The sequence below is a fragment of the Moschus berezovskii genome, chromosome 23 (genome assembly GCF_049115385.1).
Source record: "Moschus berezovskii isolate FMDL1 chromosome 23, NW_MosBer_1.0, whole genome shotgun sequence".
Taxonomy (NCBI): Eukaryota; Metazoa; Chordata; class Mammalia; order Artiodactyla; family Moschidae; genus Moschus; species Moschus berezovskii.
Window position 1 is genome coordinate 41,812,256 of NC_142482.1, and position 72,089 is coordinate 41,884,344.

The window sequence follows — 72,089 nt, forward strand, 5'->3', positions numbered from 1 at the left end:
AAAGTTCAGTTCTGTTTTGTAAGTTTTTCAAATGATATCTAAGTTTTCAAGTTGTCCTGCTTTAGTTCCCAGAACAGGGATTGAACCCATGGCCCCTGCAGTAGAAGCATGGAGCCTATACCTTGGAACTCCAGGGTATTCCTTCCTTTTGAATTCTTAATATCTATGAAATGGCTGCACTGGGTGTACCCAGGCCTTGGCTAAATTATTTGATCCCATATGTAGTTCAGAACTGTCAATATGCCCAAGAGCAAGTCATAATCTTTCATCATTTTTGCCTTCTGAGGAACACAAGGTGAACACAGTGTGCTCAGGCAATGTGTCACTTTGGAAGCCTGAAGTGTCAGTCAGACTCCTATGAAACCCGATTCTTTGTCAGCACCAGACTGACAAACACTTAGAAAGTAATACAAAACAAGAGCAACAACATGTGCAATATCTGTGAGGCCCCAAACCAGTCAGACACTGCTTCCTGAATTTAGGTTTTTACATGAAATATATAAAATAAATTAGGGACCCTCACTTGTTTAACTTGTATCATCCAAGTCAGCAAGAGGAAGGGTTGAGAGTTTCACACCTGATATGTGTCCTCAATTTTGTAATCGTGTTCTGGCTTTTAGGACTTTCATTCATTAGAACAACTGTAGTCTGTATACTGTAGGTTTATTACACTCTAAACAGACCCTATCCACCCTGCTAAAAACGTTATTAGAATGGTAATCAGCATATAGCGACCCCTGTAATATCCTCATCTATCTCCTAGTCAGTAGATTTCAGTGTTATCTGTTTGCCCAGAGTTCTGCTCTAACCAGGGTCACTGAGGACGGAAGAATAGATTATAGTTCTCTGTCAAGTCTTTCCTCTGTAGGTGTGCCCTTTCCTATGCCTGTTTGTATTATGATTGAGAGCTTCTTCCGTCTTTTCAGTATTGTAGCATAGTTGAAACTTGCTATGGCAGACTCAGGGAAGCACAGTGTATGGAAATGTCTTGTGCATGTGGTTTCCTGGGAAGGGGTACTCTGTGTAAATGCAGACATGAGAAGTTGTATGTCTCCTGAATCAGAGGGTTCAGGGGAAGGTGTCCCTGAGGCAGCTGCAGGGATTGGGTATTCATACTCCTTTTAAACAGTCATTTCTGCTGATTTATATTGTTTGGTGGATTCTCTTAACCATTTCGTAGTGTTGTGTTGGAGAATACTCTTGGGAGTCCCTTGGACTGCAAGAAGATCCAACCAGTCTATCCTAAAGAGGATCAGTCCTGGGTGTTCATTGAAAGGACTGATATTGAAGCTGAAACTCCAATATTTTGGCCACTTCATGAGAAGAGTTGGCGCATTGGAAAAGAACATAATGCTGGGAAGGATTGGGGGCAGAAGGAGAAGGGGACGACAGAGGATGAGATGGCTGGATGGCATTATCGACTCAATGGACATGGGTTTGGGTAGACTCCGTTAATTGGTGATGGACAGGGAGGCCTGGCGTGCTGAGATTCATGGGGTCACAAAGAGTCGGACACGACTGAGCGACTGAACTGAACTCAAATCCACAATGTCTTTAGAAGCTGCAAGTTCTTTTATTTAGGTGACCATTTCTGAAGAAAACTTTAATCTCTTTTGAGAGCAAATCTCTTCAGTTGTGAAAAGTGAAAGTCGCTCTATTGTGTCCAACTCTTTGTGACCTGATGGACTGTAGCCCATGAGGCTCCTCTGTCCATGGCATTCCTCAGGCAAGAATACTGGAGTGAGTTGCCATTTCCTTCTCCAGGGGATCTTCCTGACCCAGGCATCTTCCTTGGGGGTTGAACCTGGGTATCTTGCATTGCAAGCAGATATTTTACCCTCTGAGCCACCAGAGAAGCTGTTGCTGTACATGTGGCTTTAGTCTCAATGAAGCATCCTAGGCATTTCCAATGATTAGGTTATTGGGGATACTCAGGATCAATGGAATGTCACTGTTAGTTGTCAAAACCTTTCTCAGGAGCCCAGTCCTGATTTTGTGTTAGACAGTCACAAGTAGTGCTTACTAAATATTTTTAAGTCCTTATTTCATGCATTTGAGGATTGTTAAGTATGCTGGAGTGGGTTGCCATTTCCTTCTCCAGGGGATCTTCCTGACCTAGGGATTAAACCCGTGTCTTCTGCACTGCAGGTGGAGTCTCCTGATGAGCCATCTGGGAAGCCAAACAAAGGAAGAGAACTGGGATTTGACGTTGGACAGACCCAAGTTCAAACCCTATCTCTTGTATTTGTCAACTGGTAAGCTTTGGCAAGTCACCTCGCTTCTTTGAGTTTTAGTCTTCTTATCTGTAAAATAAGCATTGTAATTTGATCTGTATCATGAAATCGCCATCAGTTCAGTTCAGTTGCTCAGTCGTGTCCGACTCTTTGTGACCCATGAATCACAGCACGCCAGGCCTCCCTGTCCATCACCAACTCCCGCAGTTCACTCAAACTCATGTCCATCGAGTCAGTGATGCCATCCATCCATCTCATTCTCTGTCTTCCCCTCTCCTCCTACCCCCAATCCCTCCCAGCATCAGACTCTTTTCCAGTGAGTCAACTCGTTGCATGAGGTGGCCAAAGTACTGGAGTTTCAGTTTTAGCATCAGTCCTTCTAATGAACACCCAGGATTGATCTCCTTTAGAAGGGACTGTTTGGATCTCCTTGCAGTCCAAGGGACTCTCAAGAGTCTTCTCCAGCACCACAGTTCAAAAGCATCAATTCTTCAGCGATCAGCTTTCTTCACAGTCCAACTCTCACATCCATACATGACCACGGGAAAAACCATAGCCTTGACTAGATGGACCTTGGTTGGCAAAGTAATGTCTCTGCTTTTTAATATGCTCTCTAGGTTGGTCATAACTTTCCTTCCAAGGAGTAAGCATCTTGTAATTTCCTGGCTGCAATCAGCATCTACAGTGATTTTGGAGCCCCCCCAAAATAAAGTCTGACACTGTTTCCACTGTTTCCCCATCTATTTCCCATGAAGTGATGGGACAAAATGCCATGATATTAATTTTCTGAATGTTGAGCTTCAAGCCAAACTTTTCACTCACCTCCTTCACTTTCATCAAGAGGCTTTTTAGATCCTCTTCACTTTCTGCCATAAGGGTGGTGTCATCTGCATAAAGAGTTCAAATAAAGTAATGCATGTGGAAACATGGTGGCAATTGTAAACTCTTGTGCAGTACTCTTTGGTAATAATTCCAAAGGAGAAGGTACTTACTGTTCTGGGGAGTTTATATATTCTATCGGATCTTTGCATGTTTGAGAGGGATCCATTGTTCCACTGTAGCTGGGGATTTTGATAGAGGTGATTTTTTAAAATGGCCTTTCCCCCATTTGAATGCAGAACAACAATATTGCAGTAATTCTATTAATTAAAAAAATCAACAGTGTATCCATTTTTAGGATACTGTTCAAGAAGAGAGAATGCAGAAGAGCCCATCTCCCCTGAGTTCTCTAAGCCCTGGTCCCTGAGTTGCTCTCTTGAGCCCAAGGTATGGGGCCAGATGCTCTCATCCAGGGATGGACACAGCATACAGGAGATGTGGATGGTGTGCACTGGGACATCCCTTTCTATAAGAAAAAAGGGAATCAAGTTGACCAATGTATGTAAAATAACTTAGTAATGAGAGGTTCTAACATGAAGTTTCTTTTCATGGGTGTGTTAGGAATGTAATGACAACGAAAAAAGAACTCCAAGATTGCCACAGACTGAAAAGAATAATAATAGTAAACTGCTGGTGGGAGTATAAACTGTCATAATCTTTTTGGGAGGTACTGTCAATAAGTACCAAACACTTTAAAAAGTATGTTTCTTTTACTCAGAATTTCTGTTTTGAGAAACTATCCCAAAGAAATAGTTAACAATCTGTGTGAGGATATGTGCAAGATGTTTAAATCACTATCCTTACAATATCAGAAAGTTGGAACTAACCAAAATTTGTGCAGTAATAATGGATTTGTTATTTACTAATATGTACAAGAGTTGACTCTCTGGAAAAGACTGATGCTGGGAGGGATTGGGGGCAGAAGGAGAAGGGGACGACAGAGAATGAGATGGCTGGATGGCATCACTGACTCGATGGACATGCGTTTGAGTGAACTGCGGGAGTTGGTGATCGACAGGGAGGCCTGGCGTGCTGTGATTCATGGGGTCGCAAAGAGTCGGACACGACTAAGCGACTGAACTGAACTGAAATAGTCTCCCAAGATTCTCTTTGGAAAATTTCTTAATGATGCATCCACTCAATGTGAATTCTGCTTGGTTTAATACAATTAAAGTGAGCACCCTAGCCATCAATGTGTCATTTTTATCATGAGATCAACCTCTCTCTGAATTTACTCCCCATCTTGGAAAATGCCTCCAATACTTCCCAAAGAATATTTCTCCTCATATTCCTCCACAGCATGTTCTATTTTGGTTTGTATTTGGCGTTAAACAACACACGTTACTATGTTATCACACACAGCCGGATGTACACATCCACAAACAGGCACTCTGTATGCAACCACTTTTTGATCGATCTCTTAACTCTTTCCTGAGGATGAACAGTAGAAGGAAATATTTTCTCTAGCTTATATCCCTTAGAAGATACAGGTTTATATATGATGTAATTTCAGTGTTCTCTGAAATAAGCATAAATATACACAAGTCAATGTAGTAATTTTTTATTCCTACAAGTCACATTAAAAAGAAAACTGACAGAATTTGTTGCACTAAGGAGCTTCATGGAAGAAATCATGCTCCGTTTGCTTTTATGATGGATACCCAAGCTGTTAAACTTTTATTTTTTATTTTTTTTTATTGGAGGCAAATTACTTTACATTAATATATTGGTTGGTTTTGCCATACATTGACACGAATCCGCCCCGGGTGTACATGTGTTCCCCCTCTTGAACCCCCCTCCCACCTCCCTCGTCCCCCTATCCTCCCTCCAGTTCATCCCCGTGCACCAGTCCCAAGCATCCTGTATAATGCATGGAACCTGGACTGGTGATTCATTTCACATATGATAATATACATGCTACAATGCCATTCTCCCAAATCATCCCACCTTCACCCTCTCCCACAGAGTCCCAAAGACTGTTCTATACACCTATGTCTCTTTTGCTGTCTCGTATACAGGGTTATCGTTATCGTCTTTCTAAATTCCATATATATGCGTTAGTATACCTCTTTCAGGCTCTGGATTGAAATTTGGATCACAAAGAGAAGGCAGTCCTTGTACATAGGATAAAGTTAGAGTACTTTCCTTTATTAACTATGTAGAAATTTTTGTCTTAAACAATAGTGAAAATCTGAGTTAGGAGAAGAAAAATAAGAAGGATGAAAGAAATGAATAATAACTCTTATTTTCATTTATTTTATACTATATCTAATGAGATATAAATTGAGCAAGTTTAAAGTGACTTGATATACCTGTATATTGTAAAGTGATTACTAGATAGTGTGAGCTAAGATCTTTATCTTGTCAAATATTTATTCTCCTTAAAAATTTTAGAAAGCTTTATTTTTTGACTCCTCACAAATTAATTTTTAGCTGGATCGCCAAGATCTCCCATTTCTGCTACCTCTTTGCCCCGGGTAACCACCATTCTTCCCTCTGTTTGCAACAAGTTCAGTCTTTCTGGTGCCACATGTGTGTGAGATCATACAGCATTTGTCTTTCTCTTCTGACTTATTTCACTGAGCATAATGCTCTCAAGGTCCATCCATGTTATTGCAAAGGGCAGTATTTCATTTTTTCTCACTGATGAATAATATTCCTTTGGATATGCACAGAACTTTTTCTTTAGCCATTGACCTCTTTGGTCACTTATGTTTTTTCTGTATCTTGTCTATTGTGAAAAATGAGGCCATTGAACATGGGAGTGCACCTAGAATTTGGATTGCTGGATAATATGGAAGTTCTATCTTTAGTTTTTTTGGTGTCTTCATATTATTCTTCATAGTCGCTTACCAACTTAGATTCCCATCAACAGTGCATAGGTGTTCCTTTTACAACTTCACCAACTGTTGTTATCCTTTCTTGTTTTAATGATATCTGTTCTTTTATTTTCTTCCAGCCTCTTTGAGGAATAATATTTTCTTCTAAAAGTTTTATGAATTCATGTCTTATATACAGTATTGCATAAGTATAAGATGCATAGTGATTTGAGTTACATACATTATGAAATGATGATCACAATATGTGTGTGTGTGTATATCGTTTTTCAGATTCTTAATTTTATCGGGTACAAAAATAGTTGCAAAATATTGACTATAGTTTCCTCTGCTGTACAGTTGGTCCTTGTTCTATTCAGCCTTTATCTTGTACTCTTCTAGAGATAGAAGAGAAGATAGAAGAGATACAGTCTTCTCGGTTTTGACAGAAGTCTCAGGAGTCTTATTTTCTCAGCCCTGAAAGACTCTTGGAGCTTAAGTTCTGCCCCTCAAAGACGTATAGCTTAGCTTTTTAGCCCCTGCTACATGACGCGTCATAATTTGGCAACTGCCTTACTGAAGAGGACTATGTGTTAGAGAACAGACCCCTTACCCTAGTGAGTTTTTGTTTCCTAAGCACAATGGAGTTGTAGGATAGGTTATTCCATATTTTTGAAACTTTGGTCTGGCTTTCTGGCTTCCCAGGGAGTCCACTGGAAAATAGAAATGTCCACTGGAAACATCTGGTCACATAGTTAAGTCTCTTTAAGTTTTCAGCTTGTCACTCTAGCCTTACATGGGTGTTTGGCTTTTCATGTGTTCATGGCAAAGTCCCTCTCTATGGGCCATGCTCAATCCTCAGCTCACACTCAAGCCCATCAAATGCTCTATGAGAAAAAAAAGGCAGTTGCCCTTCAGCTCACCTCTGAATTGTTCAGTGCTTTCTGCTATTCATGTCTACACCAACCTATCACTTTCACAACTTTCTAATGGCTTCAGAAATATGGTTGCTAAAATTAATTTGACCTTTCCAAGTACAATTGTTCCTCAATATCGGCCAGGGGTTGTTTCAGGCACTCCCTCCCACCCACTCCTATACCAGAAAAGTTGGATGTTCAAATCCTTTATGGAGAATGACAGATCAAATGGATCCAATTTGGTTGAGTCTGTGGCTAAGGAGGAGTGACTGTACTTTCATTGGGAACTTTGGTCCGCTGTATCCTAATACATCTTACTCAGAAATGCAATTCAGAAAAGGCTACCTGGAATGAAATGATAAATTTTCAGTATTTATTTGCTGAAAAGGAAAAATGTAAGCATCTAGATGATTATAAAGTATGGAACGTTTGTGCCAAAAGATGATATGATTATCAGTGAAGCTAGCTGTCATGGTTTAAAAGAAAACCCCAAGGGGTTGTTATAAAAAAAAATCATATCTTCTGTATTACAACTCTTATTCATTACAAGCAGAGGTAAAAATAGTACAGAATTCAACAATTCAGCAGTCTATTTTCCCTTAAATAAAGAAAAACCCTTGTTCTGTTATTTCATTAGCAGAATAATACATGAAAATCCATGCAACTTACCATTATTAAATAAGAAATATTTAAGAAGAACATATTTGCACAAAGGTACACTGAGGTTACCAGACAATTATTTCTGTTTTTTACATTGTTTTATAAATTCTCTTCAGTATTTGCTCTTTTATCATATGCTATTAAATACTGAATATTGAAATCTCTGGTAAGTGAAAATATTTTGGCTACTAGCAAATTATACATTTTTGCATGCTATATTATACAAATACAGATATACAAACAAATACTCACAAAAATGTCTTTTTCAGTCAAGATAAGCTTAATTCAAGGCAATATAATACCCAGTAGTAGAATTTTCATCTGAAAATTATCACTATTATTTTTGTCTCAAGACCTTGTCACTGAGTATCTACATGGAATGAAGAGACCAGGAGACTAACAGGACACATGATCTTGAATTGAAATCTTCAAGACAAGGTTCATCTGAGTTGGCCAAAAATTGCTAATATCTAAACACTGATGCTAAAGCTGAAACTGCAATACTTTGGCCACCTCATGCGACGAGTTGACTCGCTGGAAAAGACTCTGATGCTGGGAAAGGTTGGGGGCGGGAGAAGGGGACGACCGAGAATGAGATGGCTGGATGGCATCACCGACTCTGTGGACATGAGTTTGAGTGAACTCCGGGAGTTGGTGATGGACAGGGAGGCCTGGCATGCTGTGATTCATGGGGTCACAGAGAGTCGGACACGACTGAGCGACTGAACTGAACTGAACTGAAACACTTTAAATCTGTTAATGATGGTCAATGGATAGAAAAAAGATCACTTAGAAGATAAACCCAAATTTTATGTGAAAGTAACAAAAATACTTAGTGTGATCATTTAGCATCAAAGTATTCTGCTAATACCTGGTTTATTTAAAACTTTTAAGAAGTAAATGATTTGAAGTCCAGCATCCATACAGACAGTGCAAGTACTTTAAGTTTCACGTTTGATGAATTTTCACAGATTGAATACTTTATATCACCAACACCCAGATTAAGAATCTCAACCTGACCAGAACTCCAGAATGCCCCTTCCCCACATATGTTCCAAGGGGGAACTCCCAGTCCCCAGGGGAACCAGTGTTCTGACTTTCAGTACCAGAGTTTCATTGTGCCTGGGTTGAATTTTATGTAAATGGAATCACACAGTAGGAATTATTTTGTATCTAGTTTGCTCACTCTAAGTCATGTTTGTAAGAATCATTCATGTTTTTGTATGTGTAATTATTGTTCATTCCCATTATTGTGTAGTACATGATATACCATAGTTTATTTTTAGAACATCTTATTTAGCATATATTCTCCCTAGCAAAAGGTTTAGCTCAATGGTTTAGGCTCTGTCTCACGATATGTCTCAGGTACCTAGAACACTGTCTTGCACATGGTTGGTGCTGTATAAGGATATGTTGGATTAAATTAACTAGTTTTTAGTCACTCAGAAGTCTTCCACTGCAGAACTTCCTGAGCCTGCAAGCGCTGCATTAACTCTGTCTCACGTCTAAGATTCTCCTCATTTGTCTCCTTAGTGCCCCTTTGACTTCCTTGTTTCTCAAAGTGTAAATCAGGGGATTAAGCAGGGGAGTCACCAGAGTATAGAACAGTGCAATGCTTTTGTTCACATCCTGTGAATAGCTGGAAGGAGGCTGAAGGTACATGGAGATGAGTGTCCCAAAGAAAATAATGACTACCGTTAGGTGAGAACCACAGGTTCCAAAAGCCTTCTGTCTCCCTCGGGCAGACTTTATCTTCAGGACTGCATGGGTAATGTGATCATAGGATACTAAGATGAGTGACAGGGGGACAACCAAGAAGAACACAGTGACAGCAAAGAGTTCAGCCTCATTGAGGGAGGTGTTTGTGCAGGCCAGTTTCAGCATCACTGGAACTTCACAGAAGAAATGGTCCACTTGGTTTTTACCACAGAGGGGAAGAGTCATGGTCAGTGCTGTCTGGACTACAGAATTGCCGAAGTCTGTAAGCCAAGCAGTTACAACCAGCTGCAAGCAAAGCTGGGGATGCACGATCACCATGTAGTGGAGGGGACGGCACATGGCTACATACTGGTCATAGGCCATGACCGACAGGAGGACACACTCTACTCCCCCAAGTCCCAAGGCAATGAAGAGCTGGGTCACACAGCCGCCATAGGTGATGGTCTTGTGCTTCCCCTTAAAGTTGGCCAGGGTCTGAGGGACAGTGCAAGTAGTTAAACAAAGATTCATAAAAGAGAGGTTGGAGAGGAAGAAGTACATAGGGGTGTGGAGGTGAGGATCCGTCGTTGACAGAAGTATAAAGGTGCCATTGCCCAAACAGTTCAAGAAGTAGATGATCAGGATGACCACAAAGAGAGCCGTTTCCAGCTGGGGCTGGTTGGAGAAGCCCAGGAGAATGAATCCAGAGAAGGCACTGTCGTTAGCTCTTTCCATTGCACTCTGCTTATGGAATTAAGAGAACTCCTTACTTGTAAGCTGCTTGTTTAATCCACGTCTTTTCCCCCTGAGTAAGGAGAGTTTATAAGGAAGCTTGAGGTGTTTTCACAGTTTCTCAAGGTGCTAGAGAGTTACTATGTAAGAGTATCTTCTGTGTTTCAGGCCCTGACCTAAGCATTTTCTATACAATTCGTCACAACTCTGTGAGTTTGGCATTACCATGATTTCTGCTAAATATGTGAAGGAATTGAGGGTTAAAGAGGTGTAGTGATTTTATCAGAGTGATGTACTTAATAAATCACAGAGGCATGCTTCCAACAGACTCTAAAATATGAGTTCTTAACTGCTGGGATACTGTCTTTATAATGTATGAACTTCAAAGATAACTCAAAAGCTTCTCAAAAATTAAATCTAGATTTTCAAAATAAGTTAAAAATATGTACTGCCTTAGTCCTTCCCTGGATGATTGAAATATTTAAACTGGCTTTCTTGCTTCTGCTTTGTGTAGAGAAAAATATTTCTTTCTGAAGATGCGCAGACAATAAAATTTACTATTAACAATTTTATTCAAATGGGAGATACATATTTTAATAAGTGAAGTCATGGAGTCTGTAATCATGTCTATTGATTGGAAAACATTTACTGGAAGTGATTTAGAATTCACTGTATCCATAGTGTATGTTCCAGAGGGACTAAGCCTAAGAAACTCTCACTGTTACCCCTTTCAGTGAAAACTCAGCAAAGCATCATGAGTTTTTGTTTTCCTTCTTTATGTGTTTTAAAATTCCTTAATATGATAGAGCAAATACTCTTTTTCAACTTTTTGTGTGCACTTCCTATAAATTCAGACCTCACATTAATCATCCTCTTAAATCATCTGGTCTTGTTTTAGAAATCAACCTCTGTCTGTCTGTATATATATCTCTCTCATACACAGATACACCACACACAAACTATGAAGCAGGGTTTTAGAAACTGAATTTAGGAGTTAAAGTCTTCTTGCATATTGCCAAAAGAATTAGCCTTCCGAAAAGAATTGCCTCACTTCCCTTCTGGAAAACTTCCAGGGGTTTTCAATTGCCTTCAACTCAAATTCCAAATTCCTCATTATGGCATACGAGAGCCTTCATAATCCTTTTCTTACCTTTCCAGTATTTTCTCTTGCTATGCTCAATTTCCCATCTTTAGAATTTTATAAAAAATTTATTCATTTCAATTATTTTTGGCTGTGCTGGGTCTTCATTGATGTGTGGGGGCTTTCTCCATTTGCGGTGCGCAGGTTTCTCTTTTTGTGGAGCATGGCGTCTGGGGCTGCAGTCTTCATTAATTGCGATGCATGGCTCCATAGTTGTGGTTCCCGGGCTCTAGAGCACAGGCTCAGGAGTTATGGTGCATGAGCTTTGTTGCTCTGAGGCATGTGGGATCTTCCTGGATCACAATCGAACCCGTGTCTTCTTCATTGACCGGGGGATACTTATTCCCTGAGCCACGAGGGAAACCCTCTCATCCTTAGAATTTCCCGACATATTAATATCCGAATGTTCAATGTCTATCTGGTTTTTCTCATTTTGAAATTCTCTGACCACCCCAACTAATACTCCCCTCAAGATATTGTCTATTATATGGCCCTGCTTTTCGTCTTCAGATCACTCATTACTATCAAGAATTTTTCTTGTTTCTTAAAAAATATATCTTATTTCTTTTCTAATCTGCCTCAGTAAAATGACAGATTTACAGATCAGGAAATTTGTCTTTTTAAAACAAAATCATTATATGTGTAGAATAGTGCCTGACATACAGGAAACCATCAACACATGTTGTAATGCGTGCAGTTGAATGCAGTTGAATCAACATGTAATGTATGAATACATTAATATGGTTAAAGACTTAGAAAGTTTTTTCTTATATCAGATAGAAATATGTGTCCTCAGTGTTTATTTCACAGTGGTTTTTATTCCAGGCTATATAGCCCTGAGATTATGTATAAAATGTGTAATAAATATGTAAAATATATGCTATGTAAATACAGTATAGGCAAATATCTCTGAATATAAACATTTATGTATTTATTGTTTTGGTTTCAAGCCCCTTTTGTGCTTGTAAGATACTTTGGCGATCCCACGGACTAAATCATATTTGTTTTTGTGTACGGAAATCCAGTTTTATAAACGTAGACTTATATTTGCCTCTGAAGAGAGACTGATTTTGGGGTAGAATGAGATGCACGCCAGAGGATGCCAGACAACACCATCTCTGGTTCTATTACTGATTCTTCACCCAGCCCCACTGTCTTGTGTCTTAGCCAAAGGGATAGAGAGTCTGGTGGCAGAAGCTAAAGATCCTGGAGGGCCTCTCTTGGGCTATTTTTTCAGTGAGTGAGTAATGAAACTCAATGGAAGAGAAAGGTATTCTACACAGAGATAGGCAAAGTGGAGAGAGGCACAGGTGCTTTAAACTCCAGAGAACACAGAGCTCATGCAAGAACTTCCTGGGAACTGCCAGAAACAATTCATTTTGCCCAGACTGCAGGGATTGTTTTTGTGTTTAGTCGCTAAGTCGTGTCTGACTCTTTTGTGACCCTGTGGACTGTACCCACCAGGCTCCTCTGTCCATGGGATTTCCCAGGCAAGAATACTGGAGTGGGTTCACCATTTCCTTCTCCAGACAATCTTCTGACCCAGGAACTGAACCCGTGTCTCCTGTATTGGCAGGTGGATTCTTTAACATTGAGCCACCTGGGAAGTCCTAGGTGGGGTTGAAATAATAGATAAAACAACAGCCTGTTGTTTATTATCACTCTTGGGCCTATGGGCTGATACAGTTTCAGGAAACATAGGCTAGAGCTGTATCATATCACTAGGCATTGCTCTTGCCACCTAGGGGGACATTCAGAAATGCTTGCTGAAAAAGTCTTCTCTGACATCTGTGGAGACTTTAGCATTTCACCACGGAATATCAAGTGGGCATACCTAGAGGGGAAGGCAGGCTCTGAGCTTTGCAAGAAGCAGAAGGAAGAAAATTATTAAAAGTCCTTCTTGTGAGGTTTCTTCTCTGTACTTTCCGTTAACTCTATGTCTGGCTGGCAAAACAGAAATCTCTGTTTTTATTATTTGCTACCGTTTCTATCTAGAGTCCCCAGAAAGTTCTCAAGTGAACTCTGTTCCCTCTCCCTGGTGAGCAGAACCCTCTATTTTCTTCCCCTTCTGATCTAAGTCTCTCATCACTACTGTTCTTCCAGTGCCTGCTTTGACAAAAAGGATGCTTTGTCGGGCACCAGTGCTCTCGGAGCTGCCAATGTGACTAATGTTGATGCAGCCCTGAGATTTCCGGGTCCCACAATGCCAATGGCTTTCACCACTTTGCACTTAAAATGTAGAAGGCCTCTCTACCTTACACTAGCTACCTCTAGTGTGTAGATCTTTCTCTTCTCCTTAAAGAGAAATGTCCAAGAGAAAGTGGTCCCTGTGATTATCTCCACCTTTCATCAAAGACTCTGCCCTTTCACTCAGGGGTCTTTGAAGGGTGTTGGGGGATGGCCAGGTGAAGTATGGTTTGCTCTTGGGCAGAGGACATATGAAAATTTAGAATTTAAGCTATTACCACTTCATGCTGTGTGGACTGAATAACAAAGGAAACCTGCCTGCAGAGAGAGAAGAAAAAAGTAGATTTGAGAAAAAGAAAGTCACACAATGCTCATCTTCAAGTTTGATTCATTTCTTAACGGCTTTGACCAGGTAAAGGTCATCGTACTTACCAGATGCTCATATCAGGATGCAAATATCTTCTGGGAAGAGCGTTTGGCTTCCAAGTCAGCCTCCAGCGTAATGGGAAAAATAGAGAAGAGAAAATGTTGCTTTTGCCTCCAGATGTAAAAGGATGAGAAATGGAAATATTCTTGTGGAGTGTATGTCTGGCTTTTCAGAACCTGAGTGACCACAGGACTTCCTTACATTGAAATTTACAGCTTCTTTGTAGCCTCTGGGAACCCAGTCTTTCTCAACTCCAGTAATAGTATTTGTCCCCATGTGGGTTTCCCAGTATCAACCCTGGGGATAACGTCCCTGACAGACAATTCTCCAGGATCTTCAGGGAATTATAAGATGTGGAAGTTGTTAATAGGCTTTCGGGAAGGGTATTAGAAAATCCTTCCCCCAACAGGCCCTGAGACAACAAATATCAAAGATTCGGTTCAATTCAGTTCAGTTGCTGAATCATGTCCAACTCTTTGTGACCTCAGGGACTGCAGCATGCCGGGCCTCCCTGTGCATTGCCAATGCCTGAAGTTCACTCAAATACATGCCCGTTGAGTCGGTGATGCCATCCAACCATCTCATCCTCTGTCATCCCCTTCTCCTCCTGCCTTCAATCTTTCCCAGCATCAGGGTCTTTTTAAATGAATCAGTTGTTACATGAGGTGGCCAAAGTATTGGAGTTTCAGCTTTAGCATCAGATCTTCCAGTGAATATTCAGGGCTGATGTCCTTTATTAGACTGGTTGGATCTCCTTGTAGTCCAAGGGAGTCTTATGAGTCTTCTCAACACCACAGCTCAAAAGCATCAATTCTTTGGTGCTCAGCTTTCTTTATAGTCCAACTCTCCTGTTACCACAACTCCAATGACCATGAGTAGAACCAGACCAACAATGATGTCTGTGTTGAGGACGGAGGGCTGAGGAGATACTGTGGAAGAAAGAGAAGGGGCCCAGACTTCAGGTTTGAGTCCTGACCTTGCTGAAGGGGTCCAGAAAGGCTCCAGCTTTATCTGAGAAGAAGCACCACCCCAGCCTCCTCCTGACCCCATCTCAGAGTGAGAGTCTCCTGAAGCCGCTTGTGCTGCACATGGCACCTGTATCTCTGCTCCTCTCCAGAAGGGACCACTAGGGACCCACTTCTGGAAGATTCCATTCACTGAAGGCCCAGGTTTACAAGCTCCATGTCCTGGGTCTGGTCCTCCATGTCATGCTGCCAGGTCACTGAGATCTCCTCAGGGTAGAAGCCCAGGGCCCAGCATCTCAGGGGGACCTCATGGTCAGAGATGGGGTGATGGGTCACATGTGTCTTTGGAGGGTCTGTGGAGGATGAATCAGAAAATTCCCATTTAGTGTTACCTCTATGGGTCCCTGAAGCAGCATCCTGTGACCATCCTGAGAATAAATAGGACAGTGGGTTTGGAAAGAAGCAGCACAAACACCAAACACCAACCTGGTCTTGGAGGCCTGGGCATGTTCCCGAGTCCTTGGAAAGTTCCGGAGTCAGGGTGAGAGCCAAGGTAGGAGGCACCATGTAAGGGAGAGAATACAGAGTAATGGTCCTGACTTGGATGGAGACCGAATGACCCAGAAAAGCTGGAGTCAGGCCTCCAAACATGTCCTTAGGGTGAGAACTGGCCCTGAGAGACAGTCATGGGTCACAAGATGGCACCCAGGGAGAAGGAGCACCGCCGACCATTTATATCAGGGATGGTTTACTGCTCCTTCCTCAAAGAGACTGGATTCCTTAATTGTCCTTCAGAGAAGTGGAGCCCCTGGGGAGTCACTCTCTTGTATGGAATATGAAAACCTGGGCGGATTCCTCCCTCTGCCGACAGGATGCTGGGGCACTGTTTCCCCAGGGTCCCCACTTTCTTCTCCTTGTGGGAATCCAGGTCCAGCCTGAGGGGGGATCAGGGAAGCCCCGTGCCCCTTGTACCTGTGTGCAACAGTGTGTCCTTCCCATTCTCTTGGTGTCTGGGTAGCCAATCTCCGCAGTCCCCCTGCAGGTCATTCCTACTGTGACCTGCAACACCTCCCTGCTCAAGTTTGAGCTTGGAGATCTGAGCTGCTGTGTCCACTGTGGTCCAGGAGTGCAGGTCCTCTTTCAGGGCAAGGTAATATTTGCCATCGTAGGCAATCTGACAGAACCCGAGGCAATAACTTATCAAATATGCAATTATCCCATCACTTCATGGGAAATAGATGGGAAACAGTGGAAACAGTGTCAGACTTTATTTTTTTGGGCTCCAAAATCACTGCATATGCTGACTGCAGCCATGAAATTAAAAGACACTTACTCCTTGGAAGGAAAGTTATGACCAACCTAGATAGTATATTAAAAAGCAGAGACATTACATTGCCAACCAAGGTCCATCTAGTCAAGGCTATGGTTTTTCCCATGGTCACGGATGGATGTGAGAGTTGGACTGTGAAGAAAGCTGATCGCCAAAAATTTGATGCTTTTGAAGTGTGGTGCTGGGGAAGACTCTTGAGAGTCCCTTGGACTGCAAGGAGATCCAGCCAGTCCATTCTAAAGGAGCTCAATCCTGGGTGTTCATTGGAAGGACTGATGCTAAAGCTGACACTCCAATACTTTGGCCACCTCATGCGAAGCGTTGACTCACTGGAAAAGACTCTGATGTTGGGAGGAATCGGGGGCGGGAGGAGAAGGGGATGACAGAGAATGAGATGGCTGGATAGCATCAGCGACTCGGACATGAGTTTGAACTCTGGGAGTTGGTTGGTGAGGGACAAGGAGGCTTGGCGTGCTGTGATTCATGGGGTTGCAAAGATCAGACAGGACTGAGTGACTGAACTGAACTGAACTGATACCTCTTTCAGGAGAAGATGGGGAGATGGGTGTTTCCATATGTTCCCTCCACATTGAGCCCTGGGTGGGCAGGTGCAGGTAGTGAGTTACAGGCTGTTCCTTTTATGCTACTGTCCTGTTGGACCCAGAAATGCAAGCCACTGACCAGGTGATCAAGGAGTGTGCCCTCTGGCAGCAGCCCCAAAATCTGGGTGGCCATACGAGTGCACAAATTCTTTTCACAGAGACACCTGGGGTGTGACAGAGGGAGAGCACGATGATGGTACCTGTTGGCTTCTCAGGTGCTTGGTGAGGATTGCAGTTGACCCCTAGATGTGTGTTAGAGGTCTTAGCTTTTAAGATAAGGGAATAGGCTTCTTTCAGGGACAAGCTGGAGGTTTCAGTCTGTGTCTGTGTGCTGTTCCCTGGAGAGAGAGCCTCAGTGAGTCTGGGTGAGCCTGCTTCTCAGTTCATTGTAGCCTCATGGATTTCATGGACACAAACTGCATTGACTCTCAGACGTATGTTTTGGAGGCCCATGTCTCCAACTCTCACATCCATACAGGACCACTGGAAAAACCATACCCTTGACTAGACGGACCTTTGTTGACAAAGTAATGTCTCTCCTTTTTAATATGCTGTCTAGATTGGTCAAAACTTTAATTCCAAGGAGTAAGTGTATTTTAATTTCATGGCTGCTATCACCATCTGCAGTGATTTTGGAGCCCAACAAAAGAAAGTCAGCCACTGTTTCCACTGTTTCCCCATCTATTTGCCATGAAGTGATGGAACCGGATGCCATGATCTTAGTTTTCTGAATGTTGAGCTTTAAGCCAACATTTCCCCTCTTCTCATTCACTTTCATCAAGAGACTCTTTAGTTCTTCTTCACTTTCTGCCATACGGGTGGTGTCATCTGCATATCTGAGGTTATTGATATTTCTCCCGGCAATCTTGATTCCAGCTTGTGCTTCTTCCAGCCCAGCATTTCCCATGATGTACTCTGCATATAATTTAAATAAGCATGGTGACAATATACAGCCTTGACGTACTCCTTTTCCTATTTGGAACCAGTCTGTTGTTCCATGTCCAGTTCTAACTATTGCTTCCTGACCTGCATACAGGTTTCTCAAGAGGTGGACCTTTGATATATTTACCTTAAAGATTAGGTAGACACTGCCTAATTGGTTAAAAAGATGCTTACTCCTTGGAAGGAAAATTACGACCAGCCTAGACAGCATATTAAAAAGCAGAGACATTACTGTGTCAACAAAGGTACATAGTCTAGTCAAGGCTATGGTTTTTCCAGTAGTCGTGTATGGATTTGAGAGTTGGACTATGAAGGCAGTTGAGCGCAGAAGAATTGATGTTTTTGAACTGTTGTGTTGGAGAAGACTCTTCAGAGTCCCTGGACTGCAAGGAGATCCAACCAGTCCTTCCTAAAGGATATCAGTCCTGGGTATTCATTGGAAGGACTGATATTGACGTTCCAATATTTTGGCCACGTGATGCAAACAGCTGACTCATTTGAAAAGACCCTGATTTTGCGAAAGATTGTGGCAGGAGGAGAAGGGGATGACAGAGGATGACATAGCTGGATGTCATCTTCGACTCAATGGACATGAGTTCGGGTAAGATCCACGAGTTGGTGATGGACAGGGAGACCTGGCTTACTGCGGTTCATGGGGTCCTAAGGAGTCAGACACGACTGAGTGACTGAACTGAACTGAACTGTATTGGTAACTCTGTGATCCCTAAAAGTTGTTTATGAATATTAGATACAAATTAATTTGCATTTAAAATTAAATAACTGAATGACTTCTTATTTACATATGGAGAATATATATATATACTTTTGCAATTGTATAAAAAAGTCTTACGTGTTTAGTAAAATATCTAAGCTATTAAAAGAGGAGAACTAAGACAACTGGGAAGTTTAGGGAATTATCTGAGCTCTGTCATTTATGAGAAGTTATTAAAGAGGCAGATTAAGTTTTCTCTTACATTCTCCTTGATATTCATTTTCCCTGAGGATTGTCATTTCTGGGCAGCTAGGCAACATCAGCTAATTAACGGTAGAGGACAAACATTCCCCAGAGACTTCAGCCAGGTAAACCATTTTCACCAGACCAGTTTTACTGCAGTTTCATACTAATCTCATGCTTTCATAATGAGGTTTCCATCATAGAGCCAAACATTATATTCAGAAGGAATCCTGAGAGTTTGAAATTTCCTTTCTATGTCATCCTACCAGCTAGGCACAATGCCGATCTTCAGTATTGTGTGAAGGTATTTGATGTTATCAAGAGAAAGCATCTTCTTGCTTAAGGAAAACTTAAGGATATTCCAGTGCTGATAGAGTCAACTTATGTACTCACTGCATGCAACCTGTATCCTTAGTCTACCTACTGAGGTGTCAATGCCCAGTACTGTATTAAAGGCAGGAACTGAAAATGAGGTTCAGTTCAGTTCAGTTCAGTCGCTCAGTCGTGTCTGACTGCGACCCCATGAATCACAGCACGCCAGGCCTCCCTGTCCATCACCAACTCCCAGAGTCCACTCAAACTCATGTCCATCGAGTCGTGATGCCATCTAGCCACCTCATTCTCTGTCGTCCCCTTCTCCTCCCGCCCCCAATCCCTCCCAGCATCAGAGTCTTTGCAAGTGAGTCAACTTGTCGCATGAGGTGCTTCATCTGATTTAATAAAATACTATTATGTGAGCAGCCTTCGAGGCACAAAGACTTATAACCAGTGGAGCAGGTAAACGCAACAGTGAACATGGATTTCAGTTCAGTTCAGTTCAGTTCAGTTGCTCAGTCATGTCCGACTCTCCGCGACCCCATGAATCACAGCACGCCAGGCCTCCCTGTCCATCACCAACTCCCGGAGTTCACTCAAACTCATGTCCACAGAGTCGGTGATGCCATCCAGCCATCTCATTCTCGGTCGTCCCCTTCTACTCCCGCCCCCAACCTTTCCCAGCGTGAGAGTCTTTTCCAGTGAGTCAACTCGTCGCATGAGGTGGCCAAAGTATTGGAGTTTCAGCTTTAGCATCAGTCCTTCCAATGAACACCCAGGATTGATCTCCTTTAGAACATGGATTTAAAATACCCATATTTAGAGTGTACTTCAACTTGTTCAGTATACGACTTTTGATAACATAGCTTCTATGAATTTAATATTAAATTATCCGTTCCGTTCCGTTCCGTTCCGTCGCTCAGTCGTGTCCGACTCTTTGCGACCCCGTGGACTGTAGCCTACCAGGCTTCTCCGTCCATGGGATTCTCCAGGCAAGAATACTGGAGTGGGTTACCGTTTCCTTCTCTAGTGAACCTCAATTAACATCATACTGTGAGATTATCTGTAGGATGCAAATATTAAGCAGTATTACTAGTATAATTTTTAGGATCACTCTACTGTCATTGCCTTCAGTATATGTGGACAAATGGCATTTTTGTGGACAGGCATGTGTTAGGATACAGTGGATACATGGAATACCCTGCTTCTCTTGCTTCATCTATAAGTCATTTCCCTCTCTCAGAGAAAATAAGACAATAATATCATTTAGTGCACAGTCTCGAAAGGTCCTTATTTTCAGTATCACATAAAATGCACATTCCTGTTAAAGATTACTCTAAACACTCCACTTTGCTTTTGGTGAGTAAAACTGGTGGCACATAGCTCTGAAGAAGTTATACCATCTTTAATTGCCTTGTCAAAATAGACACACATACCCAAGTACTGGTGACTTTGCTCTTGTGTCTTTGGAAGTCTTCCAGACCTTTGACAGGGAACCACATTTAACATCTTGCAACAACCCACAAGGTAATGTAATCTATAGGGGAAAAAAGAGTCATTATGCTATACACTCAAAACTAATGCAATACCTATTGCAAAATGACTACATCTCAATTGAAAATAATAATAATAATTGCCACCATGCATTTTACATAGTGCAGTGCTTTTGAAGCACATCCATAATTTTTGACACTTGTTCAAAAGGAGGAAGGGTCTAATTCTTCTCCCAGTGATTATGGGCTGGTAGCAGCAACTCCGGAGAAGGCAATGGCAAGCCACTCCAGTACTATTGCCTAGAAAATCCTATGGATGGAGGAGCCTGGTGGGCTGCAGTCTGTGGGGTCGCTAAGGGTTGGACACGACTGAGCGACTTCACTTTCCCTTTTCCCTTTCACACATTGGAGAAGGAAATGGCAACCCACTCCAGTGTTCTTGCCTGGAGAATTCCAGGGATGGGGGAGCCTGGTGGGCTTCCATCTATGGGGTAACACAGAATCGGACACGACTGAAGTGACTTAGCAGCAGCAGCAGCAGCAACTCACTTATAGTGAATAGAAGCCAGTGGAAGTGATGAGGTGTGACTCTCAGGGTCAGACTAGTAGAAGTGATACAGCTGTACCTGTCTGCTTGTCTCAGAACATGTGCCTTAGGTGTCCTGATCCCTCAGTGACCTTGCAGGGGTCCTTCAGGAAGGCCAGGTGGGGAGGTCCCTTGGGGACAGGGGAGATACCTGGGGAGTCCCAGCTGCCCCAGCCCCTGATGTTTGTCTCCCAATCCCTGGAACCAGACATGGGAATGGGGAAGCCGTCAAAGTGACCCCAGTTCTAGCCACCAACTGACTGCAACCTTGTGAGAGACCACAAGTGACAATAGCCCAGCTCAGTTGCTTTCAAATTCCTGACCAACAACATTGACAAGAGCTAGTTTACAACTATGGCTGTTTTATCACTAAAATTTGAACTGATTTGTCATGCATTGATACATAAAAATACACACGTTATCAGCTAAGAACACAATGATTGTAAGCTCGGTTTCAGAAATGAGAAAAATTAAAGTTTAGAGAACTTAAGAAATTCAAGTAAGTTGCCACTCAGAAGACAGAGAGCAGGGTCACAAATGCGTGTCCACCTGATTCCAGAGTCCATGCTCCATTCACCACACCGGGGCTGCTCATTTGATCCTCTTGTATCTCTGAACCATTTTAGGCCACTCACATAAGGTGAATAAAACTGAGAGGACTGGAACTCGATCTCTGTGGTACTTTAGGAACTGAAAGTTAGCTTGTTTTCAGTTGCAAGTGTTCTTTAAAGCTTACATTGAGTAAGGTACATGTCAGTTGGTAAAAGAAACAGAAATTCCTATAGAAAATCACCAACTTTAAGAACTTAACTGTTCCTTATGGAAGCCAACATTTTGTTCCTAGACATTTCATCCTATTGTAGTGCATTCATTATGTCTCAGATGGATATATGACGCGACGCTAGAGACGCCGGCCCCGGAGCAACGAACCACGCAAAGAGGTGCGGCCGTGAGGAGCTACCCCACGCCTGAGGTCAGGGCCGGCGGCTGAGAGGAGCTACCCCAAGTCCAACAGGCGGTGGCTGCAGCGGGCGCAGGAGGGCGGAGAGGAGCTACTCCGCGTTTAAGGTCAGGAGGGGCGGCCTTGAGGAGATACCCCTCGTCCAAGGTAAGGTACAGCGGCTGCACTTTGCTGGAGCGGCTGTGAAGAGATTTTCCACGACCAAGGTAAGAGAAACCCAAATAAGACGGTAGGTATTGCTAGGGGGCATCAGAGGGCAGACACACTGAAATCATAATCACAGGAAACTAGTCGATCTGATCACATGGACCACAGCCGAATGTGGTCCACTGGAGAAGGGAATGGCAAACCACTTCAGTGTACTTGCCTTGAGAACCCCATGAACAGTAGCAAAGGGCAAAATGATAGGATACTGAAGGAGGAATTCCCCAGGTCGGTAGTTGCCCAGTATGCTACTGGAGCTCAGTGGAGAAATAACTCTAGAAGGAATAAAGGGATGGACCAAAAGCAAAACCAATACCCAGCTGTGGATGTGACCAGTGATAGAAGCAAGGTCCGGTGCTGTAAAGAGCAATATTGCATAGGAACCTGGAATGTTAGGTCCATGAATCAAGGCAAATTGGAAGTGGTCAAACGGGAGATGGCAAGAGTGAACGTCGACATTCTAGGAATCAGTGAATTAAAATGGACTGGAATGGGTGAATTTAACTCGGATGACCATTATATCTACTACTGTGGGCAGGAATCCCTTAGAAGAAATGGAGTAGCCATCATGGTCAACAAAAGAGTCCGAAATGCAGGACTTGGATGCAATCTTAAAAATGACAGAATGATTTCTGTTCGTTTCCAAAGCAAACCTTTCAATATTACAGTAATCCAAGCCTATGCCCCAACCAGTAATGCTGAAGAAGCCGAAGTTAATCGGTTCTATGAAGACCTACAAGACCTTTTAGAACTAACACCCCAAAAAGATGTCCTTTTCATTCTAGGGGACTGGAATGCAAAAGTAGGAAGTCAAGAAACATCTGGAGTAACTGGCAAATTTGGCCTTGGAGCACGAAATGAAGCAGGGCAAAGGCTAATAGAGTTTTGTCAAGAGAATGCACTGGTCATAGCAAACACCCTCTTCCAACAACACAAGAGAAGACTCTACACATGGACATCACCAGATGGTCAACACCAAAATCAGATTGATTATATTCTTTGCAGCCAAAGATGGAGAAGCTGTATACAGTTAGCGAAAACAAGACCAGGAGCTGACTGTGGCTCAGATCATGAGCTCCTTATTGCCAAATTCAGACTTAAATTGAAGAAAGTAGGGAAAACCACTAGACCATTCAGATATGACCTCAATCAAATCCCTTATGATTATACAGTGGAAGTGAGAAATAGATTTAAGGGACGAGATCTGATTGATAGAGTGCCTGATGAACTCTGGACGGAGGTTCGTGACATTGTACAGGAGACAGGGACCAAGACCATCCCCATGGAAAAGAAATGCAGAAGAGCGAAATGGCTGTCTGAGGAGGCCTTACAAATAACTGTGAAAAGAAGAGAGGCGAAAAGTAAAGGAGAAAAGGAAAGATATAAGCATCTGAATGCCGAGTTCCAAATAATAGCAAGGAGAGATAAGAAAGACTTCCTCAGTGATCAATGCAAAGAAATAGAGGAAAACAACAGAATAGGAAAAACAAGAGACCTCTTCAAGAAAATTAGAGATTCCAAGGGAACATTTCATGCAAAGATGGGCTCGATAAAGGACAGAAATGGTATGGACCTAACAGAAGCAGAAGATATTAAGAAGAGGTGGCAGGAATACACAGAAGAACGGTACAAAAATGATCTTCACGACCAAGATAATCACGATAACGTGATCACTGACCTAGAGCCAGACATCTTGGAATGTGAAGTCAAGTGGGCCTTAGAAAGCATCACTACGAACAAAGCTAGTGGAGGTGATGGAATTCCAGTTGAGCTATTTCAAGTCTTGAAAGATGATGCTGTGAAAGTGCTGCACTCAATATGCCAGCAGATTTGGAAAACTCAGTGCTGGCCACAGGACTGGAAGAGGTCAGTCTTCATTCCAATCCCAAAGAAAGGCAATGCCAAAGAATGCTCAAACTACCGCACAATTGCACTCATCTCACACGCTAGTAAAATCATGCTCAAAATTCTCCAAGCCAGGCTTCAGCAGTATGTAAACCATGAACTCCCAGATGTTCAATCAGGTTTTAGAAAAGTCAGAGGCACCAGAGATCAAATTGCCAACATCCGCTGGATCATGGAGAAAGCAAGAGAGTTCCAGAAAAACATCTATTTCGGCTTCATTGACTATGCCAAAGCCTTTGACTGTGTCGATCACAATCAACTGTGGAACATTCTGAAAGAGATGGGAATCCCAGACCACCTGACCTGCTTCTTGAGAAACCTGTATGCAAGTCAGGAATCAACAGTTAGAACTGGACATGGAACAACAGACTGGTTCCAAATAGGAAAAGGTGTACGTCAAGGTTGTATATTGTCACCTTGCTTATTTAACTTCTATGCAGAGTACATCATGAGGAACGCTGGGCTGGAAGAAGCACAAGCTGGAATCAAGATTGCTGGGAGAAATATCAATAACCTCAGATATGCAGATGACACCACCCTTATGTCAGAAAGTGAAGAGGATCTCAAAAGCCTCTTGATGAAAGTGAAAGAGGAGAGTGAAAAGGTTGGCTTGAAGCTCAACATTCAGAAAACAAAGATCATGGCATCTGGTCCCATCACTTCATGGGAAATAGATGGAAAAACCGTGGAAACAGTGTCAGAGTTTATTTTTTTGGGCTCCAAAATCACTGCAGATGCTGATTGCAGCCATGAAATTAAAAGACGCTTACTCCTTGGAAGGAAAGTTATGACCAACCTTGATAGTATATTAAAAAGCAGAGACATTACTTTGCCAACCAAGGTCCGTCTAGTCAAGGCAATGGTTTTTCCCGTGGTCATGTATGGATGTGAGAGTTGGACTGTGAAGAAAGCTGATTGCCGAAGAATCGATGCTTTTGAACTGTGGTGTTGGAAAAGACTCTTGAGAGTCCCTTATACTGCAAGGAGATCCAACCAGTCCATTCTAAAGGAGATCAATCCTGGATGTTCATTGGAGGGACTGATGCTAAAGCTGAAACTGCAATACTTTGGCCACCTCATGCAACGAGTTGACTCACTGGAAAAGACTCTGATGCTGGGAGGGATTAGGGGCGGGAGGAGAAGGGGGCGACAGAGAATGAGATGGCTGGATGGCATCCCCGACTCTGTGGACATGAGTTTGAGTGTACTCCGGGAGTTGGTGATGGACAGGGAGGCCTGGCGTGCTGTGATTCATGGGGTCGCGGAGAGTCGGACATGACTGAGCGACTGAACTGAACTGAACTGATGGATATATGGAGCAATTTAAATTCAGGGTATTTTTCTGTCATTAAACAGGCCCTTCAGTAATAGAGTAGTAGCACGTATGTGAATGTGAGCATATTAGATTGTACACTTTCATTTTTCCTCAGCTCCTATTTCTCTGAAATTACAGAATGTTTCTTAAAATGTATGGTTAATATCTGTAGTTTAAAAATGTTCATTTTCTCAAGGAAGTGAATGTATGTAATCTTACAAATGCTAGTTTGATAATTACAACAATGAAGGTTCATTTTGTGGTTTTATGTCAATGCATTTTTGAATTTATTGTTAATGAAAAATGATCATTCTTCAATTGAGGAGAAATACTAATTTGAGAGGAGAAACGTGGGTCAGAAAAGGTGATCTGAATGTTTAATTTATTGGTGAATTAGGCAAGTGACAAGGTGGTGTGGAATGTACACTGGTGACTGTCCTTCCATCCTTGCACACACTTATGAATGGACTCTACATTTTGTATGAGTGGACTCTCCTTTTTTGAATGCTTTCAGTGTCCAGCTCAGATATTTTTTACTGGCTGCTGGACTGACCACACATATTTGTCATGAGTATTGACTGACAACTTCACAGCCCTTTCCTTCTTTAGAAAATTGCCATCAGTTGAATGGAGCCACATTGCCAGAAGTTCCGAATATGGTTGAGGCAGCTTGTAGTCAATGACAGACTGGTGGGATTTATAAAAGTCTCCTTTTTGTCAAGGTGGAACTACATCTGACACAATGCATGCTCCACAGCTTGTTATTCTGTATAGTAGTAACTAATCACATCTAAATAAATAGGTATTTAAGTTTACCTGAATTAAAATTAAATTTAAAATTCAGTTTTTTATCTGCCCCACTTGAAAGGCTCAGGTAGCAGCAGATAGATAGCAGTGATTGTGTAAGTGAAGACAATATTTTTATCAGCAGATAGCTCTATTTGGAGAGTCCTTTTCCAGCTTTCTATGGGATCACGTTCATGCTGTTCCATTTGAGATCACATCCTTGCTTAACACATTTGTCTGCTCTGTTTTGCTTCCCTGATTCTCTTTGTCTTGAGGATATTCACTCAATAAACAGCATGCAAAGGAATTCCCATTTCAGCCTCTTTTTCCCAACCTGGCCAAACTCTATCCATAGTGATTAGAAGTGTTATTTCTGAGACTGTGACAGATCCATTGCTTCCTCATTTATGTGTTCTTCATTGCCATTAGAATGTCGATAGTGAATAATCCTATCTCCTATAGGAATTCCAGGCATTTTAGTTGTTGGTAATATATGAACCTGAAATCAGCAGAAAGAAGAGGTAAGTGCTGGTCACTGGAGGTTGAAATTCTGTTGTGAAGTGACTACTTTTGTTGCTTAGTCACTAAGTCAAGTCCACTCTTTACAACCTCATGGACTGTAGCCCGCCAGGATTCTCTGTACTGAAGTGGATTCCATTTTCTTCTTCAAGTATCTTCCCGATCCAGGGACTGAACCTACCTTTCCTGCATCTCCTGCATTGGCAGGTGGTTTCTTTACCACTGAGCCAACAGGGAAGCCCGTGAACGGATTCTGCACAGTGAATAAATTTTTGGAGTTCTTGTTAAATTGGTATAGTAATTTTAGGTATCTCAGGGACAAAAGTTAAGTACTATAATCGAAGGTGGTATTTTCAGGCTCTGAGCAATTTATTTTTTACTACTATACAGAAAGACCAGCATATAGCATTCACAAATATAATGCATTAAGAGTAGAGATAACTTTAGCCAGAATATATCTATGAGGAAGTATCTTAGTGATACATTGAATGTAATATAATCCTTTGTATAAGTACATTCTAGCTCATAAATTTCTATATCTGAATGCATTTTAGAGATCATTTTGCATCATTCTCTTACATGTGAGGTATGTGAAAATCAAGTTATGTAGAATTATGAGATACATATTTAAAATAAACTTTCTCCCTCTGTCTACATTTTCTTACTCTTTCTAATCACTCTCCCTTGATTTTCTCTCATTCCCACTTTCTCTAAGATGTACATAAATAATCATCATACTTTCATCCTATTAATCTCAAACAGGCATTTTATATCTATGATTGACACAAATCAAGGTTCATTACTTGATTTTATTAATATTATTTTCTTATATTAATTTCAATATAAAATTTTTGTGAATAGTAAAGAACTAATTGATTTAAGATATATCAGTTTCAATGGATACATCATTTATTCAAATATTTGCATATAAAATCACACGACCATGTCTTTGAACATGACAGATTTTCCTCTTCATCTCTGCGCTTTTTTGGAAGATACCTTTAATAAATTGTTAAATGCTTGATTTGACAGGAGCTACGTGCTAACAAAGGATGGAACAGAGAAGTGAAAGCTCTTTCACTGGATTTATTATATGGGCTTCTCTGACAGGCTTCAACTTGAGCCAGTCCTCTTTGTGGTCCTTCTGATCTTCTACATCTTCACTTTGCTGGGAAACACAACCATCACTGCGTTGTCCTACTTGGACCCACGTCTTCACACCCCGATGTACTTTTTCCTCTCTAACCTGAGCTTTCTGGACATGTGCTACACCACCAGCATTGTTCCACAGCTCCTATTTAATCTCAGCAGAGCAGACAAATCCATCTCCTCTGGTGGCTGTGTAGTTCAAATGTACATCTCTCTGGCATTGGGATGTACAGAATGTATTCTCCTAGGAGTTATGGCAGTTGACCTCTATGCAGCTATTTGCAGGCCTCTTCACTACACAGTAATCATGCACCCCCGTCTGTGTGCCCTGATGGCTTCCACTTCATGGATCATTTGTTTTGCCAACTCGTTATTGCAGACAGTGCTTATCTTCCTTTTACCTTGTTGTGGGAGAAATAAATTAGACCACTTCCTTTGTGAGATCCCTCCTTTTCTCAAACTTGCCTGTGTTGACACCACTATGAATGTGTATATGACCTTTTTGGCAGTGTCATCACTCTTCTCACACCTGTTTCATTAATCATGTTCTCCTATGGTCGGATTGTCAGGGCGGTCTTAAGAATCAAGTACACTGCAGGGTAAAGAAAAGCATTTGGCACGTGTGGATCCCACCTCACGGTGGTCTCCCTGTTCTTTGGCACAGCCATCTCTGTGTATTTTCGGCCCAGCAGCAGGGACTCCAGGATCAGGACAAGTTCATGTCTCTCTTCTATACTGTCATTATCCTCATGACCAACCCCCTCATATATACACTGAGGAACAAGGACGTGAAGGGAGCATTGAAGAAGGTGCTTTGGAAGGACTCTGACTCCAGATGATTGGCGAGGAGGACAGTTTAATGGAACGTCTTTGAACGCCAGAACTATTCAGATATATATGTGTGTCCCATGAGTCATCTAAAATTTCCTTTGGCAACTCTGATTGGAATTTGTTTACTTCATTCCCTTTGAAAAGTGAGTGTTCAAATTCTAAGTTCAAGTATTCGTTTCAATTGCCAGAAATGTGTATTCAGTGTTCCGACAGCATCTGTTCTGTAGTTATTTTTTAAACAGTTCCAGGGTTTTTCTTGTTTGCACTCCCTTTTAGGTACATTATTCCACATCTATTTGCAAAATGACATATGAATATATTACATGAAATCACAGCCAAAGTAAGAACAAGAAACCACTGAAACGCTGTATGGAATATTAACATTTTATCATTTCCTAAGAATTGCTAATGCTACAACTCATCAATTCAGATGCTAAAGGGTAGATATCAGTTAGCTTCTTCTGTATAACAAATCACTTCAAAACTTAGTTGCTTAAAACACCAGCCATTAATTTATCTCACAATTATGTGCATCAACATTTGGGCTAAGCTAAGTGGACAGTTCATCTGGTCTCGGCTGGACTCACTCAAATGCCTGCAGTAGGCTTCTGGGTCTACCTAGGGCTTCCTGATCTAGAAGCCACAGTTGGCATGGTTTTCATCTTCTTGATGTGGTGTCTTATCTTCCAGTACGATGGCCTGGAATGTTCATATGGGGGAGGCCGATTTCCAAGTCCTTGTGACCGATTTATTTATTTTTCTTGATTTTTGGATAACTTTATCTTTTTTTAATTTTTATTTTTATCGGAGGCTAATTATTTTACAATACTGATGTACACCCGGGGTGGACTCATGTCAATGTATGGCAAAACCAACCAATATAAAAACCAAAAAAACCGATTTATTGTTTAAGATATGGCTACTCTCCTGCTTGCCTGTCCTGTCTTTGTGCATTGTTTACCGCTACAAATAGTAACTGTTAGGGTCTGTTCTTTGTTCCACATGGGGGGTCTAGGAGGTCACAGTGTATTTCCATAGTCTCTTTCCTCAGTCAACAATAAGTAGGGGCTTTCCTGTTGATCTAGTGGTAGAATCCTGCTGCCAATGCAGTGAACACAAGTTACATTCCTGGTCCAGGAAGTTCCTACATGATGCCGAGCAACTCAGGCCATGCGCCACAGCTACCAATGCAACTCTCTAGATCCATGAGCCACAGATACTGAAGCCGGCATGCCCTAGAGCCCGTGGTCCCCAACAAGAGAAGCCACAGCAATGAGAAGCCCTTGCACCGCAGCTAGGGAAAGGCTGCATGGAGCAATGAAGAGTCACAACAAAGACTGAACACAGCAGAAACAAAAGAAAAAATCCAACCAATGGGAGGTCTTTCCTGTTGGCCCAGTGGTTAAAGTCCTCGCTTTCACCGCAGAGGTTGAGGGTTCTAGCCCTGGTCAGGAAACTAAGATCCACATACCATGCAACATGGCCAAACATTAAAAGACAAAGAGAACAAATCAGTAAATGGGGACACAGAGGGGTCTGTCACCAGCAATGGCCCTACATGAAACTGCTCAGATTCAGAGTGAAGATTTGACTAATGGGACATGGAAGCTGATGAGCAGATTATTTTTCCTTTCTTCTCCTGGGCTGGGGATCTGTTGGATGTCTCCTAGGACATGCTTCAGGGGGACAAATGTGATTGAGCACCCAGTTACTCCATACTAACATCAGATTTGATAGTGTATCCTTGACAAGTCTGCTTTTCTTCCTCTTCTGTTCCCTTTCTTTCACTCCTGATTCTGTATCTCTTTCTCCATTAAGGGCTTGTGCATAAACCTTTGTTTCAAATTCTCTTTCCTGGGAAAGCCTAGGCCATGACCAAGAGTCTGGGGGCCTAAAAAATATTCTGGATCATAAATACAAATTTTGGAGTTTTTGACTGTCAAAGACATTTGCAACTGTTACCAATGCTTTGAAGTTGGGCCTAAAAATGGTCCTTCTGCTGGGTGTTGATCGTGCCAATAGAACAAGACAAAGTTCAGCTCAGAAGCAAAGGAAGGAACTTCCCTGGTGGCCCAGTGGCTAAGACTCTGCACTTGCAGTGCAAGGGACCTGGGTTTGATCCTTGCTTGGGCAACTAGGTCCTGCTTGCCACAACTAAGATCTACCACAGTCAAAGAAATACATAAAACTAAATATTTAAAAAAACTAGAAGCAAATGGAAGTTTTATCCTTTAGTTGTAAAATGGAGAAATGGGAGCTCAGCATAAAGAGTATGCCCTCTGCTGGACAACCCATCTGCAGGTTGTGTGATTGCGGTCTCTCATCACTGGGAAGTGGGTGGCAGGGTTCTCCCTGGGCAGGCGCAGTTGCCCTGCCTGTGGCTCCACACTCCAGTGCCAGGTGCAGCGTCTCTGCACACGGACTGCTGCCGCCATCTGGAACTGTGTTGTTCTCAGCGCTTCTGCACACAGTCCCCTGAGCTGAAGTTTGGGGCACAATGCCTCGGTACCAGGCACCCTATGAGAAAGTGAAACAAGACTAAGCACCAAGGAAAAGAGAGAAAAAAAAAGGTCAGAGTGCATTACCCAGATTCTATTTTTGTATCCTGGCAACTGCTAATGGTCATTACTCCCGGGAACCAAAAGAATGGACATTCTCGAATCACCAGTTCAGGGTCGATGCATATTACAGGATGCTTGGGGCTGGTATGCAGGGATGACCCAGAGGGAGGATAAGGGGAGGAGGGAGGTGGGAGGGGGGTTCGGGAAGGGGAACTCATGTACACCTGGGGCAGATTCATGTCAATGTATGACAAAATTAACCAATATAATATTGTAAAATAATTAGCCTCCGATTAAAAAAAAAAAAGAATGAAGGACATTACATGAGGAGAGATTTTATAGAAAGAAGAGGTTTGAAGATCAAGGTTTGAGGCAGCTCAACATTTAATGATTGGGTAATAGAGAATTTTAAAAGACTCTTCATGAGATTGGAAGGAAAATCCAGAGATGTGAGAGGAAAACTCTGTTAGTTGAATTAAAGGCTAAGCAGCTGTAAGAAAAAGACCCTGAAAATCCAGTAGTTTAAAAAAGAGTCTTTCTCTGTCTACCGCTGTCTCTGTCCCCTGCTTTCTCTCTCAGGCAGGGGAGTAGCTTGTTAACAACTGTGGAATATTTCTGGTCTACCTTATACTTAGTGGCTCCCAGCCTTTAAAGGTTTGTCAAGACCTCTTAATGCTCTAAAGCGGAGGATCTCAGTCAGCGTCTAGATGGAGGCTGACTGGAAGGTGGACCATCAGGGAATAACTTCAAATATGTAAGTATACCGTTGATAGCTTACAGTGAACGATGTCAGATTTGTGATTTCCGAAGAAGAAAATTTAACTTCGGGACCAGGGACCAGGGACCAGGGACCAGGGTTGATCACTCAAGAGCTTTTGTGTAGCAGAATTTTATTAAAGTATAACAAGGGACAGAGAAAGCTCCTGACATAGACATCAGAAGGGGGACAGAGAGTGGCCCCTGCTAGTCTTTAGAGGGATGTTTTGTGTTGTTGCTGCTGCTGTTAGAAAACTATTAATCAGATAAGAGAGACACCTGAAGACTGACGGAGTTTCACCAGGCCCCTTTCCCACAATATGCATTGTTGAGATAGGGTGGCAGGAGGTGTGTCACCCCTCAGCCATAAAACAATTGATATGAATACTGGTTTGTTGAGCGATTATCAGCCAAAGTTAGTCTTAGTTGGAACCATTTTGAAGAAAGGCAAATTGCAAAGTAAATACATGATTTAATTAACATAGCTTAGGAAAAACATTTCCATAAGAAAAACGTATTGGTTAGCTCAAGGTTTGAGAAAAGTTAAGTTCAGGTAGAACAAGGTGTGGTCATGGCAACAGAGAATTTTAAAAGAAAAAAGTCTGACACTTGTAGTTTATTTCCTCCTGCCTCTTAACAGAGAGAGAACAAATGTCTGAGACTTGCAGCCTATTTCCTCTGTTTGGAGACCCCTGGCATTCTTGCTTGTTACCCTCTCATCTGTTTCAGGAGAAGAGTGGGAGATGTGAGCTTCTGTCTGTTCCCTCCACATTGAACCCTAAGTTGGGGGGGGGGAGGCACAGGCAGCCAGTTAGGAGCCTTTCCTTAGTTTGCTACTGTCCTGTTGGATCCAGGAACTAAAGCCCTGGAGGGGGCCTGGGCTACACGATAAGGAGTATGTCCTCTGACAGCAGCCACAAAACCTGGGCGGCCACACATGTACACAATCTCCTTTAGAGACACTGGTGACCTGGGGTGGGACAGAGGGAGAGCACGATGATGGCACCTGTTGGCTTCTCAGGAGTTTGGTGAGGATTGCAGTTGACCCCGAGATACTTGTTAGAAGTCTTAGCTTTTAGGATAAGGAAATAGGCTTCTTTCAGGGACAAGCTGGAGGTTTCAATCTGTGTCTCTGTGCTGTTCCCTGGAGAGATAGCCACAGTGAGTCTGGATGAGCCTGTTAAGAACTGTTTCTGAGTTCTTTATAGCCTCATGGATTTCATGGATACAAGCTTCATTGGCTTTTAGAGTTCTATGTTTTGGAGGCCTATGTCTCAGGTATTAAGTCTTCAAAGTTAGGGTCCAAGATGTGGGACATTTTGCTCCTCAGGGAGAAACTGACAGTGGTGACTTCCCACCTGCTTCTATATTGTGGCTCCAAGGATGGGTTTTATATAGCGATTTTGTCTCTGCCTCTTCTAATGATTTATTTATTTTTTAAAATCTTCTAATGATTTTAGTTTGGGCTTGTCTTATTCACCTTGTGTATAAGATTCACCCAGCTAGTTTCCACATTTCTTTTCGAAGAAGTTGTTCTGTGTAAAACTGTAGATTCATTGTGTCCATGGGAGCAGAGAAGATCTGGAGCCAGTATGTCATGAGTGAACAGGAACCTTCTACCCTTTTGAGCAGCTTCATCTCTCCTTTTCTCTCTCTTTGCCATTCTTGTTACTTTGTGTCTCTGTCTGTCCCTCTTTTTCACATTCTCTAGCTCTTGGGATGGAGAAGGAAATGGCAACCCACTCCAGTATTCTTGCCTGGAGAATCCCGGGGACGGGGGAGCCTGGTGGGCTGCCGTCTATGGGGTCGCACAGAGTCGGGCACGACTAACGTGACTTAACAGCAACAGCAACAGCTCTTGGGAAAGGTTGGGGGCGGGAGGAAAAGGGGACGACAGAGAATGAGATGGCTGGATGGCATCACCGACTCTGTGGACATGAGTTTGAGTGAACTCCGGGAGTTGGTGATGGACAGGGAGGCCTGGCATGCTGTGATTCATGGGGTCGCGGAGAGTCGGACATGACTGAGCGACTGAACTGAACTGAGTTCTTGTTCTATTCAAGTCTTTTTCCTTTTTAGACTTTTCATTTTGAAATAATTACAGATTGAAGGGAAAGTCCAAAGTTATTAGAGAGAAGTCTTGGATACATTTGATCTGTTTTCTCCCAGTGATTTTATATTATATAACTATGCTGTGCTGTGCTTAGTTGCTCAGCGGTGTCTGACTCTTTGCAACCCATGGACTGTAGCCCGCCAGGCACCTCTGTCCATGGGGATTCTCTGGGCAAGATTACTGGGGTGGTTGCCATGCCCTCTTCCAGGGAATCTTCCCAACCTAGTGACCTAACTGAGGTCTCCTGCAATGCAGGCAGATTGTTTCCATCTGAGCCACCAGGGAAGCCCAAGATTACTGGAGTGGGTAGCCTGTCCCTTCTCCAGGGGATCTTCCCGACTCAGGAATCGAACCGAGTCTCCTGCTTGCAGGCAGATTCTTTACCAGCTGAGCTACCAGGGAAGCCCATTATACAGCTATAATACAATTTAAAAACTAGGAAACTGACATATGTGCATTGTGTGTGTTTCAGTTCAGTTCAGTCGCTCAGTCGTGACCGACTCTTTGCGACCCCATGAATCACAGCACGCCAGGCGTCCCTGTCCATCACCAACTCCCGGAGTTCACTCAAACTCAGGTCCATCGAGTCGGTGATGCCATCCAGCCATCTCTTTCTCTGTTGTCCCTGTCTCCTCCCGCCCCCAATCCCTCCCAGCATCACAGTTCTTTCCAATGAGTCAACTCGTCGCATGAGGTGGCCAAAGTATTGCAGTTTCAGCTTTAGCATCAGTCCTTCCAATGAACACCCAGTTTCTTGATATTCCATTTGAGATCACATCCTTGCTTAGCACATTTGTCTGCTCTGTTTTGCTTCCCTGATTCTCTTTGTCTTGAGGACATTCAATCAACAAACAGTAAAGGAATTCCCATTTCAACCTCTTCTCCCCAACCTTGCCAAACTCTGTCCATACTGATTAGAAGTGTTATTTCTGAGATTGTGATTGACCCATTTCTTCCTCATTTATATGCTCTTCATTGCCATTAAAATATTGATAGTGAATAATCCTGTCCCCTATAGGAATTCCAGGCATTTAGTTGTTGGTAATATATGAAATTGAAATCAACAGGAAGAAAATATAAGTGCAGGTCACTGGATTTTGAACTTCTACTGTGAACTGACTACTTCTGCTGTTTAGTCGTTAAGTCGCGTCCAACTCTTTTCGACCCCATGGACTCTATCCCACCAGGAATTTCTGTACTGAAGTGGATTGCCATTTTCTTCTTCAAGGTATCTTCCCAGTCCAGGGATTGAATCCGTGTTACCTGCGTTTCCTGCATTGGCAGGCAGTTCTTTACCACTAAGCCAAGAGGGAAGCCCATGAACTGACTGTGCACAATGAATAAATTTTTGGACTTCTTGTTAAATTGGTACAGTAATTTTAGGTATCTTAAGGGCAAGAGTGAAGTGCTATAATTGAAGGTTATTTTCAGGCCCTGAGCAATTTACTTTTTAGTACTGTACAAAAAGACCAGGATACAGAATTCACTAACATCGTGAATTAGGAGTACAGTAACTATTCTGCCAAAATGTTTTCATGAAGCAGTATCATAGTCAATACTTTGAATGTAATATAATCCTTTGTACAAGTACATTCTAGCTCATAAATTTCTATATCTGAATGCATTTTAGAGATTATTTTGTATTATTCTATTCCATGTGAAGTGAAAATCATTCAGTTCTGTCTGACTCTTTGCGACTCCATGGACTGTATAGCCCGTGGAATTGTCCAGTCCAGAATACTGCATTGGGTAGCCTTTCCATTCTTCTGGGGATCTGCCTAACCCAGGGATAGAACCCAGGTCTCCCATATTGCAGGTGGATTCTTTACCAGCTGAGCCACAAGGGAAGCCCCTATTACATGTGATGTATGTGCATATCTGGTTATGTAGAATTATGAGATACAAATTTAAAATAAACTTTGTCCCTTTGTCTACATCTTTCTTACTCTTTCTAATCACTCTCCCTTGTTTTCCTTCATTCCCACTTTTTCTAAAATGTACATATATAATGACCATATTTAATCCTATTAAACTCAATCTGAAAGAGGCACTTTATAAGGATGATTGATAACCAAGCTTCATGATTTTATTTTATTATTATTATGTATTATTTTCTTGTATTAATTATCAGTATATAACTCAATATATAACTTTTTGTGATTTTATAGAGCTCAATTTCAATAGGTACATCATTTATTTAAATAGTTGCATATAAATCACATGACCATGTCTTTGAACATGAAAAATTTTCCTCTTTATCCCTGCACGTTCTTTGCAAGATACTTTTAATAAATTGCTAAATGCTTGATTTGACAGGAGCCATGTGCTAACAAAGGATGGAACAGAGAAATGAAAGCTCTTTTGCTGGATTTATCTTACTGGGCTTCTCTGACAGGGTTGAACTTGAGCTAGTCCTCTTTGTGGTCCTTCTGATCTTCTACATCTTCACTTTGCTGGGAAACACAACCATCATTGCATTGTCCTACTTGGACCCATGTCTTGATACTCCTATGTGCTTTTTCCTCTCTAACCTGAGCTTTCTGGACATGTGCTACACCACCAGCATTGTTCCCCAGTTCCTATTTAATCTCAGTGGAGCCGACAAATCCATCTCCTTTGGTGGCTGTATAGTTCAAATGTACATCTCTCTGGCGCTGGGCTGTACAGAATGTATTCTTCTAGGAGTTATGGCAATTGACCGCTATGCAGCTGTCTGCAGGCCCCTTCACTACACAGTAATCATGCACCCTCGTCTGTGTGCCCTGATGGCTTCCGCTTCATGGATCACTGGTTTTGCCAACTCCTTATTGCAGACAGTGCTTGTCTTCCTTTTACCTCGTTGTGGAAGAAATAAATTAGCCCACTTCTTTTGTGAGATCCCTCCATTTCTCAAACTTGCCTGTGTTGACATCACTATCAATGTGTATGCGAGCTTCTTTGCCAGTATCATCATTCTTCTCACACCTGTTACGTTGATTGTGTTCTCCTATGGTCGGATTGTCAGGGCGGTCTTAAGAATCAAGTCCATTGCAGGGCAGAGAAAAGCATTTGGCACGTGTGGATCCCACCTCATGGTGGTCTCCCTGTTCTTTGGCACAGCCATCTATGTGTATTTTCAGCCCAGCAGCAACAACTCCCAGGATCAGGACAAGTTCATGTCTCTCTTCTACACTGTCATAATCCCCATGACCAACCCCCTCATATATACACTGAGGAACAGGGATGTGAAGGGAACGATGAAGAAGGTGCTTTGGAAAGACTCTGACTCCAGATGATGGGTGAGGAGGACAGTTTAATGGAAGGACCTTGAACACCAGTGCTCTTTAGATGTATCTATGTGTACTGCACGGGTCATCTCAAATCCCCTCTGACAACTCTAAAGGGAATATGTTTACTTCATTCCCTTTGAAAAGTGAGTGTTCAGATTCTATGTTTATGTATTCATTTCAACTTCCAGAGATGTTGATTCAGTGTTCTGACACCATCTGCTTGGTAGTTACTGTTTTAAAAATCTCCAAGGATTTTTCATATTTGCATTCCCATTTGGGTACATTGTTCCACATGTATTTGCAAAAAACATGAGCTTATATCATATGAAGCCTAAATAAGAACATAAAACTATGGAAACACTGTAAGGAATATTATTAATAATATTTTCTAGGAGTTAGTAGAAGATACCGTTCATTGTTTTATTTTGATCATGGCTCTACTAAAATTCCATGGTTTGACTGTTTGATCAGACATTTTTCACTGATGTAGGTGGAGCACTTGTGGGGAAAATAAAGTTGAATGTCAAAGAATATCTTGCTGCACTAATCCCGATACAGCCATTCAGACATCAGGTGGAACTGTAACCTCAGCAGTGGGGCAGACATACTGTGTAGGGTCATTTCAGAGAAGGCTGCGCTTGGGACTCGCTGAGTGAAGGGTGTGATGCACTGCTGGCAGTAACAGTGGTAGCCCTTCGTTGGTAAGAACACCAGGTAGTTCTTACATGCATTTTGTACACAGCAGGAGAGAAACACCGATGTGAGGTATAATGTTGGTTATTTTAATTTTGTGAGCCACCTAGTTCCTCTCTAAAATGAGATTTTTAAATAAGGAATTTTTGAAGTATATTATATCTGAGTAGCATATGACCCAAGTTCTACTACATATTCTACGCCTTTTACCTACTGTGATACAGCAAAAGTTTCAAAGGGTAAAATATGTTTAGATTATTCTCGTCGTGCCATTTTATAAAGTCATTGATTTAGGCATCACTTGGTTAAGACCTTAGAATCTCAACTCTGCCAAACGTCCCATGACATTCGGATTTAGTGAAGTATAAAAATATTGGAAATGGCCCTGGATTCCCCCAAAATCCCATGTTTTGTGGAGATGTCCTCAGGCTCATCAGAAGGAAATTGAAAAAATAAATATTGTGTCTTCTAATTTAAAAATGCATGCCTAAGCTTTAGTAGTCGCTGTCTAATTGTGAAATAAATGTCACAGAGTTCTAAATTAAGAGTATCAAAATAAACTATCCAGAAAAAGATTAATCTGACATTCTAGCTCTTAGATCCCCACTGAAGCTCAGTTTACAGCATAAATGTATTTTCAGGTATAGATTCTGCTTTTTTGTGTGAGTAATTTAAGTGTCATGAACAGTGTATTTTTCTCTGGAGCTTAGAGCTTTGACTGTGCCATCATCATAGAAATGTTTAAGATTTTAGGTAGATTTTCCCAGCATGTACCACTAGGCAAGTAAGTACATTTGTGTCTCTTAGTGGAGACAAAAACATGACAAGTATCACACAGTTCCCTATCCTAGAGGCTAATCATCCTCCTGGGTCTCGAATGCTCTCGGCCAGTTTGCCTGAGAAGTGGTCTTGCAAGCTGGACATGGCAGTGTGGGTAAATTATATGCAGGGTCAAGATTTTATCTATATTCCTAACAGCACCACACTCTTCACCCGTGAGTTAAATACTTGTGAAACCAAGTATTTTGACCCCACAGTAATGCTGAACATATACCTGATTAAAAGCACTTTGGTGTGCTGTGTACTCTGAATGGTGAGGAATTTCCTCCTCTCCTTAATACTCAATCAGGTCTTCCTTGGTGCGGAGACCCTCAAGTTCACATGAAGTCACAAAGCCTATTTTCCTGAGTGAACAGCTACTTGTCAGCTCCTGAAGACTGCCACAAAACAGATTTATTTGTTTTAAGCAAATGCTGGAGCATCATTTGGATGTGTAGATTACTTCAGAATAAATTACAGATAATAAAGGTATCTGGATCCCAGGCTAAAATAATAATAATAATTAAAAAAAATCACTTAAAAGATACCACATACCCAAAATTCAGTTCTGTTTTGTAACTTTTTCAAATGATATCTACCTTTTCAAGTTGTCCTGCTTTAGTTCCCAGAACAGGGATTTAAACCCATGGCCCCTTCAATAGACTCATGGTGCCTATACATTGGAACTGCAGGGAATTCCCTCCTTTTGAATTCTTAATATCTGTGAAATGGCTGCAGTGGGTATACCCAGCCCTTGGCTAAATTATTTGATCCCATTTGAAGCTCAGAACTGTCAATATGCCCAAGAGCAAGTCATAATCTTTCATCATTTTTGCCTTCTGAGGAACAGAAGGTGAACACAGTGTGCTCAGGCAATGTGTCACTTTGGAAGCCTGAAGTGTCAGTCAGACTCCTATGAAACCCGATTCTTTGTCAGCACCAGACTGACAAACACTTAGAAAATAATACAAAACAAGAGCACCAACATGTGCAAGATCTGTGAGGCCCCAAACCAGTCAGACACTGCTTCCTGAATTTAGGTTTCTACATGGACTATACAAAATAAATTAGGGACTCTCACTTATTTAACTTGTATCGTACAAGTCAGCAAGAGGAAGGCTTGAGAGTTTCTCACTTGATATGTGTCCTCACCAGAACCAGTGTTGTTCTGGCTTTTAAGACTTTTATTCATTAGAACGTCTGTAGTCTGTATACTGTAGGTTTATCACACTCTAAACAGACCCTATCCACCCTGCTAAAAATATTATTAGAATGGTAATCAACATATAGCCACCCCTGTAATATCCTCTTTTATCTCCTAGTCAGCAGATTTCAGTGTACTGTTTGCCCAGGGTTCTGCTCTAACCAGGGTCACTGAGGACAGAAGAACAGATTACAGTTCTCTGTCAAGTCTTTCCTCTGTAGGTGTGTCCTTTCCTATGCCTGTTTGTATTATGCTTGAGAGCTTCTTCCGTCTTTTCAGTATTGTAGCATAGTTCAAACTTGCTATGGCAGATTCAGGGAAGCACAGTGTATGGAAATGTCTTGTGGACGTGGTTTCCTGGGAAGGGGTGCTCTGTGTAAATGCAGACATGAGAAGTTGTATGTCTCCTGAATCAGAGGGTTCAGGGGAAGGTGTCCCTGAGGCAACTGTAGGACTGGGCATTCATGCTCCTTTGAAACAATCATTTCTGCTAATTTATATTGTTTGGTGGATTCTCTTAATCATTTTGCAGTGAATTAAATCCACAATGTCTTTAGAAGCTGCAAATTCTTCTAATTAGGTGACCACTTCTGAGGATAATTTTAGCCTCTTTTGACAGCGAAACTCTTTAGTTGTGAATGGTGAAATTCGCTACATTGTGTCCAACTCTTTGTGACCTGATGGACTGTAGCCCATGAGGCTCCTCTGTCCATGGCATTCCTCAGACAAGAATACTGGAGTGGGTTGCCATTTCCTACTCCGGGGGATCTTCCTGTCCCAGGGATCTTCCTTGGGGGTTGAACCTGGGTATCTTGCATTGCAAGCAGATATTTTACCCTCTGAGCCACAAGGAAGCTGTTGCCTTACTGTGGCTTTAGTCTCACTGAAGCATCCTAGGCATTTCCAGTGATTAGGTCATTGGGGATACTCCTGATCATGAATGTCATGGTTAGTTGTCAAAATCTTTCTCAGGAGCCCAGTCCTGATATTGTGTTAGCCGGTCACAAGCAGTGCTTACTAAATATTTTTAAGTCGTTATTTCCTCCATTTGAGGATTGTTAAATAGTCTCCCAAGATTCTCTTTGGAATGTTTCTTAATGATGCATCAACTCAATGAGAATTCTGTTTGGTTTAATATAAATAAAGGTGAGAACAATAGTCATCAATGTGTCATTTCTCTCTCTGAATTGACTCCCCATCTTTGCAAATGCCTCCAGTACTTTCCAAAGATTATTTCTCCTCTTATTCCTCCACAGCATGTTCGATTTTGGTTTCTATTTGGTGTTCAGTTCAGTTCAGTTCAGTCGCTCAGTCGTGTCCGAATCTCCGCGACCCCATGAATCACAGCACGCCAGGCCTCCCTGTCCATCACCAACTCCCGGAGTACACTCAAACTCATGTCCACAGAGTCGGTGATGCCATCCAGCCGTCTCATTCTCCGTCGTCCCCTTCTCCTCCCGCCCCCAACCCTTCCCAGCATCAGAGTCTTTTCCAGTGAGTCAACTCGTCGCATGAGGTGGCCAAAGTATTGCAGTTTCAGCTTTAGCATCAGTCCCTCCAATGAACATCCAGGATTGATCTCCTTTAGAATGGACTGGTTGGATCTCCTTGCAGTATAAGGGACTCTCAAGAGTCTTCTCCAACACCACAGTTCAAAAGCATCGATTCTTCGGCGATCAGCTTTCTTCACAGTCCAACTCTCACATCCATACATGACCACTGGAAAAACCATTGCCTTGACTAGATGGACCTTGGTTGGCAAAGTAATGTCTCTGCTTTTTAATATACTATCAAGGTTGGTCATAACTTTCCTTCCAAGGAGCAAGCGTCTTTTAACTTCATGGCTTCAGTCAGCATCTGCAGTGATTTTGGAGCCCAAAAAAACAAAGTCTGACACTGTTTCCACTGTTTTTCCATCTATTTCCCATGAAGTGATGGGACCAGATGCCATGATCTTTGTTTTCTGAATGTTGAGCTTCAAGCCAACCTTTTCACTCTCCTCTTTCACTTTCATCAAGGGGCTTTTGAGTTCCTCTTCACTTTCTGCCATAAGGGTAGTGTCATCAGCATATCTGAGTTTATTGATATTTCTCCCAGCAATCTTGATTCCAGCTTGTGCTTCTTCCAGCCCAGCATTCCTCATGATGTACTCTGCATATAAGTTAAATAAGCAAGGTGACAATATACAACCTTGACGTACACCTTTTCCTATTTGGAACCAGTCTGTTGTTCCATGTCCAGTTCTAACTGTTGCTTCCTGACCTGCATACAGGTTTTTCAAGAGGTAGGTCAGGTGGTCTGGTATTCCCATCTCTTTCAGAATGTTCCACAGTTTATTGTGATTGACACAGTCAAAGGCTTTGGCATAGTCAATGAAGCAGAAATAGATGTTTTTCTGGCACTCTCTTGTTTTCTCCATGTTCCAGCGGATCTTGGCAATTTGATCTCTGGTGCCTCTGCTTTTTGGTGTTAAGTAATACATATTACTATGTTATTACTTGTCTGGGACTTCCCCGGTGGCTCAGTGGAAAATAATCTGTCTGTAATGCAGGACCCAGGTCCAATCCTTGGGTCAGGAAGATCCCTGGGAGGAGGAAATGGTGTCCCCACTCCAGTATTTTTGCTTGGAAAATCCCATGGACATAGGCGCCTTGCAGGCTATAGTCCACGGGGTCCCAAAGCGTCAGACATGACTTAGAGACTAAACAATGAAAACCCTCACCTCTACCTCCAAATCTATACCCGCTTTCCAATTGAAGGGAATTTCACACTTAAACATTTTGGTCGGAGTCTGAGATCACCTCCCACCATGAAGGAGAAAAGCTTGCTTCCTAAACATTTCTGCAGGTGGACATGGCATTAGGTTCCTCCAGCCACATGGACTCCAAATAAGGACACTGTGAGACAGAGAACTAAGATCATGGCATCTGTTCCCATCATTTCATGGCAAATAGATGGGGAAACAGTGAGACTTTAATTTTGGGGGCTCCAAAATCACTGCAAATGGTGGTTGCAGCCATGAAATTAAAAGACGCTTGCTCCTTGGAAAGAAAGTTATGACCAACCACGACAGCTTATTAAAAAGCAGAGACATTATTTTGCCAACAAAGGTCCATCTAGTCAAAGCTATGGTTTTACCATCAGTCATGTATGGATGTGAGAATTGGACTATAAAGAAAGCTGAGCACCGAAGAATTGATGCTTTTCAACTGTGGTGTTGGAGAAGACTCTTGGGAGTCCCTTGGCTAGCAAGGAGAGCGAACCAGTCCATCCTAAAGGAAATCAGCCCTGAGCATTCATTGAAAAGACTGATGCTGAAACTCCAATGCTTTGGCCACGTGATGCGAAGAACTGACTCATTCGAAAAGACCCTGCTGCTGGGAAAGATTGCAGGCAGGAGGGGAAGGGGATGACAGAGGGTGAGATGGTTGGATGGTATCTCCGATTTGATGAACATGAGTTTGGGTAATCTCCGGGAGTTGGTGATGGACAGGGAAGCCTGGTGTACTGCAGTCCATTGGGTCACAAAAAGTCGGACACGACTGAGCGATCAACTAAAGTGAGCTGAGACAGAGAGGCTGACACCACGCTGAAGGTTTTGACCTGCACAGCATAAATGGTAGTGTCATTGAGTTGCCAGGGATAGCAGAAATAGCAGGCCTAGCACCAGAGTCCATCCTCCAGCTAAGGGAGTGTCTGTTTTGTAACAGTGGCTTCTGCTCCCTGTGCAGGGGTGGTGGTTCCCATGAGGTTCCCCACCTGGGAGAGACTGTGGATGCTGAGCTGGTTGTGAATCCTCAGTCTGTTCTGTCACTCTTCCTGAAATAAATTAAAACCACAAATGTCACTCTCTTTCTCCTTTGCAACAAATTGAGATCCTTTTTCTTCCCATGAAGAACTTCATAAGGCTATCATGTAGGGAAACTTTCAGAGATTTTTTTCCTGTGCTTTATTGAGATATGATTGATAGAAAATATTGAGTAAGTGTACAACCTGTGATTTGATACTTTACTCTATTGCACAATGATCAGCACCGCAACTTTAGCTTACACCTGTATAATGGCACATAATTACCATTTCTTTTTTGTGCTGAGGACATTTAGATCTGCTCTCTTAGCAACTCAGAGACTTTATGATATCAGACTACTTTCTAAAATGTCCAGCTGCCTATCCTGCTTGGAAGAGAAAACATGTATCTGCTAGAAAATGTCTTGACTTTTTCTTCCCATTTCAATGTGGATTTAAGCCCCTCCCCATCCTGATCACTCTCTGATCACAAGCCTCAGTGGATCCAAATCTGACTGAGCATTAGGACTGCTTGTCAGGCTTCTACAAAATACTCAGGTCTCCTCCTAGACTGAACATCTAAGAGTGTTGGGCACAGAGTCCAGGAATCCCTTATGAACAAATCCTGTAGGGGAGGCTGATGCACAGCCATGTGGGAATCCTGGTCTATATTCTCACTACTAAATCTGTGATCTGAAAGCCAGCAGCATCAGCCGCAAACTTGTTATGAATGTAGATTCTCAGGCTCTACTCCCAGCTGTCTAAATTTAAGGGGTCCAGGTGAGCACCAGCATCTCCAACCTGGTCACCACACTATTTCCTACAGTTTCCTTTAGTGCATCACTCACCCTTCACCTAGTTGTGTACAGCAACAAGACTGATGCTTCCAAAGGGCAGTCACAATGAATTGTCTTCTGTTTACACCATCTTACAAATCCACATCTTACTCAGGCAACATCAACACCCTTCTAATATCATCTAGGTCTATATGATCTTGCAAAACACGGGATCTAATCTCAGTTCCTTGTTAGGCCTGCCACACCTGCCTTCTGGCTCTTCCTTGAATGCAGACACTCTCCTGCCCTCGTGCATTTGTTCAGGAGATTGCCCTGCCCAGAGAGAACTTCCTCCAGACATCTTTGTGGACATGATGGTCAGAACCCACAGGAGAGTAACTAGAGCAGGAATTTTGAGGAAGGTGAGCCCCCTATGGCCTCCTGTCTGCACCCTGGCAAGGGTCTCAGGAATCACATCCCCTCTGTACTTGCAGCCTGAATGTAGCTCCCTCCTGTTTCACCTGCAAGAAGAAAATATCAAGTGAGAAGCCATAGAGAAGACTGACTCATGAGATCCTAGAAGAACCCCCTAGTACTGGACCCCACAGAACTTTCTGGAACTGTGAACAAAATCCAGGACAAAATCAGGAGAATGAAGAAAGGTGCTGTTGGGGGGACTGGATCAACTACCCTTCTGGAATCTGTCCTCAGCAGGGACCCTCCCCTCTGATCGTCAAGTGCGGAGAGACAGGCCCCCAACAGGATTTACAAAGTGACTAATCTGTCTTTCATTTCACATGTACTTTACAAAAGGGTCATTGTTAGCATCAGCTCAGACTCAACATATATGTGTGGAGGGTACTTTCCAATAATTAAGCAGGTAAAAATTTACTTGGGTTTGAAAATCCCAGTGAGATAAGAAAACTCAGATCCCCCTGTCCCTTCCCTACCTGAGTGCTTCTTCCTCCAGATCACAGCTCCAGTTCATTTCATTTCAGTTCATTGCTCAGTCATGTCAAATCTTTGCAACTGCATGGACTGCACCATGCCAGGCCTCCGTGTCCATTCAGTTCAGTTCAATCACTCAGTCGTGTCCGACTCTCCGTGACCCCATGAATCACAGCACGCCAGGCCTCCCTGTCCCTCACCAACTCCCGGAGTACACTCAAACTCATGTCCACAGAGTCGGTGATGCCATCCAGCCATCTCATTCTCTGTCGTCCCCTTCTCCTCCCGCCCCCAACCTTTCCCAGCATCAGAGTCTTTTCCAGTGAGTCAACTCATCGCATGAGGTGGCCAAAGTATTGCAGTTTCAGCCTCAGCATCAGTCCCTCCAATGAACATCCAGGATTGATCTCCTTTAGAATGGACTGGTTGGATCTCCTTGCAGTATAAGGGACTCTCAAGAGTCTTCTCCAATACCACAGTTCAAAAGCATCCGTGTCCATTGACAGCTCCCAAAGTTTACTCAATTTCACGTCCATTGAGTCGGTGATGCCATCCAACCATCTCATCCTCTGTCGTCCCCTTCTCTTCCTGCCTTCAACCTTTCCCAGCATAAGGGTCTTTTCAAATGAGTCAGTTCTTCGCATCATGTGGCCAAAGCACTGGAGTTTCAGCTTCAGCATCAGTCCTTCCAATGAATATTCAGGACTGATTTCCTTTATTGGACTGCTTGGATCTCCTTGCAGTCCAAGGGACTGTCAGAAGTCTTCTCCAACACCACAGATCAAAAGCATCAATTCTTCGGCGCTCAGCTTTCTTTATAGTTCAACTCTCCAGTTACCACAACTCTAATGACCATGGTAGAACCAGAGTAACAATGATGTCTGTGTTGGGGATGGAGGGCTGAGGAGGTTCTGTGAAGGAAAGAGAAGGGGCTCAGACTTCAGGTTTGAGTCCTGACCTTGTTGAAGGGGTCCAGAAAGGCTCCAGCTTTATCTGAAGAGCTCCATCCCAGCCTTCTCCTGACCCCATCTCAGCGTGAGAGTCTCCTGAAGCCCCTTGTGCTCCACATGGCACCTGTATCTCTGCTCCTCTCCAGAAGGGACCTCTAGGGCTGCCCACATCTTGAAGATTCCAATCCCTGAAGGCCTGGTCTCCACAAGCTCAATGTCCTGGGTCTGGTCCTCAGTGTCATGCTGCCAGGCCAGTGAGGTCTCCTCAGGGTAGAAGCCCAGGGCCCAGCACCTCAGGGGGATCTCATGGTCAGAGATGGGGTGATGGGTCTCATGTGTCTTGGAGGGTCTGTGGAGGATGAATCAGAAAATTCCCATTTAGTGTTACCTCCATGGGTCCCTGAAGCAGCATCCTGTGACCATCCTGAGAATAAACAGGACAGTGGGTTTGAAAAGAAGCAGCACAAGCACCAGACACCAGCCTGGACTCAGAGGCCTGGGCATGTTCCCGAGTCCTTGGAAAGTTCTGGAGTCAGGGTGAGAGCCAAGGTAGGAGGCACCATGTAAGGGAGAGACTACAGAGTAATGGTCCTGACTTGGGTGGAGGCCGAATGACTCAGAAAAGCTGGAGTCAAGCCTCCAAACATGTCCTCCGGGTGAGAACTGGCCCTGAGAGACAGTCATGGGTCACAAGATGGCACCCAGGGTGAAGGAGCACCGCTGACCAGTTATCTCATGGATGGTTTCCTGCCTCTTCCCCAAAGAGACTGGATTCCTTAATTGTCATTCAGAGTAGTGGGGCTACTGGGGAGTCACTCTCTTGTACAGAATATGAAAACTTGGACGGATTCCTCACTCTGCCGTCAGGAAGCTGGGACGCTGTTCCCGCAGGGACCCCCCTTTCTTCTCCTTGTTGGAAGCCAGGTCCAGCCTGAGTGGGGATCAGGGAGGCCTCGCGTCCCTCGTACCTGTGCGCAGCAGCGTGTCCTTCCCATTTCTAAGGTGTCTGTGCAGCCACTATATGCATTTCCCTCCAGCTAGTTCCTACTGTGACCCGCAGCACCTCTCTGCTCAAGCTTGAGCTTGGAGATCTGAGCCGCTGTGTCCGCTGCGTTCCAGGAGCGCAGATCCTTGTTCAGAGCAAGGTAATCGTAGCCATCGTAGGCAATCTACCAGAACCCGAGGCAATAACTTATCAAATATGTAATTATACCTCTTTCAGGAGAAGACAGGGAGATGAGTGTGTCTGTCTGTTCCCTCCACATTGATCCCTGGGTGGGTGGGTGCAGGTAGCCAGTTACTGGTGTTTCTTTTTTTTCTACTCTCCTATTGGACCGAGGAACGCAAGCCACTGAACGAGGTGATCAAGGAGTGTGCCCTCTGGCAGCAGCCCCAAGATCTGGGCGGCCATACGTGTGCACAAACTCTTTTCACAGAGACACCGGTGACCTGGGGTGGGACAGAGGGAGAGCACGAAGCTGGCACCTGTTGGCTTCTCCGGTGCTTGGTGAGGATTGCAGTTGACTCCTAGATGTGTATTAGAAGTCTTAGCTTTTAAGATAAGGGAATAGGCTTCTTTCAGGGACAAGCTGGAGGTTTCAGTCTCTGTCTGTGTGCTGTGCCCTGGAGAGAGAGCCTCAGTGAGTCAGGGTGAGCCTGCTTCTCAGTTCATTGTAGCCTCGTGGATTTCATGGACACCAACTTCGTTGACTTTCAGAGGTATGTTTTGGAGGCCCATGTCTCAGGTGGAAGTCTTCAAAGTGAGGGTCCCAGACATGGGACACTTTGTTTCTCAGGGAGAAACTGGTAGTGGTGACTTCCCTCCTGATTGTATATTGTGGTTCCAAGGGTGAGGTTTGGGTAGAGATTTTGTGTCTGGCTCTTCTAATGATTTACTTTTTTTATCTCCTAATGATTTTAGTGTGGGGTTTTTCTGTGTGTAGGATTCACCCAGCTAGTTTCTGCATTTCTTTTCAAAGCAGTTGTTCTGTGTATAACTGCAGATTCAGTGTGCCCACGGGAGGAAGGGGGATCTGGAGCCTGTGTGTCGTGAGTGAACAGGAACCTTCTAGCCTTTTGAGCAGCTTCCTCTCTCCTTTCTCGTTGCCATTTTTGTTTCGCTTTGTGTCTCTGTCTGTCCCTCTTTTTCTCATTCTCTAGTTCTTGTTCTATTCAAGTCCTTTTAAAAAAGCTTCTTGTGTTGAAATAGTTGCAGATTAACAGAAAAGGTCTAAAGATAGTACAGAGAAGCCTTGGTTACCTTTGACCTTTTTCCCAATGGTTATACATTATATAACTATAATACAATTTAAAAGCTAGGTAACTGACATTGGTTCAACATATGCATAGAGTTCCATGTTATTTTTTTTCACATGTAGATTCCTATAGCTACCATCATGGTCAAAATATGGAATTACCCCATGACCACTCACATCTTCTTTGTGATACCCCTTTATAATCACACTCCCTCCCTCCCCTCCCCTGCACTCTCCATAAACCATCCCTCCCTCCTGGGCAGCATTAACTTGATCCCCATCTCTATTATTTTGTCATTTTTGTGGATGGGATAAAGCTGGGACCTTATAATATTTAACCTATTAAGATAGACTTATTTTCATTCAACATAATACCCTTGAGATTCATCGACGATGTCTGTATTAATAGCTTATTCCTTTTTGATTGCCAAGTAGTATTTCATAGTTTGGATGTACCATCATTTGTTTAGAATATTGTAGTTATTTTCAGCTTTTTTTGCTGTTACAGATAAAACTGCTATCTATAATTGTGCACTGGTTTTTGTGTGGAATAAATTTTTGTTTCTCTGTCATAAATGCCCAAAAGCGTGATTACTGGGCTCTATGGCAAGTGTATATTTGGTTTTTAAAGAAGCATCCAAGCTCTTTTATAAAGTAGATGTATCATTTTATAGTCTAATTAGCAATGAATGAGTGATTCAGTTTTTCCACAATGAAGCCACCATTTGATATTTTTCCCATATTTTTCATCTTGGTTTATCTGGTAGGTAGGTACTCTTAATGGTCTTAATATGTGTTTTCCTGATGGTTAGTGATGCTAAACAGCTTTTCATGTGCTTATTTACCATTTGTATATTTGCACTGCTGAGTTATCAGGTCAAGTGTTTTTTAACTGAGTTGTTTTCTTATTGCAGAGTTTTGAGAGTTGTTTGTATATTCTAGATATGTGTGTTTTGTATGATAAGTAGCTTGAAAATGTTTCCTTCCAGTTTGTAGCTTATTATCTTTTTAATAGAGTCTTTAACAGACCAATGCTTTTTATTTGGTTGAGTCCTCATTTGTAGATTAAAAAAAATAAATTATGCTTTCAGTGTATTATATTCCCATATAAAATAAGAATTTTATAAAATAGCATAGGAAAAAAGCATGTAATGCCAATACGCATTTCTCAGTACAGTTCAGTCACTCCGCCGACTCTTTGCAACCCCATGGACTGCAGCACGCCAGCCTTCCCTGTCCATCACCAATAACCAGAGCCTACTCAATCTCATGTCCATCTCATTGGTGATGCCATCCAATCATCTCATCCTTGTGGTCCCCTTCTCCTCCCACCTTCAATCTTTCCAGCATCAGGGTCTTTTCAAATGAGTGGGTTCTTCGCATCAGATGGCCAAAGTATTGTAGCTTCAGCTTCAGCATCAGTCCTTCCAATGAATATTCAGGGCTGATTTCCTTTAGGATGGACTGGTTGGATCTCCTTGCAGTCCAAGGGACCCTCAAGAGTCTTCACCAACACCACAGTTCAAAAGCATCAATTCTTTGGCACTTACATTCTTTATAGTCCAACTCTCTCATCGATACCTGACTACTGGAAAAATCATAGCTTTGACTAGATGGACCTTTATTGGTAATGTAATGTCTCTGCTTTTTAATATGCTGTCTAGGTTTGTCATAGCTTTTCTTCCAAGATCAAGCGTCTTTTTATTTCATGGCTGCAGTCACCGTCTACAGTGATTTTGGAGCCCCCCAGAATAAAGTCTCTCACTTTTTAAATTGTTCCCCCACCTATCTGCCATGAAGTGATGGAACCAGATGCCATGATCATAGTTTTCTGAATGTTGAGCTTTAAGCCAACTTTTCCACTCTCCTCTTTCACTTTCATCAAGAGGCTTTTTAGTTCCTCTTCACTTTCTGCCATAAGGGTGGTGTCATCTGCACATCTGAGGTTATTGATAATTCTCCCAGCAATCTTGATTCCAGCTTGTGCTTCTTCCAGCCCAGCGTTCCTCGTGGTATACTCGGCATATAAGTTAAATAAGCAGGGTGACAATATACAACCTTGACGTACTCCTTTTCCTATTTGGAACCAGTCTGTTGTTCTATGTCCAGTTCTAACTTGTCCAGGTCAGTTGCTTCCTGACCTGCATCCAGGTTTCTCAAGAGGCAGGTCAGGTGGTCTGGTATTCCCATCTCTTGAAGAATTTTCCACAGTTTGTTGTGATCCACACAGTCAAAGGCTTTGGCATAGCCAAAAAAAGCAAAAGTAGATGTTTTTCTGGAACTCTCTTGCTTTGTCAATGATCCAGCGGATGTTGGCATTGTTGATCTCTGGTTCCTTTGCCTTTTCTAAAACCAGGTTGAACATCTGGAAGTTCACGGTTCACTTGTTGTTGAAGCCTGGCTTGGAGAATTTTGAGCATTACTTTGCTAGCGTGTGAGATGAGTGCAATTGTGCAGTAGTTTGAACATTCTTTGGCATTGCCTTTCTTAGGGATTGGAATGAAAACTGACCTTTTCCAGTCCTGTGGCCACTGCTGAGTTTTCCAGATTTGCTAGAATATTGAGTGCAACACTTTCACAGCATCATCTTTTAGGATTTGAAATAGCTCATCTGGAATTCCATCACCTCCACTAGCATTGTTCGTAGTGATGCTTCCTAAGGCCCACTTGACTTCACATTCCAGGATGTCTGGCTCAATCACACCATCATGATTATCTGGGTCATGGAGATCTTTTTCGTACAGTTCTGTGTATTCTTGCCACCTCTTCTTAGTATCTTCTGCTTCTGTTAGGTCCATACAATTTCTGTCCTTTACTGTGCCCATGTTTGCATGAAATGTTCCCTTGGTATCTCTAATTTTCTTGAAGAGATCTCTGGTCTTTCCCATTCTATTGTCTTCCTCTATTTCTTTGCACTGATCACTGAGGAAGGCTTTCTTATCTCTCCTTGCTATTCTTTGGAAATCTGATTCAAATGGGTATATCTTTCCTTTTCTCCTTTGCCTTTAACTTCTCTTCTTTTCACAGCTATTTGTAAGGCTTGTCAGACAACCATTTTACCTTTTTGCGTTTCTTTTTCTTGGGGATGGTCTTGATCACTGCCTCCTGTACAATGTCACAAACCTCCATCCATAGTTCTTCAGGCACTCTATCTATCAGATCTAATCCGTTGATCTATTTGTCATGTCCACTGTATAATTGTAAGGAATTTGATTTAGGTCATACCTGAATGGTCTGGAAAAGGTCAGTTTTCATTCCAGTCCCTAAGAAAGGCAATACCAAAGAATACTCAAACTACTGCACCATTGCACTCATCTCACATGCTAGTAAAGTGATGCTCAAAATGCTCCAAGGCAACCTTCAACAATATGTCAACTGTGAACCTGCAGATGATCAAGCTGTTGTTAGAAAAGGCAGAGGAACCAGAGATCAACAATGCCAACATCTGCTGGATCATTGAAAAAGCAAGAGAGTTCCAGAAAAACATCTACTTTTGCTTTTTTGGCTATGCCAAAGCCTTTGACTGTGTGGATCACAACAAACTGTGGAACATTCTTCAAGAGATGGGAATACCAGACCACCTACCTGCCTCCTGAAAATCTGTATGCATGTCAAGAAGCAACAGGAGGAGAAGGAACAAGATGGCCGAGGAATAGGACAGCGAGACCACTCTCTCCCCCACAAATTCATCAAAAGAACTTTTGAACGTGGAGTAAAGTCCACAAAACAACTTCTCAATGCTGGCAGAGGACGTCAGGCACCCAGAAAAGCAGCCCATTGTCTTTGAAAGGAGGTAGGAAAAAACATAAAAGATAAAAAGCGAGACAAAAGAAGTAAGGACGGAGCTCCGTCCCGGGAAGGGAGGCTTTAAAAAGAGAGAACTTTCCAAACACCAGGAAACACTCTCACTGGCGAATCTGTGGCGAGCCTTGGAAGCTCAGAGTGCCACATAACCCTCTTTTTTTTTTTTTTAAGATTTTTTAAAAACCCACAGATTACCCGCCAAACGGTAACTCCCAGCGGAGAAGCAGCGCAGACGCCTGCATACGCCATTAGCAAGCGGGGGCTGGGCAGGGAGGAGCCGGCTGAACTGCTTAGAGAGAGGACTGGGCTTGAATGCCGCGAGAACAATTTGAGAGAACTGGGGAGAGCAAAGCAGACTGTGGGATAGCTTCCCCACGAAAAGGTGGAAAGCTCTAACCTAAGACTCGGCCAGCCCCGCTCACAGAATAAAGGACTGAGACAAGTGAGCCGGCTGCGGCTGGCCCATCCCCCATCCCCCGCCGAGAGAGGCAGGGAGCGCAGCCAGAGCCAGAGCAGGCAACCGCGGCCCCAGAAAGGCATCTGATACAAACTGCAGACAGGCTTGTTGCTATTCAGGACTTCTTGGGCTCGGGCCGGTCGATATCCCCCTGAGAAGGTGTGCCGGTTGTACACCCAGAAAACTGAGTGGCGGGGACTGGGGAGGCGATAAGTCGCAGAGACCGTGCTCGCCAAACACCTGGTCCCCTGAGCTGCTCGGACTGGGGAAGGCACAAAACGCAGGCCCAACCAAGTCTGCGCCTTTGTGGAGTACCTGAGAACCTGAACTTGAGCCGCTCAGACCTGGGAAGTGCATACAACCTGGCGCCGGCCTCAGACAGTTCCCGGCAGAGCAACCTGGAGCCTGTGCAGTATAGACTGGGACAGCATACGTGCTGTGAGCGGGGGCAAACCCAGTGTGGCCGAGACACTGCGAGCACTCCCCACAGACGCCAGAGATATTCGACTGCAGCGTTCCTCCCTTCCCAGAACAGGACTGAACAACTGAGCCTTAAAAAGTGTCCACCCACCCGCTAGTATCAGGGCGGAAATTAGACACTGAAGAGACCAGCAAACAGAAGCTAAAACAGAGGGAACCACCTTGGAAATGACAGATAGAGACGTCTAGAGGCTACTCCAAGAATAAGACCAAAAACCAGAGGCAAGAGGCTTAAGGCCGAATCCTGAGAACACCAGAGAACTCCTGACTCCAGGGAATATTAATCGATAGGAGCTCATCAAACGTCTCCATACCTACACTAAAACCAAGCACCACCCAAGGGTCAACAAGTTCCAGAGCAAGACATACCACGCAAATTCTCCAGTAACACAGGAAACTAGCCCTGAGCTTCAATATACAGGCTGCCCAAAGTCACTCCAAACCCACTGACATCTCATAACTCATGACTGGACACTTCATTGCACTCCAGAGAGAACAAATCCAGCTGCACCGACCAGAACACCGACACAAGCTTCCATAACCAGGGAACTTTGACAAGTCACCTGTCCAACCCCGCACACAGAGAGGAAACTACATAATAAAGAGATCTTCACAAACAGCCAGAAGAGGGAAAGGCCACCCCAAGCAAAGCATTATAAGCAAGATGAAGAGGCAGAAAAATACCCAGCAAGTAAAGGAACAAGATAAATGCCCACCAACACAAACAAAAGAGGAAGATACAGGAAATCTACCTGATAAAGAATTTCGAATTTTGATGGTGAAAATGATTCAAAATCTTGAAAGCAAAATGGAGTTACAGATAAATAACCTGGAGAAAAGGATTGAGAAGATGGAAGAAAGGTTTAAGAAGGACTTAGAGGAAATTAAAAAAGAGTCAATATACAATGAATAATGCAATAGATGAGATCAGAAACACTCTGGAGGGAACAAACAGTAGAATAACAGAGGCAGAAGACAGGATAAGCGAGCTAGAAGATAGAATTGTAGAAATAAATGAAACAGAGAGGAAAAAAGAAAAACAAATTAAAAGAAATGAGAACAATATTAGAGACCTCTGGGACAATGTTAAATGCTCCAACATTCGAATCATAGGAGTCCCAGAAGAAGAAGACAAAAAGAAAGACCATGAAAGAATACTTGAGGAGATAATAGTTGAAAACTTCCCTAAAATAGGGAAAGAAATAATCACCCAAGTCCAAGAAACCCAGAGAGTCCCCAACAGGATAAACCCAAGGCGAAATACTCCAAGACACATATTAATCAAATTAACAAAGATCAAACACAAAGAACAAATATTAAAAGCAGCAAGGGAAAAACAGCAAATAACACACAAGGGGATTCCCATAAGGATAACAGCCGATCTTTCAACAGAAACTCTTCAGGCCAGGAGGGAATGGCCAGACATACTTAAAGTGATGAAAGAAAATAACCTACAGCCCAGACTACTGTACCCAGCAAGGATCTCATTCAAATATGAAGGAGAAATCAAAAGCTTTACAGACAAGCAAAAGCTGAGAGAATTCAGCATTACCAAACCAGCAATCCAACAAATGCTAAAGGATCTTTTCTAGACAGGAAACACAGAAAGGGTGTATAAACTCGAACCCAAGGCAATAAAGAAAATGGCTAAGGGATCGTACTTATCAATAATCACCTTAAACGTAAATGGGTTGAATGCCCCAACCAAAAGACAAAGGCTGGCTGAATGGATACAAAAACAAGACCCCCATATATGTTGTCTGCAAGAGACCCACCTCAAAACGAGGGACACATGCAGACTGAAAGTGAAGGGCTGGAAAAAGATATTCCATGCAAATAGAGACCAAAAGAAAGCAGGAGTAGCAATACTCATATCAGATAAAATAGACTTTAAAACAAAGGCTGTGAAAAGAGACAAAGAAGGAAACTACATAATGATCAAAGGATCAATCCAAGATGAAGATATAACAATTATAAATATTTATGCACCCAACATAGGAGCACCGCAATATGTAAGACAATTACTAACAAGTATGAAAGGGGAAATTAACAATTATGCAATAATAGTGGGAGATTTTAATACCCCACTTACATCTATGGATAGATCAACTAAACAGAAAATTAACAAGGAAACACAATCTTTAAATGATACAATAGACCAGTTAGACCTAATAGATATCTATAGGACATTTCACCCCGAAACAATGAATTTCACCTTTTTCTCAAGTGCACACGGAACCGTTTCCAGGATAGATCACATCCTGGGCCATAAATCTAGCCTTGGTAAATTCAAAAAAGTTGAAATCATTCCATGCATCTTTTCTGACCACAATGCAGTAAGATTAGATCTCAATTACGGGAGAAAAACTATTAAAAATGCCAACATATGGAGGCTGAACAACACACTGCTGAATAATGAACAAATCATAGAAGAAATCAAAAGAGAAATCAAAATATGCATAGAAATGAATGAAAATGAAAACACAACAACCCAAAACCTCTGGGACACTGCAAAAGCAGTACTAAGGGGGAAGTTCATAGCAATACAGGCACACATCAAGAAACAAGAAAAAAGTCAAATAAATAACCTAACTCTACATCTAAAGCAACTAGAAAAGGAAGAAATGAAGAACCCCAGGGTCAGTAGAAGGAAAGAAATCATAAAAATTAGGGCAGAGATAAATGCAAAAGAAACAAAAGAGACCATAGCAAAAATCAACAAAGCCAAAAGCTGGTTCTTTGAGAAGGTAAATAAAATTGACAAACCACTAGCCAGACTTATCAAGAAACAAAGGGAGAAGAACCAAATCAATAAAATTAGAAATGAAAAGGGAGAGATCACAACTGACAACACAGAAATACAAAGGATTATTAGAGAATACTATCAGCAATTATATGGCAATAAAATGAATAACCTGGAAGAAATGGACAAATTCCTAGAAAAGTACAACTTTCCCAAACTGAACCAGGAAGAATTAGAAAATCTGAACAGACCCATCACAAGCACGGAACTAGAGGCTGTAATCAAGAATCTTCCAGCAAACACAAGCCCAGGTCCAGACGGCTTCACAGCCGAATTCTACCAAAAATTTAGAGAAGAGCTAACACCTATTCTACTCAAACTCTTCCAGAAAATTGCTGAGGAAGGGAAACTTCCAAACTCATTCTATGAGGCCACCATCACCCTAATCCCAAAACCTGGTAAAGACCCCACAAAAAAAGAAAACTACAGGCCAATATCACTGATGAACATAGATGCAAAAATCCTTAACAAAATTCTAGCAATCAGAATCCAACAACACATTAAGAAGATCATACATCATGACCAAGTGGGCTTTATCCCAGGAATGCAAGGATTCTTCAATATCCACAAATCAATCACCGTAATACACCACATTAACAAACTGAAAAATAAAAATCATATGATTATCTCAATAGATGCAGAGAAAGCCTTCGACAAAATTCAACATCCATTTATGATAAAAACCCTCCAGAAAGTGGGAATAGAAGGGACATACCTCAACATAATAAAAGCTATATATGACAAACCCACAGCAAACATTATCCTCAATGGTGAAAAACTGAAAGCATTTCCCCTAAAGTCAGGAACAAGACAAGGGTGCCCACTCTCACCACTACTATTCAGCATAGTTCTGGAAGTTTTGGCCACAGCAATCAGAGCAGAAAAAGACATAAAAGGAATACAAATTGGAAAAGAAGAAGTAAAACTTTCACTGTTCGCTGATGACATGATCCTCTACACAGAAAACCCTAGAGACTCTACCAGAAAACTACTAGAGCTAATCAATGATTACAGTAACGTTGCAGGATATAAAATCAACATACAGAAATCCCTTGCATTCCTATACACTAACAATGAGAAAATAGAAAGAGAAATTAAGGAAACTATTCCATTCACTGTTGCAACGAAAAGAATTAAATACTTAGGAATATATCTACCTAAGGAAACAAAAGACTTGTACATAGAAAACTATAAAACACTACTGAAAGCAATCAAAGAGGACACTAATAGATGGAGAAATATACCATGTTCATGGATTGGAAGAATAAATATTGTAAAAATGAGTATACTACCCAAAGTAATTTATACATTCAATGCAATCCCTATAAAGCTACCAACGATATTTTTCACAGAATTAGAACAAATAATCTCACAATTTATATGGAAATACAAAAAACCTCGAATAGCCAAAGCAATCTTGAGGAAGAAAAATGGAACTGGGGGAATTAACCTGCCGGACTTCAGGCTCTACTACAAAGCCACAATCATCAAGACAGTATGGTACTGGCATAAAGACAGAAATATAGATCAATGGAACAAAATAGAAAGCCCAGAGATAAAGCCACACACCTATGGACACCTCATCTTTGACAAAGGAGGCAAGAATATAAAATGGAGAAAAGACAGTCTCTTTAACAAGTGGTGCTGGGAAAACTGGTCAGCCACCTGTAAAAGAATGAAACTAGAACACTTCCTAACACCATACACCAAAATAAATTCAAAATGGATTAGAGAGCTAAATGTAAGACCAGAAACTATAAAACTCCTAGAGGAGAACATAGGCAAAACACTCTCCGATATAAATCACAGCAGGATCCTCCATGACCCACCTCCCAGAATATTGGAAATAAAAGCAAAAATAAACAAATGGGACCTAATTAAAATCAAAAGCTTCTGCACAGCAAAGGAAACTATAAGTAAGGTGAAAAGACAGCCTTCAGAATGGGAGAAAATAATAGCAAATGAAGCAACGGATAAAGGATTAATCTCAAAAATATACAAGCAGCTCCTGCAGCTCAATTCCAGAAAAATAAATGACCCAATCAAAAAATGGGCCACAAACACATGAAAAAATGCTCAACATCCCTCATAATCAGAGAGATGCAAATCAAAACCACAATGAGATACCATTTCACACCAGTCAGAATGGCTGCTATCCAAAAGGCTACATGCAATAAATGCTGGAGAGGATGTGGAGAGAAAGAAACCCTCTTATACTGTTGGTGGGAATGCAAACTAGTACAGCCACTATGGAGAACAGTGTGGAGATTCCTCAAGAAACTGGAAATAGAACTGCCATATGATCCAGCAATCACACTCCTGGGCATACACACTGAGGAAACCAGAATTGAAAGAGACACATGTATTCCAATGTTCATTGCAGCACTGTTTATAATAGCCAGGACATGGAAGCAACCTAGATGTCCATCTGCAGATGAATGGATAAGAAAGCTTTGGTACATATACACAATGGAGTATTATTCAGCCATTAAAAAGAATACGTTTGAATCAGTTCTAATGAGGTGGATGAAACTGGAGCCTATTATACAGAGTGAAGTAAGCCAGAAAGAAAAACACCAATACAGTATACTAATGCATATATATGGAATTTAGAAAGATGCAAATGATAACCCTGTATACGAGACAGCAAAAGAGACACAGATGTATAGAACAGTCTTTGGGACTCTATGGGAGAGGGTGAGGGTGGGATGATTTCGGAGAATGGCATTGAAACACGTATGTTGTCATATGTGAAACGAATCACTAGTTCAGGGTCAATGCATGTTATAGGATGCTCGGGGCTGGCATGCGGGGATGACCCAGAGGGAGGATAAAGGGAAGAGGGCGGTGGGAGGGGGGTTCAGGAGGGGGAACTTATGTAAACCCGGGGCGAATTCATGTCAATGTATGGCAAAACCAACCAATATAATATTGTAAAATAATTTGCCTCCAATAAAAAATAAATTAATTACCAAAAAAAAAAAAAAAAAAAGAAGCAACAGAACTGGACATGGAACAACGGACTGATTCCAAATTGAAAAAGGAGTACATCAAACCTGTAAATTGTCACTGTGCTCATTTAACTTATATGCAGATTACATCATTAGAAAAGCTGGCCTGGATGAAGTACAAACTGGAATCAAGACTGCTGGGAGAAATATCAATAACCTCAAATATGCAGAAGATATCACCATTATGGCAGAGAGTGAAGAGGAACCAAGGAGTCTCTTTTTGAAACTGAAGGAGGAGAGTGAAAAAGTTGGCTTCAAGTTCAACATTCAGAAAACTAAGATCATGGCATCCGGTCCCACCAATTAATGGCAAATATATGGGGAAACAGTGGAGACAGTGGCAGGCTTTATTTTTTTGGGCTCCAAAATCACTGCAGATGGTGATTGCAGTCATGAAATAAAAAGATGCTTACTTCTTGGAAGAAAAGTTATGACCAACCTAGACAGCATATTAAAAAGCAGAGACATTACTTTTCTAACAAAGGTCCATCTAGTGAAGGCTATGGTTTTTCCAGTGGTCATGTATGACTGTGAGAGTTGGACTATAAAGAAAGCTGAGGACTGAAGAATTGATGCTTTTGAACTGTGATGCTGGAGAAGACTCTTGAGAGTCCCTTGGACTGCAAGGAAATCCAACCAGTCCATCCTAAAGAAAATCTGTCCTGAGTGTTCATTGGAAGGACTGATGTTGAAACTGAAACTCCAATACTTTGGCCACCTGATGCGAAGAACCCACTCATTTGAAAAGACCCTGATGCTGGGAAAGATTGAAGGCAGAGGAGAAGGGGACAACAGAGGATGAGATGATTGGATGGCATCACCGACTCAATGGGCATGAGTTTGAGTAAACTCCTGGAGTTGATGATGTACAGGGAGGCCTGGTGTTCTGCAGTCCATGGGGTAGCATAGAGTCAGACACGTCTGAGTGACTGAACTGAACTGAACTGATCTGAACGGTCTAGTTGTTTTCTCTACTTTCTTCAATTTAAGTCTGAATGTGGCAATAAGGAGTTCATGATCTGAGCCACAGTCAGCTCCTGGTCTTGGTTTTGCTGACTGTATAGAGCTTCTCCTTCTTTGGCTGCAAAGAATATAATCAATCTGATTTTGGTATTGACCATCTGGTGATGTGTATATGTAGAGTTTTCTCTTGTGTTGTTGGAAGAGGGTGTTTGCTATGAATAGTGCATTGTCTTGGCAAAACTCTGTTAGCCTTTGACCTGCTTCATTTTGTACTCCAAGGCATAATTTGCCTGCTTCTCTTGACTTCCTACTTTTGCATTCCAGTCCCCTATAATGAAGAGGACATCGTTTTTGGGTGTTAATTCTTGAACGTCTTGTAGGTCTTTATAGAACCGTTCAACTTCAGCTTCTTCAGCATTACTGGTTGAGACATAGACCTGATTATTGTGATATTGAATGGTTTGCCTTGGAAGTGAACAAAGATCATTCTGTTATTTTTGAGATTGCATCCAAGTATTGCATTTTGCAGTCTTTTGTTGACTATGATGGCTACTCCATTTTTTTCTAAGGGATTCTTGCTCACAGTAGTAGATATAATGGTCCTCTGAGTTAAATTCACCCATTCCAGTTCATTTTAGTTCGCTGAGTCCTAAAATTTTGATGTTAACTTGCCGGCTCCTGTTTCACCCCTTCCAGTTTGCCTTGATTCATGGACCTAACATTCCAGGTTCCTATGCAATATCGCTCTTTTCAGCTTTGGACTTTACTTCCATCACCTGTCACATCCACATCACATTCTAGATAATGTCAAATTATCCAACATTATTTTTCCAATTAATATTTGCAACATCAAGATGGAAATGGGAAGAAATGTTAATTTCAGGTCGACAATTCCCTCCATCTCTGGACAGTCTATGCAATACTAATCTTTACTCCACCTCCTTATAAATATTACCATGGAATTTAACCAGTAGAGAGATTACTGAGAAAATTCTACTCTAGGAGTATTTCAAGGAAAAGATAATTTCTCCCTATGTGTAGAATGTTATTTAAAAAAGTGTATTTTATGGTTCTATGGGAAATGCTTGGCTATAGCATGTAAACTAGTTATAGAAGATTTGTATACTTGTCTGATTAATGACAAATAAAAACCTAGATACTTCAAACCTAAATAGTTTTCCCTAAGATAACTTATACTACTAATTAGAAGTTGTCTAGTACTCCGAAAGAAAATGTGTTCTAGTGGGGAAAAGAGATTTTATATTTTTTGAAGCTGCTTTTGATGGCTAAGGCCAAAGCCTTCCATGGACAGATGGTAATGATTCCTGCCTTTTGTCTAGATAGTCAAGTTAAGTTGTTTTGAAATTAACTGATCTTCAAACTTCAAAACACACAATATCCATCAAGTTTCCTTCAGTTTACTTTAACAATTATAGCTCTCTTGTTTAACTCAGTCATGTGGAAATAAACGGAAAATTGAGTTGAACTTAAACAAACTATGGAAGTTTCATTTAAAAAGTCAATAATTTTTCTGTTCGTTTATGTAAATCATTACAACTTTCAGATAGAGTTTGAACAATGTCATAGAGGACTGGTAGTTTTTCCTTAGCCACATAAGAAGTTTGGGAGTAAAATATGGTGGTTGACATTTAATATATTTACCTTAAAGATGAGATAGGAACTGCCTAATTGGTAACTCTGTGATTCCTTAAAAGTTGATTATGAATATCAGATAAAAATTAATTTACTTTTCAAATTAAGTAACTGAGTGAGTTCTTATTTATATACGGGGATTTTTGCAATTGTATGAAAAAATATCAAGTGTTTAGTAAAATATCTAACCCATTAAAAGAGGAGAGTTAAGATAACTGAGAAGTCAAGGGAATAATCTGACCTTTGTCAATTGTGAGAAGTTATAAAAGAGGCAGATTAGGTATCTTCTTGCATTCTCCTTGATATTCATTTCCCCTGAGGATTGTCATCTCTGGGCAGCTAGGTGACATTAGCTAATTAACAGTACAAGACATACATTCCCCAGAGACTTCAGTCAGGTAAACTGTTTTCACCAGACCATTATCCTGCAGTTTCATACCAATCTCATGCTTTCATAATGAGCTCTCCATCATAGAGCCAAGACATTATATTCAGAAGGAATCCTGAATGTTTGAAATTGCCTTCCTGTGTCATCCTACCAGCTAGACAGAATGCCAGTCTTCACTATTGTGTGAAGGTATTTGAAGTTATCAAGACAAAGCATCTTCTTGCTTAAGGAAAATTAAGGATATTCCAATTCCAAGTTAGTAGAGTCAACTTGTGTACCTATTTCATACAACTTGCGTCCTTAGTCTATATACACAGGTTCCAATGCCCAGTACTGTATTAAAGGCAGGAACTGGAAATGAGATAGGGAACGAGCCTAGTACACTCACGTGAGGTGAATAAGACTGAGAGGACTGAACTCGATCTCTGTGGTACTTTAGGAATTGGTAAGTTAGTTTGTTTTCAGGTGCAAGTATTCCTTAAAGGCTAAACTGAGTAACATGCGTGTCAGTTGGAAAAAGAAACAGAAACTCCTACAGAAATTCACCAGATTTAAGAACTAAACTGGAGTGTTCCTTATGGAAGTCAACTTTGTGTTCTAGACATTTCTTCCTGTTGTAGTATATTCATTATGTCTCAATATGGATATATGAAACAATTTAAATTCAGGATATTTTTCTGTCATAAAACATGTCCTTCAGTAATTGAATAATAGCATATATGTGAATGTGAACCTATTAGACTATACACTTTTATTTTTTCCTCAGCTCCTTTCTGTGAAATTACAGAATGTTTCTAAAAGTGTATTGTCAATATCTGTAGTTTTAAAATGTTCATTTTCTCAAAGAAATGAACATGCAATGTTCCAAATGCTAGTCTGACAGTTACAACAATGAAGGTCCATTTCATGGTTATTGTGTTAACGCATTTTTGAATTTATTGTTAATGAAAAATGATCATTTTTCAATTGAGGAGAAATACCAATTTAAGTGGAGAAACGTGGGTCAGAAAAGGTGATCTGAATGTTTAATTTATTGGTGAATAAAGCAAATGACAGTTTTTCTGATGGCCTTGCACTGAAGTGATGTGTAGTGTACACCGGTGACTGTCCTTTCATCCTTGCACACACTTATGAATGGACTCTACGTTTAGTATGAATGGACTCTATGTTTTTTATGATTGCTTCTGGCGTCCAGCTCAGATCTTTTCTACAGGCTGGTGGGTGCATTGGTCCACACCATATTTGTCATGAGTATTGACAGCTTCAGAGCCCATTCCTTCTTCAGAAAATTGCCATCAGTTGGATGAGAGCCACATTGCCAGGAGGTCTCCTGAACTTGGTTGGGTCAGTTTGCAGTCAATGACAGACTCGGGATATATAAAAGGCTGGTTTGGGTCAAGTGGAACTACATCTGACACAATGCAGCTCCACAGCTTGTTATTCTGTATACTAGTAACTAGTCACATTTAAATGACTAGGTATTTAAATTAACCCAAATTAAATTTAACTTTAAACTTCAGTTCCTTAGCTGCCACCCTTGAAATGCTCAGTCAGCAACATGTGGGTAGCAGTGATTGTATTAGTGAAGATAGAATACATTTTATCAGCAGATAGTTCTGTTGGAGTGTCCTGTTCCAGAGTTCTCTGGGATCAGGCTTATGCTATTCCATTCGTGATCATATCCTTGCTTAGCAGCATTGTCCACTCTATTTTGCTCTTTGCTTCTCTTTATCCTGAGAACATTTGATCAATAAACAGCTTGCAAAGGAATTCCTACTTCAGCTTCTCCTTCCCAACCTGGGCAAACATTGTCCATATTGATTAGAACTGTTATTTCTGATACCAAGATAGATCCACTTCCTCCTCATTTATGAGTCCTTCGTTGCCATTAGGGACCAGTCCTAATGTATCGGAGTTAAGCTGAGGCAGAAGGATTATTAAAGCAAGAGTGATTCAGTTATGGCTCTGAGGCTGCAGGGATTTTGTCAGCACCTTTTCAGGATTCCTTGAGGAACTGGATAGGGTAGAGTTTGAACTTAAATTTATCAGTGAATGTTGCATAATTTGAGATATCTTAAAGAGACATTATCTTGAGATCTTTTGTCTTTAAAATGTTTGGTTTGCACAGCAAGTAGCTAGTTTTCCTGAAATACTTCTTCCACTACAATTTTAGTCATGTGTCAGTAACACACAGTTATTATCATTGTAAATATACCTCTAGCACTGATATGTGTCTGTATTAAGCATTTAACCTCTTTCATTTGATAGCTCTTCTCTTAATTAGTATACTAGAATTGTGTTCTTGTGAGATATAATTTTCTATTATATTCTTTTAAAACAGAATCGTTATGTAAGATGTCATCTTTATTTTGTAGAATCTGTTTAATTTTACCTACTTAATATCTTCTATATATGCATACATATACTTTGATTTTTTCAATTATTTCTCTTTTGTTTCCAAGTATTAATTGATATGTAGCTTGTATAGCAGAACTTGCCTATTTCATGTCATATTATGATGGTTACCAAGGATAGTATTTGTTGTTCTTGTAGTTAGGATGAATGTGCTTAATATTTCTAGTTTTCATTATTTATGTAGTTTGTCTCGTACATATCAGTATTCCTTATTGTGTTAGGTCAGTTGATATGTGTTTTAACATAGATGATAATTCCCAATTAAAACCCCGAATTCTTGAAATGTGGTAAGAAGGAGATAAAAATTTCCCACTTACCCTTAGCCAAACAATATTCCTTACCTTGGAACATTGCCTTCTGTGGTGGTGCAAACAGCTTTAGGAAGGGTGGGTGCTGAATAGGGAACGAGCAAGGGATTGGTGTGATCCAGGCCAGTGGAATGTACTCTTGAGATCATTGCAATGATGCTCTTGCACATTGAAGTTTCCTACATCTGGTTTACTCAGGAAGGGATAACTTCCTGAATTTCTTTAGAGAAAAAAAAATTTAAAGAAGACAAGTATGACATTGTTATCCTAATTACCTTCCAGTGTAATCTCCACTTGGACTGGAATCATTTGTAACATACAAAGACATTACATTCTTTTTTTCTGCTTTAGTTGGTGTTGCTTTTGTTTGTTGTTGTCTGATGTTAAATTTTTCAATCTAAAGTCATTCATTTTTAGACCTGTCAGATACCTGGTCATTCAGCATCCTTTTTCTAATAAATGAATATTATTCTGTATAGCTGCAAATGGTTTGAACAACTTCATCTTGATAGGATTTTCTCTTTTATCAACTGCCTTTCTTGTCCTTATTGATATGATGATAAAATATATCATCATTTTATCACACTGGTCTGTTATTGTATTAGTGTTTTCCTTTGATGAATTAATATTTTATATTTGCCCTTCACTTTGGTGAATGCTTCCTACATTTAGAAAAATTTTCCAGCAGTTCATCTAGGATGAATGTGTCAGTATTTGTATATCTGTTCATGAGACTGAGCCATAGGTTGTATTTGCTCTTCTGAGCAGGTGTGAGTCAGGGAATATATCCTGTCATTGCACATTTAGACTATCTGTCAAACTTTTATAATTCTGTTATAAATTTTTTTCTATAGAGACTTCTTTCGTCGAAAGCACAGATCACATTCTTATAAGAAATCAAAGGAAGGATGAAATCTTATGAAATTGTAAACCCTGCCATCTGCAGTGGTGTCCTCCGAATTTCAATATATTTGTGTCTGGCAATAAAGCAATGTGTTTGCTAAAAACACAAACTTTGATATCAAAGAGACCTAATTTTTGTTTATAAATTTAGGATTTTAATAATCTTGGCTAAGCTGCTTAGCCACTTTAATCCATCTCTTCAAATACAGAAGGGTAACTAATAAATGTCAAACATTTTTTTGGAGATAGTTGAGATTATGCACGTAAATGTTTCAGAGCATATCAAACAGTCAACAATACCAACAGTATTGGCATTATTATTATGATTTTCAAAACTATTTCATTATTTACTCATTTAATTTTTGACGGCATTGGACCTTGGTTGCTGCTCACAGGCTTTCTCCAGTTGCAGCAAGCACAGGCTGCTCTCTAGGTGGTGCTCTGGCTTCTCACTGTGTTGTCTTCTCTTGTTGTGGAGCACAAGTTTCAGTAGTCGTGGTTCAGGAGACAGTAGTTGCGGCGGATGGGCACAGCTGCCCCACACATGTGGAATCATAATTGTCCTGCTCATGTGGGATCTTCCTTGACCGGGGATCAAACCTGCGTCCTCTACGTTGCATGGCAGACTCTTCACCACTGGACCACGAGGGAATCCCAGCATTATTAGCTATAAAGTTTTGGAAAAGGCAGAGGAACCAGAGATCAAATTGCCAACATCCGTTGGATCATCGAAAAAGCTAGAGAGTTCCAGAAAAACATCTATTTCTGCTTTACTGACTATGCCAAAGCCTTTGACTGTGTGGATCACAATAAACTTTGGAAAATTCTGAAAGTTATGGGAATCCCAGACCACCTGACATGCCTCTTGAGAAACCTGTATGCAGGTCAGAAAGCAACAGTCAGAACTGGACATGGAATAATAGACTGGTTTCAAATAGGAAAAGGAGTAGGTCAAGGCAGTGTATTGTCACCCTGCTTATTTAACTTCTATGCAGAGTACATCATGAGAAATGCTGGACTGGAGGAAGCACAAGCTGGAATCAAGATTGCCGGGAGAAATATCAATAACCTTAGATATGCAGATGACACCACCCTTATGGCAGAAAGTGAAGAGGAACTAAAAAGCCTCTTGATGAAAGTGAAAGAGGAGAGTGAAAAAGTTGGCTTAAAGCTCAACATTCAGAAAACGAAGATCATGGCATCCAATCCCATCACTTCATGGGAAATGGAAGGGGAAACAGTGGAAACAGTGTCAGACTTTATTTTTTTGGGCTCCAAAATCACTGCAGATGCTGATTGCAGCCATGAAATTAAAAGACACTTACTCCTTGGAAGGAAAGTTATGACCAACCTAGATAGCATATAGATGGCAGACACATTACTTTGCCAACCAAGTTCCGTCTAGTCAAGGCTATGGTTTTTCCAGTGGTCCTGTATGGATGCAAGAGTTGGACTGTGAAGAAAGCTGATCACTGAAGAATTGATGCTTTTGAACGTGGTGTTGGAAAAGACTCTTGAGAATCCCTTGGACTGCAAGGAGATCCAACCAGTCCATTCTAAAGATCAGTCCTGGGTGTTCATTGGAAGGACTAATGCTAAAGCGAAACTTTGGCCACCTCATGCGAAGAGTTGACTCATTGGAAAAGACCCTAATGCTGGGAGGGATTGGTGGCAGGAGGAGAAGGGGATGACAGAGGATGAGATGGCTGGATGGCATCACCGACTCGATGGACATGAGTTTGAGTGAACTCCAGGAGTTGGTGATGGAGAGGGAGGTCTGGTGTGCTGTGATTCATGGGGTGGCAAAGAGTCGGACACGACTGAGCGACTGAACTCAACTGAGCGACTGAACTCAACTGAGCATATCTTTCCAGCCTTCAAATTTTGGGTACTTTAATTTTTCACACTTTAAATGTGAGAATTTTTTTATTAAATATTGTTTTTAGAGGTGTGTGAACTAGTGCTCTTCCATACTGTTTTGTGATTGAGTGTTAAGTTAGATTAGCCTAATCCTACTCATACATGATGTATTAAATTTCTATCATGTGTACTTTTTCTATTTCAAACCACCTGATATTTTGTACTTTTCTATCCTTACACTAAATCATGGGACACGGAGGACCTTTATGCCACTGATGAAGGATATTCCCCAAGGCCCCTCCACCACTGCCTCTTCTTTCGTTTGACTCTTGGTGCTTGTTGTTCAGTCGTTCAGTCAGGTCGGACTGTGCAGCCCCAGTTATTGCAGCATGCCAGGCTTCCCTGTCCTTCTCCATCTCAAGGTCATGTCCATTGTGTCAATGATGCCATCCAACAATCTCTGCCTCCGTTGATGCCTTCTCCTCCTGTGCTCTATCTTTTCCAAAATCAGGGTCTTTTCCAATGAGTTGTCTCTTCTCATCAGGTGGTGAAAGTATTGGAGCTTCAGCATCAGCATCAGTCCTTCCAGTGAACATTCAGTGTTGATTTCCTTCAGAATGGACTGGTTGGATCTCCTTGCAGTCCAAGGGACTCTCAAGAGTCTTCTCCAGTACCACAATTCAAAAGCATCAATTCTTTGGCGCTCAGCCTTCTTCATGGTTCAGTACTCACATCCATACATGACTAGTGGAAAAATCATAGCTCTGAGCGTATGGACCTTTGTTGGTAAAGTGATGTCTCTGCTTTTAATAGGCTATCTAAGTTTGTCATGGCTTTTCTTTCAAGGAGCAAGCGTCTTTTAATTTCATGGCTGCAGTCACCATCTGTAGTGATTTTGGAGCCCAAGAAAATAAAGTCTGTCATTGTTTCCACTTTTCCCCATCTATTTGCCATGAAGTGATGGGCCCAGATGCCATGATCTTAAGTTTTTTGAATGTTCAATTTTAAGCCAGCTTTTGCACTCTCCTCTTTCACCTTCATCAAGAGGCTCTTTAGTTCCTCTTCGCTTTCTGCCATCGGGACAGTATCATCTGCGTATCTGAGGTTGTCAGTATTCTCCAGTCAGTCTTGATTCCAGCTTGTGAGCCATTCAGCCTGGCATTTCACATGATGTACTCTGTATATAAGTTAAATAAGCAGGATAACAATACCCAGGCAAGATGTACTCCTTTCCCAATTTTGAACCAGTCCGTATTCCATGTCCGGTTCTAACTGTTGCTTTCTGAATGAAACCTGCATGCAGGTTTCTCAGAAGACAGGTTAGGCGGTCTGGTATTCCCATCTCTTTAAGAATTTCCCACAGTTTGTTGTGGTCCGACAGTCAAAGGCTTTAGTGTAGTCAGTGAAGCAGAAGTAGAATTTTTGAGCAATTTCCTTGCTTTTTTTATGATCCAACTAATATTGGCAATTTGATCTCTGGTTCCTCTGCCTTTTGTAAATCCAGCTTGTATATTTGGCTCTTACTTTTCCTTTATTAATGGGCTTCCCAGGTGGTGCTAGCGGTGAAGAACCTGCCTGCCAATGCAGGAGACATAAGAAATGTGAGTAGAAATGTGGATTCGATCCCTGGACTGGGAAGATCCCCTGGAGGAGGGCACGGCAACCTACTCCAGTATTCTTGCCTGGAGAATCCCAAGGATAGAGGAACCTGGCGGGCTACAGTCCACGGGGTCACAAAGAGTTGGACCTGACTGAGTGAGTAACACTTTCACACTTTTTCCTTTACTCAGTTTTTATTAGCATTGATTTTATTACATTTTTGTATCAATTTCTTTCACATAGCAGTGGGTCTACACCCAATTCAGATTCAAATTTTGAAAGCCTTAGAAGAATTAAAAATGTACTATGTGCCTAACCATTTGAATACAATAGAACTGAATTACATACTTTCTTATGTTGCTTAAGTTAATATATGATCATGAAAAAGTGAAAGTGAAGTCGGTCAATTGTGTCCAACTCTTTTCCACCCTTTGAACTGTAGCCCACCAGGTACCTCTGCCCATGGGATTTTCCAGGCAGGAATACTAGAGTGGGTTGCCATTTCCTTCTCCAGGGGACCTTTCCAACCCAGGGATCAAACTCAGTTCCTCCGCATTGCAGGTAGACTCTTTACTGCCTGAGTCACCAGGGAATAACAATGATTATGTTTATGCAGTAATAAATAGTTAGATGAATATGGTAATCAGTTAACCTTACAGCTGGTGGTGCATTTGTTTTGATGTAAGTAATGTTTCAAGATAGCTCCCAGAAAGGTGCGTATGTAAAATTAACCTAATGTAAATGGATGTTCTTAGATTTTTATAATACCAAAGTGCATTTTTCTTTGTATCTTCCCTAGTATAATTAGTACTTTTAGTTTTCAGTTCAGTTCAGTTCAGTCAGTCAGTCGTGTCCGACTCTTTGCGACCCCACGAATCACAGCACGCCAGGCCTCCCTGTCCATCACCAACTCCCAGAGTTCACTCAAACTCATGTCCATCGAGTCGGTGATGCCATCCAGCCATCTCATTCTCTGTCGTCCCCTTCTCCTCTCGTCCCCAATCCATCCCAGCATCAGAGTCTTTTCTAGTGAGTCAACTCTTCGCATGAGGTGGCCAAAGTATTGGAGCTTCAGCCTTAGCATCAGTCCTTCCAATGAACACCAGGACTGATCTCCTTTAGGATGGACTAGTTGGATCTCCTTGACTCGCAAGAGTCTTCTCCAACACCACATTCAAAAGCATCAGTTCTTCAGCGATCAGCTTTCTTCACAGTCCAACTCTCACATCCATACATGACCACGGGAAAAACCATAGACTTGACTAGGTGGACCTTGGTGGCAAAGTAATGTCTCTGCTTTTTAATATGCTATCTAGGTTGGTCATAACTTTCCTTCCACGGAGTAAGCGTCTTTTAATTTCATGGCTGCAATCAGCATCTGCAGTGATTTTGGAGCCCCCCAAAATAAAGTCTGACACTGTTTCCACTGTTTCCCCATCTATTTCCCATGAAGTGATGGGACCAGATGCCATGATCTTCATTTTCTGAATGTTGAGCTTCAAGCCAACTTTTTCACTCACCTCTTTCACTTTCATCAAGACGCTTTTTAGTTCCTCTTCACTTTCTGCCATAAGGTTGGTGTCATCTGCATATCTGAGGTTATTGATATTTCTCCCAGCAATCTTGATTCCAGCTTGTGCTTCTTCCAGCCCAGCGTTCCTCATGATTTACTCTGCATAGAAGTTAAATAAGCAGGGTGACAATATACAACCTTGACGTACTCCTTTTCCCATTTGGATTCAGTCTGTTGTTCCATGTCCAGTTCTAACTGTTGCATCCTGACCTGCATACAGGTTTCTCAAAAGGCAGGTCAGGTGGTCTGGTATTCCCATCTCTTGAAGAATTTTCCAGAGTTTGTTGTGATCCACACAGTCAAAGGCTTTAGTTGCTTGTAATACATGAAAATGAAATCAGTAGAAAGATGAGGTAAGTGATGATCGCTGGGTTTGAACTTCTGCTGTGAACTGACTATTTTTGTGGTTTAGTCGCGAAGTCATGTCTGAGTCTTTACGACTCCATGGACTGTAGCCAACCAGTTTCTCTGCACTAGACTGGGTTGCCATTTTCTTCTGCATTGTATCTTCCCGATTCAGGGACTGAGCCCACATTTACTGTATCCCCTGCATTGGCAGGCAGGTTCTTTACTCCTGAGTCATCACGGAAGCCCATGAACTGACTATGCACAGTGAATAAATTTTTGGAGTTCTTGTTAAATTGGTATAGTAATGTTAGTTATCTCAGTTCAGTCGCTCAGTCGTGTCTGACTCTTTGCGACCCCATGAATCACAGCATGCCAGGCCTCCCTGTCCATCACCAACTCCCAGAGTTCATTCAAACTCATGTCCATCGAGTTGGTGATGCCATCCAGCCATCTCATTCTCTGTCATCCCCTTCTCCTCCCGCCCCCAATCCCTCCCAGCATCAGAGTCTTTTTCCAGTGAGTCAACTTGTCGCATGAGGTGGCCCAAGTATTGGAGTTTCAGTTTTAGCATCAGTCCTTCTAATGAACACCCAGGATTGATCTCCTCTAGAATGGACTGTTTGGATCTCCTTGCAGTCCAAGGGACTCTCAAGAGTCTTCTCCAGCACCACAGTTCAGAAGCATCAATTCTTCGGCGATCAGTTTTCTTCACAGTCCAACTCTCACATCCATACATGACCACTGGAAAAGCCATAGCCTTGACTAGACGGACCTTGGTTGGCAAAGTAATGTCTCTACTTTTCTTTTTTTATTGGAGGCTAATTATTTTACAATATTATATTGGT

The 72,089-nt window shown here is 41.9% G+C and overlaps 2 protein-coding genes and 3 pseudogenes across 2 annotated transcripts; 2 read left to right on the plus strand and 3 right to left on the minus strand.

Annotated features, from left to right (window-relative positions):
• Nucleotides 1–8,994: 8,994 nt before the first annotated feature.
• Nucleotides 8,995–9,939, minus strand: LOC129550930 (olfactory receptor 2B8-like). The gene has a single exon (XM_088831476.1). It carries the CDS (start codon nucleotides 9,937–9,939, stop codon nucleotides 8,995–8,997), a length of 945 nt encoding a protein of 314 aa, XP_088687602.1.
• Nucleotides 9,940–14,513: 4,574 nt separating this feature from the next.
• Nucleotides 14,514–18,816, minus strand: LOC148774178 (BOLA class I histocompatibility antigen, alpha chain BL3-6-like; annotated as a pseudogene).
• Nucleotides 18,817–27,621: 8,805 nt separating this feature from the next.
• LOC148774179 (olfactory receptor 2B8-like) lies at nucleotides 27,622–28,557 on the plus strand (annotated as a pseudogene).
• A 7,722-nt stretch (nucleotides 28,558–36,279) lies between these two features.
• Nucleotides 36,280–37,254, plus strand: LOC148774180 (olfactory receptor 2B8-like). The gene has a single exon (XM_088831473.1). The coding sequence runs from the start codon at nucleotides 36,316–36,318 to the stop codon at nucleotides 37,252–37,254; it is 939 nt and encodes a 312-aa protein (XP_088687599.1). The 5' UTR covers nucleotides 36,280–36,315.
• A 9,054-nt stretch (nucleotides 37,255–46,308) lies between these two features.
• Nucleotides 46,309–48,162, minus strand: LOC129543314 (BOLA class I histocompatibility antigen, alpha chain BL3-6-like; annotated as a pseudogene).
• Nucleotides 48,163–72,089: the final 23,927 nt, after the last annotated feature.

Excerpts from the sequence above, each read along its gene's own strand:
- LOC129550930 (XM_088831476.1), bottom strand. The coding sequence starts at position 9,939 with ATGGAAAGAGCTAACGACAGTGCCTTCTCTGGATTCATTCTCCTGGGC.
- LOC148774180 (XM_088831473.1), top strand. The coding sequence starts at position 36,316 with ATGGAACAGAGAAATGAAAGCTCTTTTGCTGGATTTATCTTACTGGGC.